Source organism: Castanea sativa, chromosome 12 (assembly GCF_040712315.1).
Source record: "Castanea sativa cultivar Marrone di Chiusa Pesio chromosome 12, ASM4071231v1".
Lineage (NCBI taxonomy): Eukaryota > Viridiplantae > Streptophyta > Magnoliopsida > Fagales > Fagaceae > Castanea > Castanea sativa.
The window spans coordinates 15,863,118-15,932,372 of record NC_134024.1 but is presented as its reverse complement, the minus strand read 5'-3'; the positions used below and the strand labels follow the sequence as shown (position 1 = coordinate 15,932,372).

The window sequence follows — 69,255 nt, the reverse complement described above, 5'->3', positions numbered from 1 at the left end:
GAGAAACGCCATTCTCTATGACTTATGGAGCCGAGGCGGTGATACCTCTGGAATTTGGTTTTCCCACCCTAAAGACGAGCTCTTTTAATCCAGAGAATAACGCGGGACTCCTGGAGAAAGGCCTAGATTTGCTTGAGGAACGGCGCGAGGCAGCTATGGTCCAAATGGCTTATTATCAACAGAAGCTAAAACGGGGATATGATGCCCACGTGAAGCTAAGGCCACTTGCACCTGGTGATCTCGTACTAAGAAAAGTTGTGGGCACCTCTAAGAACCCAGCTTGGGGTAAGCTAGGACCCAACTGGGAAGGCCCCTATCGCATTGTTTCAGTAGCCGGCATAGGGTCATATCGGCTAGCTGACCTAGATGAAAAAATTGTACCACGCCCTTGAAATGTAAACAATCTTAGAAGGTATTATTATTAATAAAATATGCTTTTGTTAGTGAACATTTTAAAGTTATGAGTATCTCTGACATTTGAAGCTATTGTTCTTAAGAATCAAATAGAAACTTGGTTAAGTTTAGCCCTCGGACCACAAACCTTGTGGAAATTGATGTCTTGTCATTTGTTAAACAGAACCTTAGTTATGTCGGGTCCTCGGACCTCCTACTTTGGGAAAATTAACATTTAAAGTTATTGTTCTTAAGAATCAAACAGAAACTTGGTTAAGTGTAGTCCTCGGACCACAAACCTTGTGGAAATTGATGTCTTGTCATTTGTTAAACAGAACCTTAGTTATGTCGGGTCCTCAGACCTCCTACTTTGAAAAAATTAACATTTGAAGCTATTGTTCTTAAGAATCAAACAGAAACTTGGTTAAGTGTAGTCCTCGGACCACAAATCTTGTGGAAATTAATGTCTTGTCATTTGTTAAACAGAACCTTAGTTATGTCGGGTCCTCGGACCTCCTACTTTGGAAAAATTAACATTTGAAGCTATTGTTCTTAAGAATCAAACAGAAACTTGGTTAAGTGTAGTCCTCGGACCACAAACCTTGTGGAAATTGATGTCTTGTCATTTGTTAAATAGAACCTTAGTTATGTCGGGTCCTCGGACCTCCTACTTTGGGAAAATTAACATTTGAAGCTATTGTTCTTAAGAATCAAACAGAAACTTGGTTAAGTGTAGTCCTCGGACCACAAACCTTGTGGAAATTGATGTCTTGTCATTTGTTAAACAGAACCTTAGTTATGTCGGGTCCTCAGACCTCCTACTTTGGGAAAATTAACATTTGAAGTTAATGGTCTAAAGAATCAAATGGAAAATTAGTTAAGTCTTGTCCTCGGACTATAAACTTGATCAAAGTTAACTTCTTATTGTGTCTGGGAGTTAGTGCCTTACCGTTCAATAACTCGGATCTTAAGTTTTATTTCTTTAAAAGTATTAAGCAAATTTATGTGAGGAAGGAGTGGTCATCGGATCTTACATCCTACTAAAAACAATGCTACACATTATAAGGTTTTAATCGTTATATGAGGTCTCTTTTTTTTAACCAATGCATTGTTTAAACATATTAGCCATATCACTTTTTATTAAGTTTTTAATAACACGCGAATGACTGCGTGGAGGTTATGATTGTGCAAAACTTGAAGTTAGATTTGTTTGCTCTGCCCCTTTTTGACCATGTACTAATGGCAATTTTTATGACCAATATAACAAGAATAAAGTAAAATGGATGCGACATAAATGAGAATCAAACGAAATAGTTCTTCATTAATCACTTAAATGTACATTACATATTTAATCCAGATGTAGAAAAAGAGAAGTCCTAAAGCTAGGTCCTAAGCTTTTGGAGGGGGATCTTGCTGAGAGGTACTGGTGGCCTCGGTCTTTCTCAACTCCAGCTCAAAGGGAGTCAGGACTTGCTTTCCTTTGTCTGCTGTCTTCGTTGGAAGGACGTTGGGTTCCACTTTCTGGCTCAAGTCCTTCTCTGCATCCCCGCCTCTTTCCTTCTCTTTGTTGGAACCTGAAGGTTTTGTAGGATTTGGAATTAGCTGTGGGACCATCGGAGGCAGAGCAGGGAGAGTTGACTCAGGGGTAGGAGTAGCAGCAGGAGCCTCTTCAATCTCCTGTATCTCCAGGGGAAGCCAAACGTTCTCGAACTTCCTCAGATCCGAGGATAGAGGAACTCCAGCTACGTTTAGGGCTTCCCCCCAGACTTTCTGACAGTACTCCCGGCACAAAGCCGCGAAGGCCTCTGTCAGCTGCTCCTCGGTGGTTGCTACCCCTTCCTCGTAGCTCGTCTACTTGGCAGCCTGTAAAGAGCGTTGGAATGAGTTGGCTTCTTCCTTCATCAGCGCAAGTTCCTTTTCCAAATCCGAGCGTTCCCTTTGGGCTCGGGAGAGCTCATCATCTTTTTCGCGAAGGAGCTTGCGCTGCCCTTCTATCTGGGTCTTCATGGTTTTCAGATTCGCCTCGGCCCCATTCTTCTCTCTCTTTAGATCAGCCACCTCCGAGGTAAGCTTCTCGTTCTCAGCAAGGGCTGTGCCCAAGGACTTCTCAGTCTCCATCCTAATCTCCAGCTCAGTTCTGGCCTTCTTCCGAGTGTCTTCTATGAACTTCTCGGCTACAAAGACCTCCTGAATGGCTTGTAACAAAGTATGATGGAATCAGGAATAGTAAAAAACTTATGAATATTGTTAAAGTGGAATCTTCCTAAAAAGGGGTAAACTTACCAGCGCTAAGTCCCTTTTTAAAGAGAGGAATAGTTGTGGTTGGCTCATTCTTTCCAAGGTTTCCATGTCCTTGGGAAGCAGAAGAGGGCGCTCCAACACTTCGGCCAAGTGGTGGGCATGGCCTTGTTGAACCGCCCTTATACTGGATTGGCAGGAGATGGGTGCACCGTCCAGCCTTAAGTCAGGGGACCAGGTGGCCGGTGCTCGGCGCACTTCCGCCTCGTCCCTGATCTCCCCGCTTTCAACTGAGCGGGCCCTGCCTTTGCCTTTATCCAGCTTCTGCTGCTGAACGGCTGGCGGTTGTTGTCTCGGTTTCTTTGGTTCCTTGCCGCCTGTCCCCTCGGCCTCCCCCTTTCTTTTCTTTTTAGGATCCTCGACTGGAAGTTTTGGCTCAGCTGGAGGAGGGGGAGGTGGCAAGGATGAAAGAGCTTGGGACCCCCCCGTCTTTCTCGCAACAACCTTTGCAGCTCTATCGGTTAGGAGACCCTTCATCCTGTCCATATCGTCTTCGGATTCGTCCTCTGGTTGGGCAACGATTAATCCTGCAACTCCAGAGGCCTCAGTGGCTTCTTCTTCCTCGTCAGAGAGTACGACGAACTGGTTCCCTCGAGGTCTTTCGGTGTCTTCAAGTTGGAATTGATCTATCTCTTCGTCTAGTGTATGTGAAGAAGACACCTGCTCTTCTGGAACAACAGTTGCCTGAGAGTGCACGGCGAGGGGAATTACCGCTATGGGCTGGTTGTACAAAACGGTGTGAGGGGCGTCAGGGAGATCGTGGTCGTCCAAAAAGTGGGGCCAGGCTACGTTTATTCTCCTTTGTCTTCGGTCACCCGCGACTATGGCGTTTTCTATCTCCTGGAAGTCCGAAGAGATGGGAGTGTAGCCCAGAATCAGATGAGCAGCTCTAAGTTGTAAGTGCTCGCTGACAAACACCTTAGAGCGAAGCACTCAGTTTAGATCGGCAACGTTGCAATGGCTCAAGCGTGGACGCACGTGTTGCTTATCTGCAAAGAAAGACGTGAAAGTGAACAACATGGTCAGATTCACACAGCAAGTGATAAAGTTAAACAAATATAAATACATGTTAGTGTGCATGTTTGTGAGTATTAAAGGAAGATGTGAGATGGGGAGGTTAATCCTAAGGTGTCGCACCTGGATCTCCCCACTCAACTGGGAAGTGGAGGCCGTCGTGCCAGTTCCCAGAGACGATCAGGTAGTCATCCTTCATACCTTTGTTGGATTTGGGCAGACAGGAGATTAGCCTAACGACGCTGGAGCGGGATTTAATGTAGTAACCTACGTTGGAGAGTTTATGGGACTCGTACAAAAAGACGACATCGTGCCAGGTGAGGTTTAGACCCATTTGCTCGTTTAAAGCATCGATGCTACCCAAAACTCTAAAAACGTTTGGGAGGCATTGATCGGGACACAACCGGTGGTTGCGAAGGTACTCCCTAGTTACAGGTTTCATTGGGAGGGTCATCCCACCCTCTATAAAGGCTATCATTGGGATGATAACCTCTCCCTCTTCTCTGGAACCGGCCACGGCTTCTGCCGGGCAATATTTTAAACCTACATCGCCGGGAATGTTATACTTGGCTCTGAAGACTTCCATTCCAGCGGCGGTATCAACTAGACACTTAAACCTACCCATCAGAAAAGAACGAAAGGCTAAACTCTAAAGGGGAGAATATCTACGAGGACAGCCGAGGACTATATCCGAGGAGAAAATGTTAAGAATAGAGAAAGCAAGAACTTACAAAGTTGAAGGTGTGCAAATTTCCACGGTTTTCTGCAGGTAAAGTATGATTGCTGATGTTTTGATGGGATTAGCCCCTGGGGAATTAAATGAAGGTGCAGGTTCTCGAAGCGTCACGATTTGTGGAAAAGCGGCCTCGAAATTATATTCGTCCCGCCCAAATTTTCGTGGAGTAACGAGGACCGTTGGATACCCATCTCGCCGTTGAACGTGGGGGACAAAGTGTAGCTTACAGTAATAATGCACGCGTTTTTGAAAATAAAACCGCCAAGTGGCATCTTTTGGGACGCGAAACGATTTCCACACGTGCAATCACTCACAAAGTGTGTGGAGTAGGTTCTCGTCAGATCAAAACCCTATTTTTCTCCTCGGACGTTGAAAATTAGAGTTTTGAGGGGCTATTGTGGGGAGTAGAAAGACCCTGATCAGGATGTGGGCCTTTGGGCCATGCTAAGGAAGGCCGACCTGCTCTTGGGTTTAGAACTTGTTATTACTACGGGTCGGCCCATACGCCGAGGATCCGAGGATCCAGCCGAGGGTGAATTTCCCTTTGGACGGACACCGGAGAACCCGGGCTTTCATGGTAAAGGTTAGGGAATGACACGGTCAAAACCAATGTTTAAAGGGGGTGAACCCTTGAATTTCCTAGAAGCACCAATGTTAGAGAAATACCAAAGATAAAGGCTACCACCTCCACATTAAAGACCCTGCACCTACCACCCTGGCCGCATTAATGGGGAAGTGACACCTGAACAGTGGAAGGGAAACTTCTGGTTACTATTCAAAGACACTGAGAAAAGAAATATCTAGGCTAAGGGGGAGTTGGGGCAACACGTGTACAAAGTATCAAAAAGAGGAGTATTTAAGGAGCAACTTAGAACAGGAATGGGGGCTCCCTTTTTTGTAATCTAAAAGAAAAAGAAAAAAGAGAAAGAGATAATATAAGAACAGCTCTCGGTTTATGTCCGAGCAGGTTGATTTACAATATTCCTTGTTGTTTTCAAGTGTTTGCAATCTTTGGCTTGTCATTTAATCCTCAGACACTTCAAACCTGGGTTTCAAGCCCACACTCTACAAATTCATATTGTTTAAGGCTCATTGGGCCTGAGCCCGTAACTGTTCTTGGGACCAGGTGCAATTATGCACTTACAATACTCATCATAACACATTTTCTAAAGAGTCTTTTTTTACTACTCTATATTTTAGATATACACAATTCTACTATCTTTCTCTCTCACATATTTTTCTACAACAATATCTTTGTTTTTTTTTTAAGGAAATGCAATAGAAGGTTGTTCTTAACCTTTTGGGAGTGGAAGTGCTTACATCACAAAGGTCGACGTTATAGTCTAACCTTGGGGGGTTGTTTGGCCAAGAGAACCAATCGCATCAAGTTTTACTTTGGGTGACACGAATCAACCTTTAAGGACAACGTTTTTTGCGTTATTCTAGATTGTTCCAAAATTTACTTAAATTTATATTATTATTGCTTATTTACATTCTTGCTAATTATTTGGGATATTGTTTGTTGTATCAAACTTGTTTATTCATTATTATTTTTCCAACAATCTTAAAGGTTGATTTAGTTTCTCAAAATGGATAAACAAGTTGTTGATTCTCTTAAAGTCATTTCAAAAATTACCAAGCTTGAACCTTTTGATGGAAATAATTTTAAATGTTGGAAAGACAGGGTTTTGCCCATCTTGAAATTTACTGAAGTTGATAGTGTTCTTCATGAACCCAAACCTGATGATCCCGAAAAATTAGCAAAGTGGTTAAAAATTAATAAATTTTGTACACATACTATTAAGTGTGGTTTATCTAATAATTTATTTGATAATTATTGTCATTTTACTCGTGCTAAAGATTTATGGGATGAACTTAATGGTCGTTATGGGTTTGAGGATGAGGGTGCTAAAAAAATTGCTACAGTTAAATATATGTCTTTTCAAATGTGTGAAGAAAAAACTGTTTCTAGCCAAATTGAAGATTTTCAAAATTTAGTTTTTGACTTAGCCAAAGAGGGTGATAATTTACCCGAAAGGTTTGTGGCTCATGGCCTTGTTTATAAGTTGCCGGACTCTTGGAAAGAGAATAAGCACCGATATAACCATTATAGAACCTATTTAAATTTTCAACAAACTATTCTTGATATTCAAATAGAAGAGGCTAATAGAATGTTCGAAATTTATTCTAAAGCTAAGGAATTTACTTCCAAGGTTAATATTGTAGAGGGAGGACCCTTTAGACCTCCACAAAACAATAAATAAAAAAAATGCTCCTAGAGGTAAAGGAAAGTTTTATAACAAAAATAACCCAAATCCTCAAATCCAAAAGAAAAAGGGTAATTGTTTCAATTGTGGTAAGACTAGTCATTATGCGGCAACTTGTAGAGTGAGAGGCAACTTCCAAAACAATAACAACAACAAAGGCTCAACATCAAACAAAAAAAAATGTGGTGGAAACTGAAGAGGTCATTGTGATAGTCTTTTTGTACTTAATGTTGATCAAGTAATTAATGAAAATGGTTCATCTTCTTATGCTTACTCGGTTGATTCTATTGATGTGTGGCATGGTAGACTTTGACATATAAATCTTGGTTACGTAAAGAAAATGAAACAATGTGGAATCATAAACTCACTAAGTGAAGCAAACATGGAAAAATGTGAAATTTGTGTTGAGACTAAAATCACCAAGAAACCTTATAAATCTGTAATAAGAGAATCCAAACTCCTTAGTTTGGTACATAGTGACTTAGGTGGTTTAAAACACACAATGACTAGAGGTGATAAATTTTTTTTATGTAATATTTGTTGATGACCATTCTAGATTCACTAAACTTTATTTACTAAGAACCAAGGATGAAGTTTTGGAAATGTTTATAAAGTATAAAAATGAAGTTGAAAACCAAAAGAATAAAATGATTAAAAGACTTAGAACTGATAGAGGAGATGGAATATGAGTCTAACTCTTTAAAAGATTTTTGTGAACAAAATGGCATAATTCATGAGGTAACTCCTCCTTATTCACCTGAATCTAATGGAATAGCTGAACAGAAAAATAGAACTCTTAAAGAGATGATAAATGCTATGCTTGGTAGTTCTGGGCTATCTTCCAATATGTGGGGGGAAGCCATTCTTTCGGCTTGCCATATACAGAATAAGGTACCTCATACGAAAACTGGTAAAACTCCTTATGAATTTTGGGAAAAACGTAAGCCTAACTTGGAATACCTTCAAGTGTAGGGGTGTTTGGCTAAGGTTATGCTGCCTGAGCCTAAAAAGAGAAAACTTGGTTCTCGAACATGTGATTGTGTGTTTATTGGATATGCTTGCAATAGTTTATGTTATAGATTTCCGGTTATGAAGAGTGATATTTTAGAATCTTACACTATTATTGAATCTAAAAATGCTATATTCTTTGAACATTTGTTTCCTTTAAAAAATAAGGAAAAAGTATTGCATGAATCTGTTGATATTTCTAATGATCTTGTTGATAACGTGCAAGAATTAAGAAGGAGCAAGCGAGCTAGGATGGAAAAGAGTTACGGTAATGATTTCCTTGCCTATATTGTTGAAGATGAACTTGTAAGTTATTATGATGCAATTAAATCTATTGATGCACCATTTTGGTTGGAAGCTATAAATAGTGAATTAGATTCTATTATGTCTAATCATACTTGGGAGTTAGTTGAGCTTCCTCCTAAGGTTAAGCATATTGGTTGTAAATGGATATTTAAAAGGAAATTAAAACCAGTTGGTACAATATATAAGTATAAAGCACACTTAGTAGCTAAGGGCTATAAGCAAAAACATAATATTGATTATTTTGATACTTATTCTCCGGTTACTAGAATTGCATCTATAAGAATTTTGTTTGCCATTGCATCTATTTACAAACTTGTTATACACCAAATGAATGTTAAAATTGCTTTTTAAAATGGTGATGTAGAAGAAGAAATTCATATGGAGCAACCCGAGGGTTATGTTGTCCATGGACAAGAACACAAAGTTTGTAAGTTGGTTATATCCTTGTATGGATTAAAACAAGCACCTAAACAATTGCATGAGAAATTTGATAATATGATGCTTACACATGGATATGTGATTAATGGTGCGGATAAATGCATATATAGTAAGTTTAATAATAATGAAGGTGTCATTATTTTTTTATATGTTCATGATTTGCTTATATTTGGAACTAGTCATAATGTTGTGCAAGATACTAAAAGTTTTCTTGCCTCTAAATTTGATATGAAATATTTAGGCGAGGCAAATGTTATTTCGGGCATTAAGATCCTTAGGAACAATGATTTCATTATACTGTCACAATCTCATTATGTAAAGAAAATTCTTAAAAAATTTGAACATTTTAATATGTCAACTATGTCTACTCCACATGACTCAAAGGTGCACTTGGTTAAAAATCATGGTGATAGTGTTTCACAAGACAAATATGCACAAATTATTGGTAGTTTAATGTTTTTGACAAATTGTACTCGTCCTGATATTGCATATGCTGTTGATAGATTGAGTAGATACACTCATAATCCTAGTATTGAGCATTAGGATGCAATATCTAAATTATTGAGATATTTAAAGGGGACTTTTGATTTTAGTTTGTCATATTGTGGCTATCCTACTATTTTAAAAGGATATTGTAATGCTAACTGGATCTTTGATACATATGAGGTGAAGCCCACTAGTGGATATGTGTTCACACTAGTTGGAGGGGTTGTCTCTTGGAAGTTATCCAAGTAGACTTGCATAGCAAGATCCACCATGGAAGCAGAGTTAGTGGCCTTAGAGAAAGCTAGGTCCGAAGCCGAGTGGCTTAGGAGTTTATTAATTGATATACCTATTTTTACTAACTCTATTGCTTCTGTCTGCATTCATTGTGATTGCTAGACTGTCAAAGCACGTGTTAAGAGCAAAATTTATAATGGGAAAAGTCGACATATTCGATTGAGGCACAATATTGTGAGGTAGCTTATTGATAATGGTGTTATGTCCTTGGACTTTGTGACGTTAGAAAGGAACTTGGCCGATCCTTTGATCAAATCACTAGCAAGAACGTTGGTGAGTGAGACATCTAGGGAGATTGGACTGATACCCAAGTTATGACACTGTGACTAATGCCCAACCTCTATAATGTGTGATTCTATGTAAGGGGTTAAATGGGTAGAGGTCATTAATGGTCTGTGTGGGCATTGTCATTTATTATGTGTTTTCCACTATCTTGTTAAGGAGATTAGTGATGAGTCCGTCCCTGTGGTGTGAGACAATGCTAAGCTGCAGAATTTGGTGAGGATGAGCTTAGGCTCTTAATGGATCCATATCCCTAACTGTTGGGATGACATGTATTTGCATGTACTCCTGATGGATGCCACTGACTAAGTTGCAGATTATTAGAGGTTAAGCCTTAGGCTCTTAATGGATCCATACTCCCTACTTGTTCGGATGGGGTGTTCTCCACGCACTCCTGATGGATGTCACCTATGTGTGAGTAGAAGTTGTGTCACTTCCTATGAGATTTTTGGGTAGATCTCTAGAGCTCTCATGAAACCCAGTGACACATGGCAGTGGCGGCGCCATGTTTAGGCCAGGGTGGTCCCACCTGACCTGAAATTTTTTTTTTATATATAATAATTTAAATTTTTTTATTTATCTATCCTTAAAAAAAATTGAGAACACCCTCAAAATTTTGTTATGCCAAAAAATATTTGAACTAAAATCTATAAAAAAAAAAATTGTAACAGAGCAAGCCCACCCAGGGAAAAAAAGCCCAACATCAATCCTAAACAAAACCAACCCCAACCAGATTTTTAAATCAAAATAATTATTAACTAAATACCCAACCGGCCCAACCCAAATGGATTCTCAAAAAAAAAAAAAAAAAACCCAAAACCCAATACGCTCCACCAATTCATCAATCATCAAATGGTAAAGCAAAAACTAAAATCAGAAACCTAATCTAAAGAAAAAAAACCTTATCAACGACAACGCCTCAGCCTGAAACCCTCATCATCAACACATCGCTGCGACGACGCCTCTGCCTGAAACTCGAGCAACAGAGCACATTGGTCACCGCATCGGGCCTCAAACTCGAGCAAAGAGCACATTGGGCATTGGAGATTGGTCCGATCGGATCAGAGCTTGCAGCGCTTGGCCTCGAGTCCTTCCTCTCCTCGACGTGCTACCGCGGCCCCTGGCGCCGCCCCTCAAGCCTCCCTCAAGGTATTTAAGTTCTTTACACTTTACTTCTCTCTCTCTTTCTCTCTTACATCTTTGGGTTTTTCTGTAGATTGTGGTCTGAGAGTGAGAGAGAGCTCTTTCTCTTTGAACTAAAATGAGACTCTCTCTCTCTCTCTTTATCTGATTCTCTCTCTTTATCTGATTCTATCTCTTGCTCTTTGAATTGTAATTAGCTTTAACTTTACTTTATAACTTTATAATTATTTGCCCCTGTTTTGACTTTATTCGTTGGTGTGTTGGTGAATTTGTCTTTTAGTGTATTGTGAATTTATCTGATTGGCTCTTCTTGTGACTCTTGTCTGTTGAGTGGGGGGTGGATGGGGCCATATGGGGTGGGATATTTGAATTGGGGAAGTAAAGACATGCAAGGCAGGGGTGTGTGCACATGGGGTGTGTGCTAGTATGTGCTAATGCATAGTAGTGTGTGTGCTAGAATATTAATAGTTAGTAAAAAAAAAAAATTGTGCAACTAAACAACAATAATTAATTAATTAATTAACCAATACAATATAAAAGACAAACAAATTAAATTATGTTAGACTAAATAATAATTAATAATTTTATAATTAATGAAACAAAAATACAACAAATTATAGTTTATAAAAGACAAATAAATTAAATTATGTTAGGCTAAACAACAATTAATAATTTTATAATTAATGAAATAACAATACAACAAATTATAGTTTATAAAAGACAAACAAATTAATGAAACAACTAAATAACAATAATTAATAATTTTATTTATATTTCAAATGAACTTATAGTTTATTGTTTATTCTTTTGCTAGAATTATGGTCAAATATTTGATAAGAAAACCACGTATCCAAGATTCATCTCCTGTGCAAGATTCATCTTCATCTTCTTCTTCTAAGCAAATTCATGTTGACTTTGACTTAGAAAATCTTCCTTCAGATCCTAGGCTACGAGAAAAGATATCATTTTATCATCCTAATAATCATGATGAAATGAGAAGATATTATTTACAAAAAGGCCCTTGTCAACCTGTTTTCAAAAACCATGATTACCCTCTAACAGATTTTTTCTAGATAGCTCGTCAATTTAGATCTGAATGGTATGTGAATAGAAAGTGGTTGTAAAATATAGTATAGACAATGATGCAATATTTTGTTTATATTGCTATCTATTTGGGCAAGATGTTGGTAAGTAAGGAGGAGGTGAGACTTTTGTAACGAAGGGATTCAAACTTTGAAATCAGAAAGAGAAGTTAAATTCCCATGTTGGAGGAGTTAATAATGCTCATAACCAAGCTGTCAAGAAGAGTGAAGATCTAATGAAGGAAAAACAACACATTCAAAGTGTTTTGGTTAAGCAATCAAATCAAGATAAAATTGAATATCGGGTTCAATTAAATGCAATAGTTGATTGCATAAGATTCCTTTTATGCCGGGGATTAGCTTTTCGTGGTCACGATGAATCTCAAGGTTCAAGTGATAAAGGAAATTTCCTTGAGCTTCTACAATTTTTGGGGGATCACAATTAATCTATCAATGAAATGTTGCAAAAAGCTCCAAAAAATTGCAAGCTTACTCACCATGAAATTCAAAAAGACATTGTGAATGTAGTTGTATGTGAAACATCCAAAGCCATCATCAACGATCTTGACAATGGATTCTTTTCAATATTAGTTGATGAGTCACGTGATATCTCAGTGAAAGAGCAAATGACCCTCGTTCTTCGTTATGTGAATAAAAAAGGAATTATTATAGAGTGGTTCCTTGATATTGTACATGTAGCAAGTGCTACCGCTTTGTCACTCAAATATGCTATTGAATGTTTACTTTGTGAACATAATTTGAGTTTATCGAAACTACGTGAGCAAGGTTATAACGAGGCTAGTAATATGCAAGGTAATATCAATGGTCTCAAAACTTTAATTTTGAAAGAGAATAAGTCAACATTTTATGTCCATTGTTTTGCTCATCAACTTCAATTGGCTCTTGTTGCCGTTGCTAAAAATCACATTAACATTGCTGAATTTTTTTTATGTGGTTAGTAATTTAGTAACTGTTGTTGGAGGCTCTTGTAAGAGACGAGATGCTCTTCGAGATGCACAATTTGCCAAAATTAAAGAAGAATTAGAGAATGGTGTATGTAGAAGTGGGTAAAGTTTGAATCAAGAGACAAATTTTAAACGTCTTGGTGATACACGTTGGGATCATATTATGGGACTATTCTCAACTTGATTTTGATGTTCTCTGTTGTTGTTGATGTACTTGAGATTAATGAAGAAGATGGCCTCTTCGACCAAAAAGTTGAAGCTCGATCTATTATGAGGTCAATTCTATCTTTTGAATTTCTCTTTACTCTACACTTGATGAAAAACATTTTAGAGATCACAAATGAGTTGTCAATAGCATTGTAAAAAAAAATCAAGATATAGTAAATGCTATGGATCTTGTTAAAGTGTCTAAGCAACAATTGCAAGTAATGAGAGATGATGAATGTATATCTTTATTGACTAAAGTGTCTTTATTTTGTACCACACATGATATTCCTATCTTGAACATGGATGAAATATTTGTAGTTAGTGGGAGGTCGCGACGCAAAACCCAACAAAATACAAATTTACATCATTATCGAGTTAAGCTATTCTACACAGTCATAGATTTGCAACTTCAAGAGCTTAACAACCGCTTTTCAGAGGCGAATGCTGATTTGCTACTTTGCATGGCTTGCTTGAATCCAAGTAATTCATTTGTGGCTTTTAATAGGAAAAAGTTGATACGTCTAGCAAAGTTCTATCCATCTGATTTTCTTGAGATAGATCTCTTGGCACTTGACTCTCAACTTTAGAATTATATTTTTGATATGCGCAGCAATGATTTGTTTTAGAGTTTCAAGGAGTTGGTGAACTTGCTGAAAAGTTATTGAACACAAGGAAGCATGAGACTTATCCATTAGTCTATTTGCTTATGAAGTTAATTTTGACCCTTCTTGTCGCTAGTTTTTCAGCAATGAAATATATAAAGAATGAACTGCGCAATCGAATGAGAGATCAGTGGATGAATGATTACTTGATTGTGTATATTAAACGAGATGTAGCTTGTTGCATTGATAATGAGATTATCATGCAACGATTTCAAAATATGAAAACTTGTAGAAGACAATTGTAAAAATTTTATGTATTTGCGTGTTTTTTTATTGTTGTTGTTGTCAATATATGAATTTCTCTTTTTATTAGATTGTGTAATTTATGTTTTTTAAGGAACACTCTGAGAAAAATTCCTAGATCCACCACTGACACATGGCCTGGATAAGACGCCAACCCACTTAAGAACAACCTTGATAAAGAAAGTTATGTGGGTGGTAAGTTTAGTTTACTAATAGCTAGGTTAAAAGAGTTTTAACTCCGCCATTATCTTTTAGTTCCTACTTATTTATCCTATATATGGCTCAAACCTTCTGGTACAATATTGATGTATGCTTTCTTTAGTTGCTTGCCTTTCCTATTTTGTGTTTGTGACATGTGAAAGATTGTTATTGTGGGTGTGTGTTCCAAACACCTTTATTCTTACTTATTTTCTAGCCGTTGGAAATTTATGAGTAAAATAACCTCTGGGCAATTATGAGAAAAATAGTCGTTATGCAATAATTGATAATATAGCCTTTGGGCTTTTAAGGGTTGTGAGGGTCTGTTTTCTGACAGTATCCAGTCCCTAGTTTAAACAAAGACCCCGGACCCTCTAGTTGTAGTTTGAAGGGATTGTGCTTGGTCTTTTGCAGCTAAATAGGCTGTTAACAGACCAAGTGGTGCACAAGGCAAGACTCCTGCAATACGTATACACTAGCAAGCGAGAATATATGTGTTGATCAATAAGAAAACAGCAAAGGAAGACAAATGTAATAAAGAAAATACAAAAAATAATTGTTCGGGATCCTCAAATCAATAAGAAATACTTCATTAGTTTTTTTAATTTATGGATTACAAGGAGCTCACTAAGACGTAATACAAGGTTCAAATTAGCTCAAAAATTACAGATTTAGGTGACTCTCTGAGCCTTTAAGACTTGTAAAATTTGAATCCTTTTGAATCCAAGTATGTACTGTAGTGGTTGTTTCTGGGATACCGGGGAATATTTTCCTGTTTTCTTTGAGTTTTACAGAGCTTGTTCTCAATGATTCTATATGATTTCCCTATTGCTGAATGCCCTCCAATGTTGGCTACTTCTCCCTTTTATAGTGTCACTTTAGGGTTCTGGGGTACCATTGATTCTTCCCCCTTAGCTCCATGGGTATCAGAGCCTTTGTTTGTCCCAGTTCTTCTGACGACTGATTCTTTCCTTGTTTCCCATAGTTTTCTTCTTTTGGTGTTTATTCCTTCGAAAGTGCCTTGCTGACCTTCCATTCTGAGGTCCCTTTCGGGGATCTGACTTTTAACTTTGCTCCCTCCAAGTTTTTTCTCTGTCTTCTCTTTTCAAGCTTAACCCCTTTTTAGCCGCCCCTCTCCTTTTGTCATTTTTTCCCGGTAATCCAAGTCCTTCTCTGCCAAATTAAAGGTTTCCCCAGCTATTTCCTTTCGTGGGTATTTTTACTCTGGGTTCCCCGAGGTACCGGCCTCTCGTTCTTGAGTTGTTGCTCTCCAAGTCCCCTGGCTCTGTGTTGCATCGCTGAGTGCTTGAGAAGGACCCATCTCCCTTTCATTCCTAGTGCCTTTTAACCCTCCTTTGAGCTGTCTTAATCCCACCTTGGTCGTGCTGCACACCCAGAGGTCCCAGGTAGTCTCCGGTATCCTGGCCCAGCCCCTTTCTTCTGGACTTTCTTTGTTTTTTTCTTCTGATTCTGGCGGGCTGACTTCTTTCCTTTCTCCCTTTGTTTTATGGACTCCTTGCCTTTTCATGGAGCCTGGGCCTCAGGTCCATCATCCTTCTTTCTTTTGTAAGCTCCATCTTTTCTTTTTTTTCTATTTTTTTTTACTTCCCATGGATTGGCCCAATGTGTCATTTCTTTAGGCCTTTTATCATGATTTCTTTTTAAACCTCAACAAGGGTTATTAGTAACCAATAACTATAGACTATTATCTTCATAAGTAGCTTATATAATACTCATCATAACACCTTTTCTAAAGAGTCTTTTTTTACTACTTTATATTTTAGATATACACAATTCTACTATTTTTCTCTCCCACATATTTTTCTACAAGAATATTTGTTTTTTAAGAGAAGGCAATAGAAGGTTGTTCTTAAACCTTTTGTGAGTGGAAGTGCGTACATCACAAAAAATTAATGCTATAGTCTAATCCTGGGGGGTTGTTTGGCCAAGAGAACCAATCGCACCAAGTTTTACTTTGGGTGGTACGAATCAACCTTTAAGGACAACGCTCTTTGTGTGATCTGTAGTACTGTGAGATTGTTTCTAAATTTACTTAAATTTATATCATTATTTCTTATTTACATTCTTGCTAATTATTTGGGATATTGTTTGTTGTATCAAACTTGTTTATTCATTATTTTTTTTCCAACATAGTATGCCACCTTCAATGAGTCCTCAAACTTAACATCACTACTTCAATTCATCTCTTCATCAATCTGGACATTCGGAGGATTGTTTTGGTGATTGAGGATTTGAGAATTTGGATTAGATAATGTGAATAATAGTCTTCTTGATGCGCAACTTTGTGGTAGATGGTGAGCTAGGAGTTAGAAGCAATGAGCAGAAAAAAAAGTGGGGGGGGGGGGAGTGGGGGAGGAGAAGAAAAGGGTGATGAGTTTTATGTTTTTATAAATTTTCATATTTACTAGTTTTGTGTGCGTGAAGAATGACGTTGTTTCATGGTAGGTTAACAATGAAGTTTTGACCGATTTCGATCAAAGGGTTAGATTGACATTGTTCTAATACTCGAGTCGAGGGTGTGAATTGCAAATTGTAAAAGTTAATTGATCGACTTAGAAACAATCCCAAATTTAAAGGGTGTAAAGTATTTTACTCTAACAAATATTATATGTATTGCGAGATTCTATTTTGTTTTTTTTTTAACAAACGAGAATGTCCAAACTTTTTTGAATATTTAACTATTTTCTTAATTGTATGCAGTCTCTTGTCCAACATGTACCACATTATTGCAAGGAGAAATCCCATATAAAAGTTAGTCTCTTATATTGTCCATAGTGAGAGAAATTAATTTTATAAACTACACAACAAATTATTCAATCAACAATATTAATCGTATGCAAGCGTTGAAAAGATACCTATCAAAGATATCTTTTTATTCTTAAATGGTTTTTAATTATCTTTTTTCCTTTGTGTTTATACACAGGTTACTCTATGTGATTCATAAGACCTTGTACTGTGCATAAACTAATAATATGATTGTATATCTCTCATAGAATTATTATATATTTAGATTTTGTTTTGGTGTGGAATGAACTTAGTGATTAAGAAGGACTCAAAGTCACATGGATTAAATTTCACAATTTCATTACTATAAAACAAAACACTTGTCCTTGGTCCTCCCTAATAACTTTTATATTATTTTCCTTTTCATGTTTTTTTCACTTAAAAATAATCTCATTCGTTGGGATCCATGAGTTTTCTCTCCCCTATAGGAGCCTCTCTCTCTCTCTCCAGCTACGAGTTTTCTCTCCCTCTTTGTTTTCTCTTAAGGGCCTTCGCTCGGCCTACTTATCCATGCTTGTTTAGGTAGTAGCCTGCATAGTGTGAATCTATGGACCAAGAAGTATTGGATTGTCTTCAAAAGCTACAACTCACAAAGGAGGAGGAAGATGATATAGTCATAACAAACGGTGCAAGATCGGACCTAATCGAAGAATGTTCGTTAAGCTTGTTTTGGTGCTTTCTCACAGACCGTCAATAGAATCAAAGAGTTTTTAAAAATACTTAGAAGTTAGAGTGGAAAATGGGATTGGATTTGGGGATTGGATTTGAGGATTGTGGAGGTAGGGAACAACATACTGCAATTTAAATTTAGTTCATTGTGTCAGTTGGAGTGGGTTGAAAAAAGTGGTCCATGGAACTTTGATAATAATCTGCTTTTGCTATGTCGATGGAGAAAGGATTAACAACATTAAATATTTCCTTCACCCATGCCCCTTTTTGGATCCAAGTTTGGGGTTTACCATTTGAATACATGTTCAAGGAAGTTGGAAAAGATATAGGGAGCAGACTTGGCAAAGTAATCGAAGTGGACAAAAGATCGCCATAAGCGGACCAAGCAAAGCATATGAGAATTCGGGTAGAAATACCTATTGACAAGCCTCTTCGCAGAGGAGAAAATATTACCAATGCGGAAGGTGAACGATGCTGGATTATTTTCAGGTATGAGCGTCTTCCTACTTTCTGTTATATCTGTGGAATTCTTGGGCATAATGATAAACACTGCCAAATGAGTCAAACTGAAGGCTTGAAAGAAAGGCAATACGGAGAATGGCTCAAGGCAGGAGGCATGGTTAGAAGTGGAGACGAGAAAGGAAAGCCATTTGATGGCAGGAGTTCGGACCATATGGAAGATGATGATACAAGAATCAAGGCAACGGGTACAGTGGTAAATTTTAGTTCATCAACTCAATTGGGTTATGATGATGATGGTGGCTGGAACAGTAACAATGAGTTAGCGGTGAAGAAAGTCTTAAACTCAGAGACACTGACAAAATATTCAAATTCAATTTTTTCTAAGAGTAATAGTCTGCACAGATTGGACAGGGTAGAGGAGATAGCACGTGGGTTGATGTTGTGTCAGGAAACACAGAATAAGGAGAATGAAACAAGAACTACTCTAGTTAAAGAGCTGTTCAAGCTGAACGAGGATGCCATGTCAGCAGCCAATTTTAAAACACTTGGGTTGAGTAATGAAGATCCTGAGGTGTCCAGCCCACTTAAGCCTAAGAAGGAAGCTTTTAAGAATAGTCATGCAAATGGGAAGAGCCCAAGTCCAGAAGTTGAAAAGAAAACAATGAGTAAAGGAAACTGGAAGAAAATAGCAAGAGAGAAGGGTAAGGCCCAAGACGTGGAGATGATGAATAAAGGCCCAGAAGTTAGAAACAAAAGATATGAAAGTATTGAGGACCTGATAAAAGCTGAAGGAGGAGTGCAGAAAAATGTATGTGGAGAGGATGATAGCAACAAAAATCCAATTCTTTTTAATGAAATGGTGGTGACTGCTAGGCAGCACCGCCGAGAAAAATGAGGGCTTTAGGATGGAACTACCGAGGGTTTGGGAACCCTTGGTCAATTCGAGCATTGCACATGCTTGTGCAATAATGGGATCCCGATTTTGTTTTCTTGTCAGAAACAAAATTGAAGAAGAGAAGCATGGAGAAGAAGAAGGAGAGCGTTGGTTTCACCAATGGCTTAGTTGTCCCAAGCTCTGGAAGAAGTGGGGGCTTGGCTCTGATGTGGAGAAAGGAAATTACTGTTGATATTCAAAGCTATTCAAGTAGGTATATTGATGCCATTGTTACTGAATATTTGGGGTTTAAATGGTGGATTACTGGTTTTTACGGAAATCTTGAGGTCCATCGAAGAAAAGAATCGTGGGATTTACTAAAGGTACTTAGCAAAAAGTTTCAGTTTCCCTGGTTGTGCTTTGGGGATTTTAACGAAATTGTATCAACGGTGGAGAAAATGGGTGGAGCTCGAAGACCACAAAGGCAGATGGATGATTTCAGGGAAGCAATTAATTGTTGCAGATTCAAGGATCTTGGGTATTGTGGTCCGCAGTTCACTTGGTGCAATATGCAAGAAGGAAGGCAAATGATGTATCTTCGGTTAGGTTGTGCTTTGGTTACGCAGGAGTAGATTGATCACTACAAGGACATGAGTGTGCCTCATCTTGTGGAATCTACTAGTGACCATTGTGCACTCCTGATCACTGATTCCATTGCATTGCAAAGCCCCAGGAAAAAGAGGTTCCAGTTTGAAGCAATGTGGACAAGAAGAGATGAATGTAGAGATATTATCAAGGCAGCTTGTAATGAAAGTGTAAACCTATATACCCTAAATGGCGTGGCAGCATGACTCAAGCATTATGCAGCTGGCTTATCAAGGTGGAACAAGTCGGTTTTGGCCATGTCCCAAGGTAGGTTCAGAATAAAAGGAAAGCCCTTAATGAGTTAGTCCTAAGGGATCAAGATAGAAGTAATGGTTGTGAAATTAACAAGATCAGGTAGGAGATTAATGATTTGTTGGATTGTGAGGAAATCATGTGGCAGCAAAGATCTAAAGTTCAATGGATGGGTCTTGGGGATCGCAATACAAAATATTTTCAGACAAAAGCCTCCAGAAGAAAAAAGAAAAACACTATTACCAGACTCATGGATGAAATGGGAGTTTGGAGAGAGTCCACTTTGGAGGTAGCTGAAGTTGCAGTCTTATATTTCGAGAAGCTGTATACGACATCCCACCCTGACAGGATCCTAGAGGTAATTGAAGCTATTGATCCCAAGGTTTCAATCGAAATGAACCAAAGTTTGATCAAACAGTTCACAAGAGATGAAGTTGAAGCAGCCCTTAAACAGATGCACCCGATCAAATCCCCAGGCCCAGATGGTATGCCAGCTATCTTTTTTCAAAAATATTGGGATATTGTGGGTAATGATGTTGTTTGCATGGTCTTAAATGTTCTAAATTCCAATATATCTATGGCTGACATAAACAAAACTTTTATTACTCTTATCCCAAAAACGTCCAATTCAGCTAAAATGACAGAGTTTAGACCGATTGGTCTAAGCAATGTGATCTATAAACTCACCTCTAAGGCCTTAGCTAATCGCCTCAAATCGGTCCTCCCTCAAATAATATTAGAAAATCAAAGTGTCTTTCTTTCTGAGAGGCTAATAATAGATAATGTTCTTATAGCCTTTGAGCTCATGCACTATCTAGACCACAAAAGAGATGGTAAGGATTGTTATATGGCAATTAAATTGGACATGAGTAAGGCTTATGATAGGGTGGACTGGGGCTTCATTGAACAAGTCATGAAAAAATTGGGCTTTCATGAAAACTGGATTTGTCTGATAATGCGTTGCATAACAACTGTCTCCTACTCTGTGCTTATTAATGGTGTAGCTTATGGTAACCTTATACCTTCGAGGGGACTCCGTCAAGGAGATCCCCTATCATCTTACCTGTTCTTACTTTGTGCAGATGGCATCTCTTCACTCATAAGCAAGGTTGTAAGAAATCAAGTGATGAGTGATTTATCTATCTGCAAAGGCTGCCCTAAGATCACGTATCTCTTCTTTGTAGACGATAATTTTCTTTTTTATAAAGCTAATAGCCGGGAATTCCAACAGTTAATCGAAATTCTCCACTTGTATGAGGCTGCCTTTGGTTAGAAAATCAATATAGATAAATCCTCAGTTTTCTTTAGTGCCAATACGGAGGTGGAAAAGAAAAATGAGATCTTGGGGCCTATGCAAGATTCTCGGCACATTAAGTATCTTGGTCTCCCTTCAATCATTGGAAAATCAAGAAATGAAGTCTTTGCTGAGATTAAAGAAAGGGTGGGAAGGAAGTTATCGAGGTGGAAGGAAAAAATTCTTTCTATTGGGGGTAGGGAGATTCTCATAAAAGCAATGGCCCAAGCTATCCCTACATACACTATGAGTTGTTTTCAATTACCAAACGGCTTGTGTGATGAAATAGAGGGCATGATGAGAAGGTTTTGGTGGGGGCAGTGTTGTCAGGAATTAAGAATTGCTTGGGAAAGTTGGAGGCGTTTGTGCAAATCTAAGCTTAAAGGCGGGATGGGCCTCAAAAACTTTCAAGCTTTCAACCTTTCCATGCTAGCAAAGCAAGGTTGAAGGCTTCTCATGAACCCAAATTCTTTATTAGCCCAAGCATATAAGGCTAAGTACTACCCCTTATGAAGATGTCCTCAGTGCTAGTTTGGGATCTAGGCCTTCCTATGCGTGGAGAAGCTTAATGCAGGGGCTTGATGTAATTAGAAGAGGTACTCGTTGGAGAGTTGGCAATGGAAGGCTGATCCATATTTGGAACGACAAGTGGCTTCCAACCCTCACAACGTATAAAGTGGTCTCCCTTCCTTGGAATTTTGACAACTATCCCATGGTCTTGACTTTAATTGATTATGACACCAAAAGTTGGAGAGCTGATCTTGTTAAGTCCATTTTTCTGCCATTTGAAGCAATAACGATTCTCAACATCCCAATCAGTTATAATCTCCCGGATGACAAAATTATTTGGGTTGGCAACAATAAGGGTGTATTTACTGTCAAAAGTGCCTACCATGTAGCTTTTAATATGGTGGACTCTTCGGAGGAGGGAGAAAGCTCCTTCAGGGATCCAAGAGACCTTTATGGAAGAAAATTTGGCACCTAAATATTCCTTCAAAGATTAAAATCTTTACATGGAGAGCATGTGTGGATGCCCTCCCAACAATGGTAAATCTGAAGAAAAGAGGCATTGGGGAAAATGAATTTTGTCCTTGTTGTGGAAGAGATGTGGAGTCAATCTTTCATTCTATCATCAGCTGTGAGGTAGCGAAAAGGGTTTGGGATAATTGGGATGTCCATTTTGTTGAGAACTGGCAGCGGCTATATGACGTATCTGATGTTGCATTGAAAATCCTTGAAAAAGGAACAACCCGAGGCCTTGAAGTGTTCTTTGGAGTAGCTTGGTCAATATGGTATAATAGGAATTTAATTGTCTTTGAATCAACATGCAGATTACTGTGCCAAATCTGGGGTTTTGCCAATAGATTTCCTCATGAACATAGACGGGCAAAGTTGGCTTTGTTTAAGGATCAAGTTGTAGAAAATATCAGATGGACTCCTTCGCCTCCTAGAGTTTTCAAGGTCAATGTAGATGGGGCGACCTCTGTGGATGGGAGAAATTCAAGTGTTGGGGCTATCATTAGAGATTCTTGTGGTGCAGTCACTGCGGCTTGTTGTAAATACCTCCAAGGCCAGTTTTCAGTAGCTGAAGTGGAAGCTATTGCTGTGGAAGCTGGAATTTTGCTTGCCCGTGACTTGAAGATCCCTTAAATTATTATTGAATCGGATGTTGCATCTATTGTGAACAATATTAATGAGAAGCTCGTTGATGGATGCCTCAGCCATCTATACCAGGTATTCTCGCTTTGCTGAAATCCTTTACAAGTTGGAAAATCAAACATTTGAAAAGGGAATACAACATAGTTGCCCATGAGGTAGCTCAGTTTGCAAGAATTGGTGAAGTTTCGAAGGTGTGGGTGGGGGTCTCTCCTCCAACGGTGCAAGAGATGATTCATGCTAACTGTAATTAGTTGCTCTTGTTCTTCCAATTTGTCATCTCTATTGTACTTCAGTTTCTTTGTTTGGTTGAATACAATTCAAAGCTTTTCATAAATAAATAAAAATCCCATTCAAAGTATTCATCTAAAATTTTAAAAGAGTGATATTACTAGTAAAAGTACTACAAATTTTATTACATAAGTCCAATAAATCAATTTATTAACTTTCAACAAAAAAAAAATTAAAATTTTATTTGTATATATTTTTAACATGGTACTACTCATATATCATATATTTATTGTCATCTTGGTTTATAAATCTTTTAAAATAAAATGTCTAGTTTATTAACCAAAAAAAACAAGTACTAGTTGTAAGGACCAAAAATATATAACAGTCTACTTAGGGATTCTCCTGCTCGTTTATTTACTCAAGGTCCTTCTACAATACATTTGGTAGAGAGGGTTCAACAACAAAAAGTCCCCTCTTCGTAGTCTCTTGATTCCTATTTATATTATTTTCTGCTTTCATCATAGCCCTACACCTTGCAATCTGCGGTCCTTTTCCCATGACACCTGTCCGTCGGCAGCGGAGCAAGATTCTACTTTGCGTTCCGCACTGTTCAGGTTATGTCCACATTAATGCGACGGATAGAGGTGATGCTTGCTAATTAATGCGGCCAGAATGGTTGTTGCCGAGCATTTAATGCAACCTTCCAAATCAGCCTGCTACATACAGATATTTGCAACATGTCCCTTACGTAACCACCGTCCACGCCACCTCATCTTCGGGCACACCCGGAGAGACCTCATCTTGCATACTATATGCTGGCCTTCCTTTCTTCGGGTCCTCGGGTTCTTAGGTCCTCGGGTCCTCACAACAGCCCCTTTAATACTTGAGTTATTAACCATGGATTAATAACCAAGTTTTAACTTCTCATACACGCTTCTTACCCTTCCTATGTTTTCACACGTACAAACGTCTTTTCGCTGCGCCATGATCCGCGTCTGGCGCCTCGTATCCCACGATGAGGCATTTATGGAGTCTGGCGCTTCTTTTTCCGCGCACGTTTTACGGCTGGATGAGAAATGTACGGCTCAGATTTCGCTCTTAATTATGAGCGGGAAAGTTACCGCTCTTATTCTTTTACCTCATTACTTCCACTTCTCCCACCCCTATAAAAGCAAATTCTTATGCTGGATGAAGCTCATTTTGACATTTCGAAGGATTGAAAGAAAAGTGAGCTCTCGAGGACCATCTTTAAGCGACCTTCAGAGGTGTGTTCATTTTCCTTTCGTTTTTCTTTACTTGCTTGCTTTTCTCCTCTTGTAGCGGGGGTTAATGGGTAGGTACGCTAAGCTAGTGAACACAGATGAGGCGAAGGCCGCTTTTAAGGACCGATATCGGATCCCCAATGACGTAGACATTACGTATTGTGAGGAAGAAGATATTCCACTGGTGTCTCGGCCACCTGAATCCATTTTGATTCCAATGATTGCGTTTATTGAGGGGGGTATGGAAATTCCTATGGGTAGAGTAACTAGGGATTTTCTAATAAATTATAGGCTTACCCCTTCGCAGTGCTCCCCAAATGTCCTTAGAATCTTAGGATGTACGGATGCCCTTAACCGAAAACTGGGGACCAACCTGACCTGGCAGGATGTAAATTGGGTATATAACTGCCAAAAAGGGGACATGACTAAATACTATATGAAGTGTAGAATCCCTTCTGTTAGGCTGATTTCCTGTTTACCCGATTCAAGCAAAGGGATGGATGAAGATTACCTCGTCATCTCGGGCAATTGGCATGACGGATTGCATTGCCCTACCCGAGAAGGGGTACCAAGTAGGGTTCCCGAGGACTGACCTAGCACTTAGGATTAACCATACTCTTTTCTGTGCTTTACGTCACTCTACGTATTTGTTCTAATGCCTTCATTTATTATTGCAGACGATTACCATACCGCCCCGAACTTGTCTGCCGTGAATCGTGCCGATTTGAACAGGATTCTTCGGTCGGAGATATTCATACATAGGGACGGACAGCTTCGAGCAGCCCACATCATTCTCGGATACACTCCTTCTACTAAACGTTTCCAAAGCCCGAAGAACGTAATAAGAGCAAGAGATCTAAGACTAGCTCAAATTGACGTTGCTGCCCCGGGATTCTTATTAGCCGTACCTCCCCCTGCAGGAACTCAAGACGCACAACTTCCTGCCCCACTTGCCGCCCAACTGATCTATCCTCCTTTGGAGCAAGCTGCTAGTCCTGTCGCTGAGGAAAGAGCTGCCACACCCGAGCTCCCTCCTCCCGAGGTGACAGAGAAAGATTTCGAGGTGTTCTACCGCCCAGACGCTCCCTCCAGTTCCCAACCGTCAAGCAGCCAAATGGGTTTTCAAGAAAAAGAGCCTGACCTGCTGGCCTTACTACAGGCACATGCAGGCGGCTCTTCGCCAGCGATGCCGGTTCCTCCTCGTCCAGCTACTCCGGCTGTTACTCGGGCACCTTCCTCGGAGGCGACAGATAAAAAACGCAAAAGGGGCCAGAGTAGCAAAAACGTTATAGACATCGAAGAAGGGGAAAGCCTCGACCCTTCTGTTAAAGATACCAGGGCTGTGAAAGCCCTTTCCAAGAAAATTACTCCCACTGGTTCGTCGAAAGACCCCAGTGGCGAGTCTACAAGGAAAGCATCAGCCTGGCGACCCAACTTCACCCTCAGCTCGGGCAGCCCTGTTTTGGATGACGCCAACTTGCGGGATCCGAAGAAGGGAAGCTCGAGCCTGGTGGCCGAATGTCTAGAGAAGGCTCTATGCCTTCCCGAAGATATGGCAGAGTTGCGGTCCTTCCGTAAGAGGGAAGTTTTCTTGTCTTTGAAGCAGGACTTAGCCAAGGTATTTTCGAAGTCTTTGCACATTCCATACATGAGTTTAACTCTTTATTATGACTAACTTTATTAACTCGAATATATCATAGGCGGTCCAGGCTTCATTTATGGCTGAGGAGTGGGTAGATCATTCATTGGATCTTGCTCGAAAAGCTGATCAAAATGCCGAGGCGGCAGTGAAGGCACAAAAAGAAGCCGAATTGAACTTAAAAGAGACCCTCACTCGCCTGTCCGAGGTAGAAAAAGCTCACAAGAATGCTGAGTCGGCCCTGAAAAGTTATGAGTCGCAAGCAAATCTTGCTCTTGAGGCTCAAAAACAGGCTCAAAGCAGGCTCGCCCTCACTGTTGTCGAGCTCAAACAAGTGCAAGGATTGCTGGCCAAGAAGGAGCAGGAGTAGGCTGCTGCCGAGCAAGCAGCGTACGATGCTGGGATGAAAAAAGCCTCTGACAGCTTAACTGCCCAACTTAAAGGGGTCGCCAGAGCGTTCTGTTCGGAGGTGTGGGGTCGCGCTTTGGACGCTGCGGGAGTAGATGCTGACGCAGTACTCCGTATTCCCGACAACATTTACTATCCCCCGGCATTGCGCTTAGCTCCTACTCCCTCAACGTCGACAAATGATCCTGAAGTGCCCATCCCTGCTTCTGTTCCTTCTGATGCCCCAGTCACAAAGGACCCTTCTCCCCCAGCTCAGCCCGTGGACGAAGTAATTGAGGGTGATTTGGCTGAAGAGCCAAAAAAGAAGAAAAAAGAAAAAGACCCAGAGAAAAGAAAAGACAAGCAACCTGTTGCTTAGTCATTCCGTAGTTATTGCCTTATTTTTATTTTATTGTTTTTTCTTTTTACGGATGTAAGGGGCTATATGATGGCCCCAGTTTTGTAACGAATACTTTTTAAGACATTAATATTAACCTTTCTCTTTTTGTTTCATGCACAAGTCTTATTACAATGCGATGCCATCCAACTATCACTTTGTACGCATACAGATAGACGCTTACTTGAATTAAAAATCATAATATCACCTCAAAATTGTTCATCATACTTGTGATTTTAAGGGGCTCAAAAAGCTCAACCTGGGCACCATAATTTCACTATTTTTTACGTTTGAAAGAGAAGGCATGAGATTCCATAGGCTAATAAGCGACAAGGCTTAATGATTTGTTTACGCTAATGCTTAGTTGCTTGAGATTCCTTAGCCTTAACCTTGCCGGATTTATGACTCTTGTGTTATGGTCCGTGGAACCAAGGAAAGACAAAAATCAGTTTAGCACTTATATTTTTGCAAGTGGTTGACTTTTCTTAGACTTGTGGCCCGAGGAGCCGAACAAGAACTAAGGTCAACTTAACACGTGTATTTCTTGCAAACGATTAATTTCTCTTAGCCTTGTGGCCCGAGGAGCCTAACAAGAACTAAGGTCAGCTTAATACTTGTGTTTTTTGCAAGTAATTAATTTCTCTTAGACTTGTGGCCCGAGGAGCCGAACAAGAACTAAGGTCAGCTTAACACTTGGGTTCTTTGCAAGTGATTAATTTCTCTTAGACTTGTGGCCCGAGGAGCCGAACAAGAACTAAGGTCAGTTTAACACTTGGGTTTTTGCAAGTGATTAATTTCTCTTAGACTTGTGGCCCGAGGAGCCGAACAAGAACTAAGGTCAGTTTAACACTTGTATTTTGATTGATACAGAATTGAAATGAACAGAAACCACACAAAAAGGAGATTCTTTTCTTAATAATAATATCGTCGTAAGTTATTTACATTCCAAGGGCGAGGAATCACCCTTCCATCCAGATCTTCTAAACGATAAGCCCCTACACCTGCTATTGAAGTAATTTTATACGGCCCTTCCCAATTAGGACCCAACTTTCCCCAAGCAGGATTTTTTGTTACCCCCATTACTTTTCTCAGTACCAAATCTCCTGGTACCAAGGGCCTGGACCTAACTCCCTTGTCGTATGTCTGCTTGAGCTTCTGCTGATAGCTGCCCATCTTCACATTGGCTATTTCTCTCCTTTCCTCAACAGTATTCAAACAATCATACATCCTATCGTGATTGCTCGCTTCGTCATACTGGTCGGACTTCAGGGTGGGAAAACCCGATTCTAATGGTATTATAGCTTCCATTCCATACGTCATTGAAAAGGGAGTCTCGCCTGTCGATCTTCGGGGTGTAGTGCGATAAGCCCATAATACATGAGGCAATTCTTCTACCCAGCCTCCTTTAGCATCATCCAATCGTTTCTTCAAACCTGCCAAGATGACTTTATTTGTTGCTTCGGCTTGACCATTTCCTTGAGGATAGGACGGTGTTGAATATCCATTCCTTATTCCCATTTCTGCGCAGTACCGTCGGAAAGCCTTGCTATCAAATTGAAGGCCATTATCAGAAATCAAAGTATGAGGGACTCCGAAGCGAGTTATGATATTTTTCCAGATGAATTTCTTCGCATCCACATCCCTAATATTGGCTAAGGGCTCGGCCTCCACCCATTTCGTGAAGTAATCCGTGCCGACAATGAGCCATCTCCTATTACCTGGTGCCCGAGGAAAAGGTCCGACGATATCTAAACCCCACTTAGCGAAGGGCCATGGGCTGGATAACGGGTTTAAGTTACCTCCTGGTTGATGTATGCTAGGCGCAAACCTTTGACATTGATCACATTTCTTGGCATAATCTTGAGAGGCTCTCTGCATGCTCGTCCACCAATACCCTTGGGTCATGGCTCTATGAGCTAGTGATCTTCCTCCGGTATGACTCCCACATACACCTTCATGCAATTCTTCCAGCAGAGGTTCCACGGCATCAGGATGTACGCAAAGCAGGTACGGCCCTGTGTAGGAACGTCTATAGAGTTTTTGCTCCTTTGATAGCCAGTAACGAGGAGCGCTTCTTCGTACCTTCTCGGCCATTGTTCTATCTTCAGGTAGTATTCCGTGCTGCAAGAAAGCTACAATTGGGTCCATCCAACTTGGACCAACATGAACGCTGTGCACCCGTACTGCCGAGATGCTGGTCAAGCTAGAGGACAGTAAATCCTCCACTATGACCATACGTGGTAATTTCGAACCCAGTGAAGTGGCTAACATTGCTAATGAGTCAGCATGAGAATTATGTCCCCTTGGGACTTGATGTACCTTAAAACTTTCAAACAAACCCAACACCCCTTGAACTCGTTTGAGATAGCTTTTCATTCGTTCATCTTTTGCCTCAAATTCTCCATTAACTTGCCCTACTACCAATCGGGAATCACAAAACAACCTCACTACCTTTCCTCCCAAGTGTTTAACCATCTGGGAACCCACCAAGAGAGCCTCGTACTCGGCCTTATTATTAGTGGCTGGGAATCCCAACCTCAATGATTTTTCAATGACTAGTTTCTCGGGAGATATTAACACGACTCCAACCCCGGCTCCTTTTCGATTTGATGCCCCGTCCGTGTAGACTTCCCAAGGAGTGATGTTTTCCATCCCAATGGACATCACTGTCATCACGGCATCTTTGTGGTTAACCTGATCTTCCGTGAACTCGGCCACGAAGTCGGCAAGGATTTGCCCTTTGATAGCTGTCCGGGGCATATACTTGATGTCGTAAGCTCCCAGTTTAGTTCCCCACTTTGCTACACGACCCGTATAATCCGACTTCCTCATGATAGCTTGCAGAGGCAATTGAGTGAGTATTACTACGGTGTGAGCTTGGAAGTAATGGGGCAATTTCCTTGTTGCATGTACCACGGCTAGAAGCGCTTTTTCCAACAGTAGATATCGCTGTTCTACTTCTTGCAAAGACTTGCTGATATAATATATTGGTTTCTGGACCCCATCATCATTCCGTATTAAGACAAGACTTACGGAGTGATTTGTGACGGCTAGGTAAGCATATAACACTTCTTCCTTCTCGGGCGTTGATAATATCGGTGGTCTAGATAGGTATTGCTTTAAATCTTCAAAAGCCAAGTTGCATTCATTAGACCATCGGAAATCTTTCCACCTGTGCAAAAGGCGATAAAATGGGCGGCACCTGTCTGCGGACCATGATATGAACCTGTTCAAGGCTGCAATCATACCAGCTAACTTCTGCACTTCTTTCGGGTTCTGAGGGGGATGCAAACCTAAGACAGCCTTAATTTGATCAGGATTAACTTCAATTCCCCGATGAGTAATCATGTACCCTAGAAACTTTCCCGAGCCCACTCCGAAGGAACACTTTGATGCATTCAAGCGTAACTTATACTTTCTTAACATCGAGAAGGTCTCCTGTAAATCTGTCAAATGGTCTTCTGTCCTCTTACTTTTAATTACCATGTCATCGATATAAGCTTCCATATTACGCCCCAACTGCGCATCAAACATTCTGGTCACCATTCGTTGATATGTGGACCCTGCATTCTTTAGACCAAAGGGCATCACTCGGTAATGGTAATTACCATTAGGGGCACGAAAAGCCGTTTTCTCCTGATCATTCAATGACAAAGGGATTTGGTGATACCTTTGGAATGCATCCAAGAAGCTCATTCGGGGGTGCCCCACAGTTGCATCCACCAGTTGATCAATTCTGGGTATAGGGAAAGGATCCTTGGGACATGCCTTATTCAGATCTGTAAAGTCAATACAGACTCTCCATTTCCCATTCTTCTTTTTTACTACAACATTATTGGCCAGCCACTCAGGATAGAAGATCTCCTTGATCGCCCCAGCTTGCTTTAGTTTACTAACCTCCTCCTTAACTGCTTCTGCGTGTTCTTGAGACGCTCGCCGAGGAGGCTGTTGTCTAGGCGTCGCATGGGGGTTAATATTCAAACGGTGGCAGATAACTTCTGGATTAATTCCTGGTACGTCATAAGTTGTCCATGCAAAAACATCAATATTATCCCGCAAGAATTGAACCAATTCTTCTCTTTCCCGTATCGGCAGTTTAGATCCGACTTGAAAATATTTCTCTTCATCTACCCCAATAACTACCTTGATTAGCTGCTCGGCAGAGCCTTCATCCTCAACTAGGCCGACTTCCCGAGCAGCCTCCTTTAATTGCTATGATGTCTCAAGAACTTCTCCTTCCAACGAACCTCGGCCTGTACGAATAGTGGCAGACGTTAGACATTGCCTGGCTACCATTTGACTGCCATGTAATACTCCCACACTTCCTCGTATAGGGTACTTCACCATCACATGTAAAGTAGATGAAACTGCCTCCATCGCATGCAGCCATGGTCTAGCCAAAATGGCCGTGTATGGAGAGTAGGCCATAACAACTATGAAGTTTACCTGTACTTCGGAACCCTCCACCTGCACAGGCAACCTAATCATTCCCCGTGGGATCACCTGGTTTCCATCAAAACCGACCAACAGCTGGTCGTATTTTTCCAAGTCTTCTTCTTTCAACTTTAATCCATTGAATAGGTCCGGATACATAATCTCGGCACCACTTCCATCATCCACCAAGACTCGTTTCACATCATACCCCCCGATACGAACTGTGACGACCAAGGCATCATCGTGGGGTTGAAACGTTCCCTCTTTATCCTTATCAGAAAAGCTCAATATGGGCGTCGCCGAGGACCTCATTCTTTTGTTTGCTTGATGATTCTCTTCCACGTCCTCATTCCCACACTTGTTTTGAACGGTCATGACCCGAGACGGTTTCCCAAATTCTCCTCTCGGCTGGGTCAAGATGACGTTAATAGTGCCCAAAGATGGTTGAGGGGCCTGACCCCAATATTTTCGAGTGTCTAGTTGTTCCTTTTTCCCATCCGGCTTTGCCAATAAGTGATTGATCTTCCCGGCCCTAATCAATTGATTCAAATGGTCGCGCAATGTCCGGCACTCTTCCGTGGTGTGTCCCTTATCCTGGTGGTAATGGCAATGGAGGTTTTGATTTCTCGTGGATGCATCTCCACTCATTTTGTTGGGTGGCCTAAAATATGGCTCATTCCGAATTTTCTCCAGTATGTGATGCACGGGTTCCTTAAATAGTGAATTAATTAGAGGAGACTCGGCGGTCCTCGGATGGCTTGGAAAGTCTCGTTTGGGCCGAATACCTTGAAACCCCCCTACCCGAAGATCCTTCCTTTCCAGATACCCTTTCATTTTTCCTTTGCTTTGCATCTGATCTTCTTCTACCCGTTTATACTTATCTATCCGGTCCATGAGCTGACGCATATCTATCGCGGCCTTCATTGTCAAAGACTTCCTTAACCCATGCTCCGTGGGAAGACCCACCTTGAAAGTTCTCACGGCTACACTCTCCACATCCCCATCAATTTCATTATACGTTTCCCAGTATCGGTCGGAATAGGTTTTGAGTGTTTCGCCTTCCCTCATAGACATAGACAGTAGAGCATCCAAAGGTTTTGGAATCCTAGTACAAGTTATGAACCTTGCTCCAAATGCCCTAGTCAATTCCTCAAAAGACCTCAGAGAACCTTCTGCCAAAGCATCAAACCATCTCATAGCCACGGGCCCCAAACTGGAGGGAAAAACTCTGCACATCAATGCCTCATTATTCGAATAAACGGCCATCTTCTGACTAAAATGACTAACGTGTTCTACAGGGTCAGTCCTCCCGTTATACATAGTAAAGATGGGTTGAGAAAACCTACGAGGTAGCTTTGCCCTATTTATCCTGGCCACAAAAGGGGATTTGGCAATTTGCCTCAGGGCTTTACCCATTGCATCACTCCCATCATCGCGATATATCCCATCAGTATCAGGCATCCTTGTCTCCTTTTGCTGCTTTGCCCTAACGCCCGAAGACACACTGACACGGGTCACACTTCGAGTAGGCTCAAATACTGGGGGATCAATTCCTCCAAGGTTTGCTTCCGAACTGTCACTGGAAGAGCTAGCATTACCCTTACGTCTCCGCTTCCTACTGTCCACGCACTTACGTAAGTAAGCTATCTCAGATTGCATCTGTTGCAATACATCGTCGCGAGACATATGCCCCTCAGTTAGTGATCGTTGCTCAGCCTCCTGATCGCCATCATGTGCTTTCACCACCCCTGAGGTATGTCCCTTCCCTTTGTCACGCTGGAGACTTACAGCTACGTCTCTGCTTCGTGAACTTACGGATTCTTCCCCTTCTTGATACACCTCCGCCATATACTTCTAGATGGAATGTGCTACGTTGTTGTTGTTCCCACAGACGGCGCCAATTGTAAGGACCAAAAATATATAACAGTCTACTTAGGGATTCTCCTGCTCGTTTATTTACTCAAGGTCCTTCTACAATACATTTGGTAGAGAGGGTTCAACAACAAAAAGTCCCCTCTTCGTAGTCTCTTGATTCCTATTTATATTATTTTCTGCTTTCATCATAGCCCTACACCTTGCAATCTGCGGTCCTTTTCCCATGACACCTGTCCGTCGGCAGCGGAGCAAGATTCTACTTTGCGTTCCGCACTGTTCAGGTCATGTCCACATTAATGCGACGGATAGAGGTGATGCTTGCTAATTAATGCGGCCAGAATGGTTGTTGCCGAGCATTTAATGCAACCTTCCAAATCAGCCTGCTACATACAGATATTTGCAACATGTCCCTTACGTAACCACCGTCCACGCCACCTCATCTTCGGGCACACCCGGAGATACCTCATCTTGCATACTATATGTTGGCATTCCTTTCTTCGGGCCCTCGGGTTCTTAGGTCCTCGGGTCCTCACACTAGTATTCTACCATTTTTTTTTTTTTTATAGGAAAATCTTTAGCAGTGATATTTTTAAGAGGGAGGGTTTATCTAGATTATACACACAACACAAGGACAGACACAGGAGACAAGACCAGAGCACAACAGAGGATTATCCCTCAAAATCAAAATCCCAACTTCGAATTTCTGCGTTTTAACTTTTTACGATTCGTTTAAGATTTTTGGTTGCCTATATTTAGTTGAAATTCATACTAAAAAAAAACATGATGTGGGACGAGTGGGACGACAACGTAAACACCGACCACGAACAATCCGACCGACAACAAGACTCCTACCTTAATTTCGATTTCCTCTCTGCCTTGTCTAAACCCAAGGTACTCTATTTCACACTCTTTGTTCATTTCTTCTAAACTTTTTTTTTCTTCAAGTTTTTATTTATTTATTTAATTTTATTATTTATTTTATTTGATAGGATTACTATAAGATATTGGAGGTGGATTATGATGCTACGGACGATACCATTCGGTCCAATTATATCCGCCTAGCTCTGGTTTGTATTTTTAGTAAATTGTCTTTTTTTTATTTTAATTTATTTATATTGTTATTATTATCTAAACGTTATTAAGATTTTACTAATAAATTACTCTGTGATTTTGTGCACGAAGAAATGGCACCCAGATAAGCAAAAAGACCAGGACAGCACCACTTCCAGATTTCAAGATATAAATGAGGCATATCAAGGTCAGTCTTCTCTCTTCTTTTTTTTCCTTTTTTTTTGGAGGGGGTTAATAAATATTCAATATTTTAAAGTATTTCTGTGTTTGCTTTTGCTCACTGCTATGTGTGTTGAGGTGCATTGTGTGATGGCATAATTTGTAGCATAGACATTGTAGTAAGGCTTTCGATTTGATTTTTGCTGTTGAACCATAAGTGTTTTTAGTGAGTAAAGAAGATAAGCTAGTTTACTGCTTGTGTATGTGCTTAGAGTTAGAGCTGGTCTTAAGCCCCAAAAAAAGGAGGGTTGTGGTAGGTTGACGGCTAGTGTAAAATTTAGTCACGGCTACAAATATGTTTGTTGAGGATCTAAAGCCGATCCCAAAAATTTTGGGACTAAGCTTGGTTGTTGTTTATAATAGTGTATTTGTTTGGGATAAAAGCTCTGTGTAGATGCATTTTTAATCTCATAAGAATTTCGAAGTTTGAGTGAGTGGATGTGTTGTTCTGAGGAGGTTGTGAGCTGGTTAGAGCTTAAAATATATAACTGGCTATGGGTCAGCAATGGCTTTGTGAACTAAATCCTACATGGCTACATGTTTTGTAAGTTGTTGGGGATCACTTGATCTGTGATTTGGGGGTGTGGATGTAACTGGTTGAGTTTTTTCTTGAGTCTAATTTGTGAGAGAATAGGTAAGGTTTTTTTTTTCCCCTTATGATATAGCTGATCAATGTATCAACATTTGTTATTGCTAAAATTGGTGAGTGGCCCCTTTTGCAGTTCGTGGTGTGTTTTGGGAAGAAGAAAATGAATTATTATAAGGATTTTGGGTTCTAATTATGGTATTGACACATGAATTAAAAATTAAGATGTATGTATAAATGGATTTCCACAATGGTGGAGACTGCAAAGGTCTCATTATTGGGGCCTCCTTGTAATTACTGTTCAGCAAGGGTGTAAGATTTGTGAATTAAGAGGCATGCTCAGGGGTGTAGATTCCTCTGTTAATTTGATACTGTACTTGAGTGGATTGGTGTTATTTTCTTGAAGTGACAAATGTTGTCTTTGTCAAATTAACAGAAAGTTTCCAGAGCCTATTGATTTTCTTGCGTAAAAAGATCAAATTGCTGCTTGGTCCAAACTTTAACTCAACCCGTGTATTGTTTCACGTATATGGTATGAACTTTTGAGCTGCTAAGTGTAAGTTTTCTGGGAAGTATTCTGATTTGAAATGTGTGAAAATTTCATGTAATTGAGAAGCATTGAGAGAGAGAGACATGGGAAATACAAAAGAATGAGTGGAGAAATGGCAAGAGAACTGATTGGAGGAACATGATTTCATTGCAAAATATGTGTCACAGGCCTTTCTTGTGCATTTCCTTGTCAATTCTTGTGAATGTTCTAGGTATTTCCTTAATTTTTCCAATACACTTCCCATATAAATAGACTCATCCCTTTTCCAAACAGGTTTTCTAGAAAGTGCCTTATGGGGAAGTGGTTCCTATACAATGTGTCTTGGAATCTTCAGAATGTCCTGCTTTAGTGTTTCTATAACACCCCTCTTCATTTCCCTAAGCTTTTGTATCTATTATGAAAATTTTTATCAGTAATTGTTTCTAGTGAAATAAAAGAGTGATTACTTATTTGGAAAAGAGGTTGCTGCTGTACTTCGTATCTTCTCATATTATCTGGTAACTCAATAGGCCAATGATCCAATTCATCTAATGGCACCCCTCCTTGTGAGAAGCAAAGGGTGAGTATTGGGTTCAACTCAAAGCAGCAACAGGTGCGCCCCCCCCAAAAAAAAAAAAAGGGAAGAAAAGACTCAATAAGATTAGCAACCAAGCACAACAGAGTCACTCGGATTCATTATGAGGTGGATATGGATGGAGGCTTGAAGTTGCAAGTAGGGTTTAGGATGGCCCAACTCCATCACTATCCCTAAAACAAGGCTGTTGAAAGTAATGATTATGTTAGTATTAAGATGATGCATGTTTAAGGTTTTATACAGAAAACGAGAAGGTGAAAAGGGACTGGTGAAAGTGATCAAATCACTTGTAATCTGATAGTAAATAGTACCCTAGACAGTATGTTAGGGTGGAACAAAATATCTGCAACCAAAACAATCAATGTTGGGCCTTCAAATTTAGCTAGGTCCAAGGTATAGTATAATTCCATTTTTTCCTTATAAAAATCTTTATTATATAGGGAAAATATTCACTTCTGTCTGTCTATGAATAAGTCCACTCAGATGCCATTCCTTGACATCTCAGTCCCCATGTAACATGTTTTATTCTGCGGTTTGACTGTGCCACAAGAGAGGGTCCTTTACTTAACTGAATAGTAGCATGAATAGTTATATGGATGTCAAAGGCTGTGTTGAGAGCATTCATCAGCAGCTAATATTAATTCTTCACTTCTCTTCTTTTCTCAGCACATTATGCTCATTTCATAGAGTTAGTAACAGCAAAAGAATAATTCAAGTAGTAGTCAGTAATGTGTAACAATTTCTTCGTGTTTAACAAGTGTTTTTCATGTTATCCAACAGTCCTGAGTGATCCTGTCAAAAGAATAGAATATGACAAGAAAGGGATGCTCTACGTCTATGATTATAATATAATTGTAAGTGTTACTCCTCTTTCCCTGCTCTACTAAATGTTAGTTTTCCTTCATTTTTTTCTTATTCACCTTGTAATTTTTCATTTGTTGGCTGCAGGAATATCTCAACCGTTACAAAGGCCTTATATTAACATGCAATGGGCTTGGGTTAAGGCATTCAATATGGTAAGTGAAAATAACAAGCATAGATCTCCTTCAATGCACTTGGAGAAACTTTTGTGGTGCATGGCACGAATTGGTTGACACTTCAAACTGCATAAGTTGGGGATGAGCATTAGGTCGGGACGCATTAGGGAGTTTAATATTATGTTATGCTCATGTACAAATGTAAGACTTACCAACATTTTGTAACTTCTTCTCCTTGGACATTTTACATATTCTTGGAGGTTTGTTGATTATATATGTCACCTCTTTGGGTAAAGATATGGTCAGGACATAATACTTCCATACTTAATTTTTATTCTGCTGCAGTATTATGATATCTCACATGTATAATCAAATGATCATGCAAACTGTTGAACGAAACTACCCCCGAGAACAACTAAGGAATACAGTAGTAGACAGTTGACCCAACGAAAACCAGTAGGTACTTGGCCCAAAAAAAAAAAAAAAAAAAAAGCAGTTGGCACAGCTTTAAGAAGTGGAATAAATTAGGATTCGATATAGGATAGAATCTATTTTATGGTTCAAAATAAATTTTCAAATCTAAAGGAATATGAAGCCTCTTCCTCCTACCTGAGCCTTTAGATTGCTCCTGCTAATGGAAGAAAATTTTTGAGCTTTTATTCTCAGCTTTTGTTTAATTCACGAAGCTAGGGATGGTAAAAACATTTCACTTTGGGAGAAGATGCATATATATATATTACTTCTCTTATAATACTAATAATTATCTTATATATTAGATTAGATATGTGTCATTTTTCTCACATTGTGTTAGCCTTATAGTTATGTGGAACTCATGCTATGAGAGAAAATACACGTACGATATATTTGATACATAAGATACTTTGTTTTATGATACACAATTGTCTTGACGTTAGATATGAAAAAATGCTAGATCATAGTACTTGGGAACTATGTTCCTAACCTACTATCACTCACTATTCCTTAAGGGAAGGACCTCCTTGTGTCTTATTTGGTGTTTGTGGTGACAGCTTTGTATTCTTACTATGAAAATGCGTTCTAAGGGCAATCGCATTAATCAATGCAAAATTTGTCTATTTTGCAAAAAAAAAAAAAATACTTTTTTTTATTTTATATACCCACTTTTATAAAACACTCATATCAGTTTGTCTACATCATCTTTTATTTAAATAATATTTTTCTCACATTCACATTTACCATGGCCTACCAACTTTAACACACGCCAACTCCATTTTCTCTGAACACTTTCCTTTCCTTTTCTCATTCTTCTTCTTTCTTTTTTCATATTTTTCTTTATTCTCCAAAGGCAGATGCTCCATTTTCTCTTTTCTCTAAACACGTTCCTTTACTTTTCTCATTCTTCTTCTTTCTTTTTTCGTATTTTTCTTTCTTCTCCAAAGGCAGAGGCTCAAATCAATACCAAATCAAAACCCACAAAATTCTCATTAATCAATACTATTGATGATGGGAGGGACGGATTTGAGTAGCTCAAGTTCTCATATTAGATTTCTCTCTCATGCTTGTCGAATCTCAAAGATTTGAAGAAATCCCTCTCTCTATCGAAGCTTGCATTGTAGGATCTCTCTCATCTGATTTCAAGCATAATTTTGCCACCATTGGGTTTGTAATTGATTTTGATTTTGAGTTTGGGTTACGGGTTTTTAGTTGATGGTTTAATTTTGAATTGGTTTTCTGTGGATTTTGGGTTAATCAGGTTTGATTTTCATTGTATTTTGGGTTTCTGTAGTTTTGTAGGTTTTGGTGGTTATTTTAATGGGTGATGGTGGTGGTGGTGGTGGTGGTGGTTGGGTGGTGATGGTTGGACAGTGTTGGGTGGATGGTGGGTGTGTTTGTATGTATCAGAGGAAGAAGACGATGATGAGGGAGAGAAGATGCTTGAGTTGGATTTGTAGATGGAGAAGAGAGAGAAAAAAGGAGAGAAATGTGAAATTAATAAAATATTAATATGCAAAGCTACAGTAACCATGCATATATGCACGATTACTATAGCATTTTTGTGTATATGCACAATTTTGCAAGTACTGATGTGGGTTTTTTTTAGTTAAAATGTGTAAAATTAACTACTTTTTGTATTTTGCATAATTTTACAATCGCTGATGCGGTTGCTCTAACGCCATGAAATTCTTATATGGTTCTTTTCATTTCATGACACCTAGTACAAGAAATCTACTATACATATAAAAAAGAAATTAAATAATTGGCAAACGTTACAAAAAAGAGTTCATTGAATTTTTTATTTAGAATTAACTACATTGTTCAAGCAGCCAATTTGATGCGCTCCTAACATGAACTTACACTCATCGTAAAACACTTGGTCAATAAATTTCAGCTCCAAAGGGGTTTCCTTCATTTCATTTGAATTGAGAGCATAACCGAATTCTATCTTATTTTATAACAAATTGAAAAATATAGAAAAAAATACATTTTAAAATAAAACCTATATTTTAGAATGATACAAATTAAACTTTATAGTTTCACAAATAACAAATTACATTCTAGTCTTTAAATTTTAACGTACTTCTTAAGTTGGCCGTATCTTCCATCTCTGTTAGGCCAAAGAGAAAAATATATTCTTGAAATTTAATTTTTACACTTTAAAATTTCAAAATTTAAATTTTACATCTTAAAATTACATTATGTTTGCAATAACAGTCATGTTCGTATTTTCCCTTAAAAGCTTCGTAAGCTTACCATGTTTGTTTGTTCATCCAATAAATGATAATTATGATATCAAGTGGCATTATGAAAATGGTGTTGCCTAGTAAAAATGACATGGTATCATTTTATTGGCCAAACAAAACACACATAAACGGCACCGTATTGTATAGTATAGTACTATCAGTTTATCACTTGCTAGGAAAACAAAAATTGAAATCCCTAAAATTGAAGTAGACGGAGCAAAAATGGCGAGCGAGGAAGATAGCGCTGTGAAGGAGCCATTGGATCTCATCAGACTCAGCCTCGATGAACGCATCTACGTCAAGCTTCGATCCGACCGTGAACTCCGCGGCAAACTCCACGTACCTCTCTCTCTCTACCTTGTATATTTTCATCAATTTGTAGTCGTGTTGATTTGGTTGGTTTTGTGGTTTTCAAAAAAAATTTCTGGGTTTGTATTTATTGCAATTTTCAGGCTTATGATCAGCACTTGAATATGATTCTTGGTGATGTTGAAGAAATTGTGACCACTGTAGAAATTGATGATGAAACTTATGAAGAGATTGTTCGGGTATGCTCTTTTCTTTTCAATTTGTTTCTTTTGTAATCTTTTTTTTGTGTTGAAGTATTTTAAACATGTAGTCTTTTATCTTAGTTGGAAGCTAAATTAAGTTGGGCAAAAGCTAGGAAGCATGGACACTTCATTTAAGGTGTTATACCCATGTCCTACTGGTTTCACGTTTTAATTTTCAGAAATTGCTGATGTTGCTGTGTCGTACCCGTACCCGTATCCGTATCCGTGTTCTTGCTTCTTAGGGCAAAAGTAAAGTTTTTTTCCCGATAAATTCAATAGTATAGTTACAATGTGGGAGGGGGTGTTTGAACATTGAACGTCTCTATTAGAAACACCAGGAGGTGCCAGTTGAGTTACTAAACTCTTTTAGGGCAATAGTACAATCGTACATAAACTATATAAGCTGAATGAGCTGGAAAAGCTTGGGCAAACTGACACTGTACAGGATAGCAATCTTTTTGTCAATTGAAAAAGTATGCACATCTAGATTTAAAAGCGTGTGTTTTCCATTGCTGCATTGAGGAGTTGGGTCCTATGTAACTTAACTGCCTCAGATCTTGAGAGTTGCAGTTATGATTTTTCATGTCTGAAAAGTTTTTGATCTAAACCCATCAAAATTTTGTACAAGGAAGAACTGAAGTCAATAAGTTTCTTTATCAATTTATACTATGTAATTTACTCTTAATAAAACAAAAATGGCAAATGATGTAGAAATTTCATACAAGTAGAACTTGCTCGTAGGAACCACCACTAATAAGAGTTCCAGAAGATATTAGCACAAATGCATAATATGCACATTTTGGGGATTACTTGTTAATAGGAGCATGTTTGTAGTTTTGAATGTACTCTTTAAAATAAATAAATAAATTAGACAAATTATGTAGAAATTCCATATTAGTAGAACTTGGCTGTAGCCTGGTAGGAACCACCACTGAGAAGAAGTCCAGAACATATTAGCACTAATGGATCCACACCCCTCCATGCAACGCAATGCCCTTAATAGGAGCATGTTTGTCAGTTCTTTTATACTCGTCAAAAAGTTTTTTGGCTCTGTTTATGAATTGTTATTGTTTACATTCTAATATTTAAGAAAAGCAACCTTGGAATGATTTAGGAACTTTTAAACTTTTGTGAAGATGATGGATAGGGTTAGTGTTACTGTGTGGTAGTATAAAGAATGCAATATTTTTTTGCTACAGTTAGGTGAGGGGTATTTCCTTGGGCAGGCTTTGAACCTGAGGTGACTCACCAAACATGCAGCTGAGCCAGGAGGCTCTTGGCTATAAGAACGCATATTTGACTAAATCATGTTGATATACTAAATGGAAATTGAGTAGAGAGTAGGAATAAAAATTAGTTGGAATATAAGTTGCTATAATGATATAAGTTTACTATTTATCTTTTTATTTATAACAGTGAGATGTGACCCAAAAAGCCTCTAGTACACTGAAGCCTACATCTTTTTAGTGTGATATAAGTATTACTATTCGTCTTTTTGTATTCAACCATTATCCAATCATCTACAAGTCCAAGAAGCCTCTTGTACACTGAAGGCTTATGTAGCCTGCTGCAGATAAATGAAGGATTTTGAATTCTTTGAAGTCAACTATTATGAAATTGTTTTTAGGACAAATAAATAGTAAGAGAAATAAAAAGACTGAAGACTCAGGAGTGAGAGAGGAGAGGGGGAAGTGGGAGGAGGTGACAAGGAAAGAGGATATGGCGTAGGCAATTTGACAGTAGTTGAATAAGTTGGGGAGGAAATCAGTTGTGGATTCAAGCGATGAGGAGCAGTTTGCAATGGAGTGATTGGGTCTATTGAAGAAGAGGGTGGTGATGGGTGGCATCGATAGTAGAGATTGACTCAAGCCATTAGGGCGGGACATGAACATAGAGAGAGAGAGTGAGGAAGAACAACAAGAAAACAGCACCACCAGATTAATGCTTTGGAGCTGTTTTGGTTGGTTCTGTACAATAATGCCTTCATGATTTTCATTCACCACCAGATTTTTATTTTTATTTTTTCTTTATTTGTTGTTGTATTTGTTCAAGTTGTTACCCAGCTCATGTTATAGCCATTCCCTTGCTTTTGAGGAGAAATAGTTGTTCCTTGGACATGAGGAAGTGCCATTCCTTGTGATTAAATCCACAACCAAATGACAAAATGATTAAATCTATGGAATGCCTTTTCTGTAATAGAACTTGCTTAGCGTATTAAAATTGTCCTTAATTTATGTAGACTCACTATGTTGGTTGAAAAAAATCTAATCCCATTCATCCTATAAAAGATGAAAGTTTGCAAAATAAAAAGTATTTGAATGAAATGAAATAAACATTACAATCTTCTGAAAATGTTTTTAGGTGAATCATGCATGTTTTTTGCAATTATTCCCACTCGCGTCCATTACTTATCTTGGGGCATTTTATGATGAGTATTATTTTTATTTTGTTTCATGAAAGTGCTTGTCATTTTTTTTAACTTGCATGTGTGTATTTGTGTTTTTTAACTGATTACTTTTTTTTTTCCTTCCATTACAGACTACAAGGCGCACGGTGCCATTCCTTTTTGTTAGAGGAGATGGTGTGATATTGGTTTCCCCGCCACTAAGGACAACTTGATTTTCTAGTTGTAGTGCATGGTTCACTCTTGTAGGACACCTGCTATCAGATATTTTATGTAACTGTATTATTAACCTTATCAAGCTTATTTTGCATAGCAATGATGAATATGTTTGAGTTATATATTATTCTGGATTTATCATACTGATTTAGAAAACACCCGATTTCTATCCGCCTTGCACTCTGTTGTTGGTTCCCTATTCATTTTTGCATAAAAGTAAAGTACATATTTTTATGTGATCTTTCAAAATCCAGGGATTCATAAGGTCGATACATGGTTCACAGACACATGGGGTTATTTGGGATGGCTGAAAGAGAAATTTCTACACTGCCTTGTGACCTGGTAAGGGCTGTATGCAACCAATGTCACATAATATGTGAGGTCCAAGGGTATGTGGTTCCCATCAACTGAGACATTGGTTGCACTTAAAAATTTGTAGCCTTTATTTTGATTTTTTCCACTGACACCCTACTAAAATATAGGGTTTAATTTCTTAGAGCAATCACACCGGGGTATGTATAATATAAAAAGTGCTTAAATTTACACATTTTCCACCAAAAAATATACACATCTGCTACAATAACCGTGTAAATATACAATGTTGTGGACTCGTATAAATTGAGGGGCTTCTCAGACAAGTGGGTTTTAGAACTCAGTGATGGGAAGAGGGTGGTGGTGCCGATGGAGATCGAGAGTCAGCCTTTAGGCTTTTTTAAGGCTTTGTTTTGGACGGGCTTAATGCCATGGATTATTCAAGAAATTATTCGAGGCCTTTTAAAGGTACAATTCGAGTGGGATGGGGCGGTGGTGGAGGATGTAGATTCTGAGAGTTGGTCTAAAGAAGGTGGTGAGATGGTTGAATTTGATCAACGAGGTTCAAATATTTTAGAACCCTTAAATGTGACTTTGTTAGCTATATCGAAGTCTATTGAGACCTAAAAAGTCAATAACCTATCTGCCTTTTTGGAAGATGGTCAGTCTAGAAATCATTCTAGCATGTCACCATGGTTTCAGAGCAAGTTTCAGGATTTTGGCTCTTTTTTGGAGACTCCAGTTGAAGGTTTGGAAGAACTTGCATCCAATTTTCTCTTGGCTGTTGAGGAGAAAATTAGACAGAGGGCTGTAGTGGATGCTTTGAGTAAAAAAACAAAGAGTGGAGGTAAGGGTTTAAGGGAGTTAAGGAGCTTGGTGAACTCTATTAATTATGATTCTGCATCTGGTAAAGCAAGAGGTTCCAATAGGGAAAGGGCTCTGATTGTGTCCCAATGAATTTGAAGATAATCTCTTGGAATGTGAGGGGGCTGAATGAGAAGGATAAAAGACTCTAAATTAGGAACCTTATTAGAATTTGGAGAGCTGATGTCATTTGCTTGCAGGAGACTAAGATGGAGCTTATCACTAGGGGATTTATTAAAAGTATTTGGGGTTGTCAACATGTTGATTGGGTATACTTGAGTTTAATAGAAGGGTGGTGGAGAAGTTGGAAGAAGTTGTGGGTGATTTTTTGGTGTCTTGTAGATTTAGGAATGTGGGAGACAATTTTGAATGGGCATTCACTAGTGTGTATGGTCCTAATGTAAATAGGGAGAAGAGGCTAATGTGGGAGGAGTAAGCGAGTCTTTATAGTTGATGGAATTTGCCATGGTGTGTGGGTGGCGATTTCAGTGCAATTCAATTTCCTTCCGAACGTTTGGGGGCAAAGAACTTCACTCCGGGTATATATATAATTTTCCTGATTTCATCTTTTTTAATGGGTTAATGGATGGATATTCCTTTGAAGGGTGGTAGTAACACTTGGTCAAACCCACTGTCGAGCTCCAGGGTAGATCGCTTCCTCTTTTCTTTAGAATGGGAGGAACATTATCCAAACATTCATAAAAAAAGGTTGGTTAGAGTTCTATCAGACCACTTCCCCGTTTCTTTGGAGGGCGGGGATATTCGTGAGGGACATAGGCCTTTTCATTTTGAAAACATTTGGCTTCAAGTGCATGATTTTGTGGAGAAGGTGAAAAATTGGTGGGACTCTTATCAGTTTTATGGAACTCCAAGTTACAAGTTAGCCATGAAATTGAAAGCTTTAAAGGGAGACTTTAGAAAGTGGAATGAAACCAAGTTTGGAAATGTAATCATTAAAAGAATTAAATTATGGAATGATTTGAATGCCCTAGATTCTAAAAAGGAGAGGGTGTCTCTTTGTGTTGATGAGAAACGCAATAAAGAGAGAATTCGCTTGGAGATTGAGATGATTGCTTCGTTGGAAGAGATTAGCTGGAGACAAAAATCGAGGGTGCTATGATTAAGGGAGGGGGGACAGTAATACAAAATTCTTTCATCAGATGGCTAATTCTAATAGAATGAATAATAATATTGGCAATTTAAATATTGGTGGAGTGTTGACATCAAATCAGGAAGTTATTGAGGAGAATATTGTTCGGTACTATAAAAGTCTTTACTCAGAAGATAAGCACATTCGTCCTCATCTAGATGTGCTGAATTTTTCGAGGATTTCTGAGGATAAGGTTGGCTGGTTGGAAAGACCTTTTGAGGAAGCTAAGATTTTTGGAGTGGTCATGGATTTTGATGGTGATAAAGCTCCTGGACCTGATGAATTCCCTATGGCTTTTTTTCAAACTTGTTGGGCCATTATCAAAACTGATATTTTGGAGGTTTTTCAGTATTTTTTTGATAATGCTTAGTTTGAGAAAAGCTTGAATGCTACTTTCATCTCCTTAATTCCAAAAAAATCTGATGCGGTGGAGGTAAGGGATTTTAGGCCTCTTAGTTAATTGGAGGGGTGTACAAAATTATTGCTAAAGTTTTAGCTAACATGTTGAAAATGGTGCTTGGGGACATTGTTTACAAATCTCAAAATGCTTTTGTCAAAGGAAGACAAATTTTAGATTCTATTCTTATTGCCAATGAATGCTTGGATAGTAGGCTGAAATCATGAGTTCCTAGGGTGTTATGTAAGCTGGATGTAGAGAATGCATATGATCATGTGAATTTGGACTTTCTCATTTATATGTTGGATCATTGTGGTTTTCATGAAAAATGGAGAAGATGAGTTTTCTTTTCTATCTCTACTGTTAAATTCTCCATTCTCACTAATGGAACTCTATGTGGTTTCTTTGAAAGCTCTAGAGGTATAAGACAAGGTGATCCATTATCCCCTTTATTGTTTGTCATTGTTATGAATGCTTTTAGTAAAGTGTTGGATAAGGTAGTGAGGGATGGACTCATGTCTGGTATTGGGGTGGGTCCTATAGAAAACTCTTTGCAGGTGACCCATCTTCTCTTCGCTGATGATACCCTGGTCTTATGTGATGCTGATCTTGGTTAGATTTTGTTTCTCTGGTTGGTGCTATTTTGGTTTGAAGTAGTTTATGGGCTGAAAATTAATACGGGTAAGTCTGAATTGGTCCTTGTGGGTGTGGTTCCAAGCAGATATGGTGGATGTGCTAGGGTGCAAAAAGGCTCCTTTCCAATGAAATATTTAGGTCTTCCATTGGGTGCTAATGTCAGAGATAGTTCTATTTGGAATCCAATTATTGAGAATGTGGAGAGGAGGTTAGTAGGTTGGAAACGACTATATCTCTCAAAAGGAGGTAAAGTTACTCTTATTAAGAGTACTTTGTCCAATCTTCCAACTTATTTTCTCTCTCTTTTTCCTATCCTGGTGGAGGTTGCAAACTGTATTAAGCAACTTCAATGAAATTTTCTCTGGAGTGGTACGAGGGATGTTAAAAAAACTCACCTAGTGAAATGGGCTATGGTTTGCACTCCTTTTCATTCTAGAGGTTTAGCTATTAGAAGTTTGAAAAATTTTAATAAAGCTTTGCTTGAAAAATGGTTATAGAGATTTGGGAATGAGCGACAGGCCTTGTGGAGGAGAGTGATAGGGGCAAAATATGGTTGTGAAGGGGGAGGTTGGTGCTCTCTTCCCGTTATTGTCATGGAGTGAGTTTCTAGAGATCTATTAGTCGTGGTTGGCCATCTTTTGTTTGTCACATCCAATTTGAGGTTGAGGCCAGGTTTATAGTTAGACTTTGGCAGGATATCTGGTGTGGGGACACTTCTTTGTGTGTGCTCTATCCAAAACTTTTTTCTTTAAGTCGAAATAAGGAGGACTACGTGGCTAATTTGATGAAGTTCTTAAATGTTGTTCTTTTCTGGGATCTAACTTTTAGAAAATACAGCGAAGATTGGGAATTGGAATCCTTTTACAGTTTAATGTCTAGAATTTATGGAGCTTCTTTAAAAGGAGTTGGTAACGATAAGATGTGTTGGAAACCTGCTATGGGAAGAGGTTTTGTTATTCGTTCTTATTACCAAGTGCTGACAAAAAGTTTCGATTAGTCTTTCCCTTGGAAGACTGTTTGGAAGTCTAAGGTCCCCTCTAGAGTTGCTTTTTTTGTGTGGACTATAGCTTTGGGGAATATTTTGACTATTGACAATCTTAGGAAACGACAGATTTTGATTTTGGATTGGTGTTGTATGTGTAAAATAAATGAGGAATCAATTAACCACCTCCTCATCCATTGCTCTATTGCTTTTGATTTATGGTCTATGGTGTTTACTTTATTTGACATTCATTAGGTTATGCTAAAAATAGTGGTAGAGTTGTTGGCTTGTTGGCAAGGAAAGTTTGGGAGGCATTAGAATTTTGCTATTTGGATGGCTGTGCCCCATTGTTTGATGTGGTGCATTTGGCGGGAGAGGAATAACCGGCATTTTGAGGATTTAGAGAGATCAGTTTCAGATCTTAAACTCTTCTTCCTTAAGACTATTCTGGATTGGGTTACAGTGTTAGGCTTTCGTTCTTTTTCTCCAATCCATGGTTTCATGGACTTTTGTACTTTATGCACTTGATTTTTTTTGTCCTTAATGTATACTTCCTGTATACTCAAGTGACACCCCTCTTCTTTTTAATATATTTTTATTACTTATAAATACGCGGTTACTATAGTTGTGTAAATAATTTTTTAATATTTTTTCCTCTCACCCACTCATCAGACCTTTCCTTTTCTCTTTTTCCCAAAATCTCTTATTTCACCGTCTTCATCTCCATCTCCATCACTCACTCACTCTTCCTCTAAACAAGACTAAGCTGGTCAACCACCCAACACCTACCACCGTCCACCCTCCACACTCAAGCCAAAAAATCCCACCTTATTCAAACCCCAAAACTCAAATCAAAGTACACTCACAACTCAAAACACCAAAAACCAAACAAAATCACCAAGTCCCCAAACCTAAGAGAGAACCAAAGTTAGAAGTCTTTTGTTTGTGGTGGTTGATTGGCTGAACCCATGGTGTTCGGTCATAGTGGTCTAGGCTAGGTGGGATTCGGGTTTAGAGAGCTAGAAAGAGCAGGGGTTTAATTTATGTGGGTTTCCGCCTTTGTGATGGTTATGTGATGTCCAACCATGGCCATGGAGCTCTAGCTATGGAGGTTTGGCTTTGTGATGGTGAAGAGAGAAGAAAGAAGAGAGGTGAGAGGTGAGAGGTGAGAGGTGAGAGGTGAGAGATGAGAGATGAGAGAGAACCTTTTACTTTTTTGAGGAGATGAGAATGCATGTGAAGAAGAGAATAGTCAAAAAGTATAAAGTAAAAATAATAATAATAAAATAAAAAATATAATAGATAATTTGACGTAGGTATTTTGTAAAAGTTGCTGTGTAAAATACAAAAAGTGAGTTTTTATGTTAAAATGGATAGTAAATTTTACAAAGACTGATGCGAATGCTCTTACCCCCTAAAATAAATCAGTTGTGTGTGATTCTACAAAAGTTGTGTCAAGAACAAACAAAAAATAGTGATTCTACAAAAGTTTATTTTGATGATTGATTTCCTATATGCATACATAAATGATAAATGTACAGCCATTCAGCAAATATATATATATATATATATATATATATATATATATATATATATATTATAAATCTACAGCCAAACGTCTATCTTCCCTAGATCACAAAATTATGTACACATGGAATGGCAAAACATCCAAAATCATACTGCTCTAAAGAATAGCAAAAGCAATTGACAAAAGAACCAAAGCGGGGGGAAATGATAATATAAAGGGAAGGTCTTATATTCTTTTATTTATTTAGGTAAATAGTAGGGAAGGGGCCGAGTTCAAATTGTAGACATAGAACGCTATAAAAGATGTCCTTACCATCGTATTATCATTTAAACTTTGATCAATGCTTATATTATTGCATAAAGAAAAGTTGCGCCCACAAGACCGGAAAGAGGGAACAAATCATTTTTGTTTTTTTAATTAAAAAAAGAATGAATGAATGAAAGAGGGGTAGGAGAACTATTCATGACACCAAATCTCCAATTCGATTTTTTTTCCTGAATAATCAGATTCTAATTAATCACTACTCCATTATATTCTGGTACATTAAATAATTGGCAAAAAGAGATGCCAAAGAGTCAAAGACATTGTTGGAGGTCAATTTGATGTGCTCTAACATAAACGTACACTCATTATAAAACACTTTGTCAATTAATTTCAGCTCCGGGTTTCCTTTCTTTCTTTTCAATTGACAACAGAAACTGTACCACCTCATGATAATTGACAATTTCTTACAAACCACTGATTAAGTAGATCAAGATTGCAAAATTGATTAAACTGTGGCTGCTCCATACCTTTTCCTCATATTGTCTACACCTACTTTCGTCAGCATTCTTGTTGCTTTCATCAAGTTAGTTGACAAAACAGTAATGGAATCCAAGCTCTCTAACATACCAGTTCATCAAGCAGTTCAAATGCAGATAACAGCCTCCTTTCTCTGCAAACCAATTCAAGCACATGAGCCCATGAATCAAGCTCTGGTTTAAATCCCATCTCTACTAATCCAAACATTGCTATAGCTGCATCATCTGCCATATTAGCCTTACAAAGGTGAACCAGCAACTCATTTGAAGTTGCATAATGTGGTACAAACCCCCTACCCAACATCAAATCCAACAACTCTGTTGCCCTCTTCAACTCACCTTTTTGGCACAAGAAATTCAACACGATCCGGTAGCTTGCTTTGTTCAGATAAACACCATCATAAGGAAGTTTCTCAAGCATATCAAGAGCCTCCTCAAACTTACCTTCTCCGCATAGTCCTTTAAGTATCACGTTGAAAGTCACAGTATCAGCTCTACATTCTCTTTCTTTCATCTCTTTGAGTAACTCTGTGGCTTCATCAATTTTCCCAGCTCTACAGAAGCAATTGATTAAAGTAGTGTAGCCAATCGTATCAGGTTTCAGACCAGAGCTCTTCATCTCATAAAAAAGCTCCTTGGCCTCCTGCACTCTTCCCTCCTTACAAAACCCATTCATCAGGGCTGAGTAATTGAATACATTGGGACTGCATCCATTGCTCTTCATAAATTCCATTATCTTCCTAGCCCGGTCAACTTTCCCTCCACGGCAAAACCCATTGATCAAAATATTGTAAGTTAAGGCATCAGGCAAGATCTGATCCTTTGAGACCATTTCCTCAAACAGGTCAATAGCTTCTTTAAGTCTTCCACTTTCACAAAGACCATCCATCAGGGTTGAGTACGTAATCAAATTAGGATAGGAAATCTTTGACTTTTTCATTTCATTAACAACTTCAAATGCAGATTCAAGATCCTTGCTCTTGCAATGGTGCTTAACCAAGATGTTAAAAATGCAGGTATTTGGCCTCAAGTTGAGACTCTTCTTTGTATGCAAGAGAAACTCTCGTGCTAAATTAATCTGGTTTGATTCAACTAGGAGATTGAGACAAGTGCTGATGGCTTTGAGAGACGGCTTTTCACGAACATATGGCTGGATGGCATAGAACATCTTGAGCACTCTTTCATGCAGAGAGGATTTTGAAAAATGCTTCATGAGATTAAGGAATACACCCTCATGAAATTTGCAAGTTTCATAAGTCATCTGATGCAGAACAGCATCAATGGCTTCAAACTTCTTGGACCGTGCCAGCTTGTCCAGGATAGCAGCATAAGTGGCACCATTGTGATTAAATCCGTTTTGCTCCGCTACCATGTTAAATATTTCAAGGGCATGTTTTGGATCTCTCTCACGTTTGATTAAGTTGATGGCAGATTCGTGAGAGATATACTTGGGTTTCCTTCGAGTAACTATTGTTGTAGTAGTGGTTTCGGGTGGAGGGTCTGGTTTGGGCAATGCAGCTTTCGACATTTGAAGAGGAGAGATCCATGGAAGTGAAGATGAGCATGCTGATGGAGGAGAGGAGGAAAACCAGCAGCGCCTACCAATAGATACTGCCATAAAATTCATGAAAATTGTTGCTGTTTTCAAAGGGCCTCATCATCTGAAGAATCATGAGAGTCTATTAGTCTTTATTTGTGTAGCAACTAATCCCATAAAATGGTGTAAACAGATAGACCTAGAAATGAAAAATCAAAGCAGGCAGCGGCACACTTATGTATGTTATAAACTAGTAATGAAGAACAAAATCTAGAAAAGAGACAAACCATAAAGAGAACACGCACAAACTTAAGATTTGTCATCCAAATAAATTGCAAGCAATAGCAAGAATGCAGACAAGAAATATCCCATCTGAGGAATAACAGTTGGAATGTAATTAAACCATTAAACAAACATATAACAGGGCACATACAAAGCATCAGCATACAAATCTTCGGAGCCATTTCTGCTGAAATTAATCAATCATCCAACACTTTGGTATCTAATTAAACAAAAACAGTGACATAGTTCCTCTGTAGATCAAAGAACTTCAATATCTAGGAGTATCATGATCAGCCAATGGGGTTTCAAATGAAATATTTGAAGACCTTTTGATTCTAAAAAACTGATTGTTGAGTGACCAACTGACCATTCAAACCTTTCAATTCATAGATGTGGACCTTGGACCTATGAATGGGGATATTCCTAGACCTCACAAGGAAGTGAGTTAGACAAAAATATTAGAAACTTGGACTAAAAAAAAGAGCCAACTTGGATTTAGGTATGCCTTCACACTAACCAAGAGATAATTGGAAACATAGATAATTCAAACATCACTGTGTGTCAGGTTGCCAGATTTTTTTTTTTTCCCCGAGATAATTCAAGTGTTACAACAAGTGGGGAGGGGGCATTTGAACCTCATTCTCTTTATATAGGAGACCAGGCAATGCCATTGAAGTATAAAGCTCTTAGCTCCCAGAAGAAATTAAAAATACACTATCCAACAGTTTCACCAGCTCAACCATGAATGAAATTTAGAACACCAATCATAATTGCCCATGTTTTATTGAAAACTCATTACCAAAAAACAGTGTGTTATAGACCTACTTTAGCACTCTCCATCTTCAAGCAATCACAGTAAACAGTATCAGAACTTGAAATTCATCCTGTTGTTTAATTGAAAAAACGCTAACCTTAAATAAAAATTCGTAATCGAGATACTACCTTAAAGCTTAATATCAAGAGGGGGACCCAAAAAAAAAGAAAAAGACCTACCAATCTTTTGATGAAGTAGCTTCAGAGAAATGTAAAAGTACCCATTATTATCCTCAAAATATTGAAACCAGAAAGAAAAAAATAATAAACGATGAATTCAAAGATGTATATTTTAAAAAACTCACCTCAAGGATTTACGTTGCTGAAGCAAGTGTAGTGTTGTGATCAGGAATCATATTTTTCTCTCCAAAGAAAGTCATTTACAAAACCTGAGTTATTAATTATCACCAAAAACAGAACTTTTTTACAGGCGGCGGTTCCGGCAGAATGACGGTAGAAGGAGGCCGACGGTGGTGGCGCACAAGATCTCTCTCTCTCTCTCTCTCAGCTGTACAATATTCAGTCTCTTTAACAGCCCAAACTACATAATTTTGATTTTTTGTTTTTTTACTTAATCGAATATTAAAATTATTAAAAATAAATTTATTTTATTTTATTTTTAAATCTTTAAAGGACAAAAAATAAATACTGGGGGAAAAAATGCTAATTTAGTTTAAAAATTTAAGAATGCAGAGAATAGTAAAAAAAAAAAAAAAAACTGGTATTTAATCCAAATAAACCCAAATCTATAATTTATGGAAGTAGTGAAAATTCAAGAAACCCATCCTTGAAATCCAATTTAGCCCTATGAACCTTTTCTTTACAAGCATTAGCTAAAAAAAAATGTCAACATCCCAAAAACTATTTTATCTATTTTAATATATCACTTTATTAATATACCCTACATCACATCTCTTATTTTAACACATCACCATTAAAATAATTTTAAAAAACTCCTTAAAAAAAAAAAAAGAATAAACTCATGTGCATATAAAAACTAAAATAAAAGAGAGAAAAAGAGAGTAAAATTCATCTATAAGTTAAAAAATGTATAACTCTTATATTATGTATAATTTGAACTCATATATATATGTAATTGTAATTATTTTAATTGTACCGTGTATATGTATGGATTATACACTAATATATACATATAGAGAGGTGCAATGCAGTGCAATTTTCTTAACAAAGAACCGCATGCTGCACCGCACCATTAATATCCAATTTAATTGCTATTTTTTAAAGGGAATTTTAATTGCTAAATGGTTGCACTAAATTACAAATATTTTTTTAGATATAATTAACAATTTTTTTATGGGAGATATCAATAACAACTTAATTGACCTTAATGACTTTTTCTATGCTTATTTTTCAAAAAGAAAAAAAAAATTATTTGCTCTGAATAGACATAAAATCTTAATTATTTTTTGGTTAAAGAAATCTTAATTATTGACTTCAATGATCAATTTTCTTTATTTATTTCTCTCCTTTTTTCCCTTCAATTATTTTATCCTATTATAATACACGACTTCTTCCTGTTCCTTTGTTTTTTTCTCTTATAATTTAAAGTTGATTTAGAAATCTAACTTCATTTTACAATTTGAAATTTTATATTTAGCCAAACTCTCAATTTTTCCTCTATAGGTTTTTTTTTTTCTCTTTTTTTCCTAATAAAGTTGAATTTTAAACGTGGATTCCAGTTAGCTCAACCGGTAAAATCTCTTATAATTTATAATTGTATAAGAGATCTGAGATTCAGTCCCCGCTTATATCAAAAACTGATTAATAACTTAATTTGATAATAAAGAGCTATTATCAAGAATAGACTTTATAAGTTGAAACTCGCTTTAAAACAAAATAAAAATAAAATTTAGAAGTTGTGGTTATTCACTTATTCCTAAACAAAAAAACAAAACGTGGTAAAAGGTAGTTCTGTTCAGTCACAGACTCACAATAGATAGGCACATGCCATAAAAGAGAGGTGTCATGAGACTCGTGAGAGAAAACCCACAATGAGATATAATCTTTCATCTGTGTCTGTCCACTCCAATTCAAACAGAAATACCCCAACTTCCACAAATTTCAAACAAAAATATCCTCATCTTCGTCATCATCATCATAAAAATCCAACGACCACTATTCCACTCACACCGTACACACTGAAACACACCACCAAACCCAATATATATACACCCACACACAAAATAAACACACATACACACACCAAACACAAACCCATCTGTCTCGCTCTCTGTCTCTCTTCGATAATCTCTCACAAAGTCTCAACAATGGCGACGAGCATCCCCGAAAACCTAACCAGAGACCAGTACGTGTTCCTAGCAAAGCTAGCTGAACAAGCTGAACGCTACGAAGAGATGGTTCAGTTCATGCAAAAGCTAGTTCTCACCTCAACCCCAGCTTCGGAGCTGACAGTCGAAGAGCGAAACCTACTCTCAGTGGCTTACAAAAACGTGATCGGCTCGCTCAGAGCCGCGTGGCGTATCGTGTCCTCGATCGAGCAAAAAGAAGAGGGTCGGAAGAACGAGGAGCATGTGGCGCTCGTTAAGGAATACAGATCTAAAGTCGAGTCCGAACTGTCTGATATCTGTGCTAGTATTCTTAATCTCCTCGAGTCGAACCTCGTACCCTCGGCTTCGGCGAGTGAGTCTAAGGTGTTTTATTTGAAGATGAAGGGTGATTATCATAGGTACATGGCTGAGTTTAAGGTTGGTGATGAGAGAAAAGCCGCGGCTGAGGATACTATGTTGTCTTACAAGGCTGCTCAGGTTTGGTTTTTTTTTTTTGGTTTGGTTTTTGGGTTTGGTTTCTATTTGGTTGGTGGCTAAGAAAATGGAGTTCTTTTTTAGGTGAAGGTCTTTATTGGGTGTCGAAGTTTCAAACTTTGTGACGATCTGTGAAAATTTTACGATTAGGTTGTTTTGGTTTCAGGGTTTTGACTTTGTGAGTTTTAAAAGTTTTTTGCTTTTTTAGGATTTTGGTTTTGGGCATTGTTTGGTTGGTTCCTGAGAAAATTGGGTTTTTTTTGTTTTTGTTTTTGTTTTTTGTTTTGTGCGTTGAATTGGGTGTGAAAGTTTCAAAATTTGTGAAAGATCCGTGATTTAAAAAACGAAAGAAAGAAAAAGAAATTTAGGTAGTTGTGATTCTAGGGGTTTGACTCGTTGAGTGTTCTAAGTTAGTGAATGTGGCTCTGCTAAATTGAAGTGTTTATAAATATGAATTTTAAATTTGTTATCTAAAATAGAAACTGGGAATTTTGATTGATTTTAAAGGAAACTGGTTTTGATTAGAATCATGGGGTTGAAATTTCTGGATTTTGATTTTGTGGGTTTTGTCTAATTTATGCAATGTTGATGTTTTGTGCTTTTGAAGGATATTGCACTTGCGGATCTTGCTCCAACACATCCAATAAGGTTGGGTCTAGCTCTCAATTTCTCTGTGTTCTACTTCGAGATTCTCAATCAGTCAGATAAGGCTTGCAGTATGGCTAAACAGGTAAGATTGATCTCCTTTTGCCCCATGAAAATTTCAAAATCATTTCCTTGTGTTTCTGGTGAGCTTGGAAGAGAATTAATTCCAGATTTTTTTTGTTTGTTAGTCCTTTTTTCTGGATTTTGAGATATAAGATTTGGCACAGCTAAGCTAATTATGGAATTCATTACAGTTGAATGAATTCCCAGTTATGGGATATATTTTTTAGGTTTAAGATTACAATTGCTTTCATTGTATTGTACTTTTTGTCTGCAATGGACATAGTTAGCAGATTCATGTGGACTATAGTTGTCAACACTGGTTTATATGTCATCAAATTAGAGGTACGGTTGGTTTTATAAAGGGCCTTTGGTCCCCTATCAACCAAAGTCGTACTAAGTCCAAAACACAACTTTAGTAATTGGTCATGACATATTTGACCACAGGCCAGTTAACAGAAAAAGATTTCTCTTTAGATCTGTCCATTGATGAACCTAAATTCGGCAAGTTCCCATTCTAATCATGTTTATGCTTGTTTACCATCAAGGTAGTCTATTGACTGACAGTGTAATGCTTATTCTTGATTTGTCATTTAAGTCTGCTTTGCTTATTTAATAAACTTATGAAGCATCTGGAGGAAAAAAAAATGATAACAATCGGTTGCATGATTGCCTAGCCAACAAAAACGATGGGAAATCAATTGTAAAATTTCTTTTTTAAGTCTTTGGTATGACCACAACCTATATTGACACTATGCTCCTTTATGCTAGTTGTAGAAATGAAGTCAAAAATGTTACATACGCATGAAAGTAAATAATTAATTAAAGTAAAAAAAATGATAAGTGTCATTTAGATGGGGCTGAAAGCCGATGGTAGAGGATTTTTTTGGTTTACATCACAATTTGGACCATCTCAGCTGGAAGTTTGTAGTCAGTTTATGAACTTTTGTTCTCTCTCTGCAAGTGAGTGATGAGTTATGTTTGCAGATTATAGGATTCTGATGAGGTTGGTTTGGAGTCAGAAAATTGCCTAATAAGATGCATATATGGTCCCACGTCTATTCCTTTGTGTGTTTGGAGCAAGGTAGTCAATATCGTACTGGTACGTATACCGGTATTAAAACGTCAATGTTTCATACCGGTTTAAATACTGGCCAATTTCAAGCAATACCAGCCGGTACTGGGTGTACCGGCCGGTATAGAAAAAAGTTTTTTTTTTTTTTTTAGTTTTGTAATTTTTGAATTTTTGTAAGGGTAGAATGGTAACTTATTTGCAGTAACTTATTAGTATTATTTGTTTTCTTAGTATGCAATGAACAATTAAGCTTTATATATATATATATATATATATATATATATATATATATATAATAATGGTAAACCGAAATAGTACACCGGTATTGACCGATACCGAAATATATCGTTCTATTAGTCAAATCGGTACAGTATTCGGTACGAGATTGAATCCCTTAGTTTGGAGGAGTGGCTGTGTAATATCTTAGTGAAACTGTTATGGCAGTCTACCCTTGTGCATCATATTGGGTGAGATTAACCATATGAAAGTCTAAATGATATGGTTGATTTATTGTACTCTAGTAATAGTTCACTTTTGGTGTAGTATTTCCAAAAGTTCTTAATGTAAATTAATAGGATGCAACTATTTCAAGTGAAATATGCTGCATTAAATGCCACATTAATTACTTACCGAAAGTCATACAAATGAGGCTTTAAATACCTGTGACCATGTTCCACTTTTTAATAGGCAAAGTTTCTGTCCTTTTACCTGTCATCTAAACGTCTGAAATTCATTGAATTTTATTTTCCTTTTGTTTAAGGCATTTGAGGAAGCCATTGCTGAGCTAGACACTTTGGGAGAAGAATCATACAAGGATAGCACCCTTATCATGCAACTTTTAAGGGACAACCTCACTCTTTGGACCTCTGATGCACAGGTCCCTCATTTTTACACCCTCTCATGGCTATATCTAAGAATAGTATATGTTTTTCATGATTAGAGAATTAATTTATCAAGATCTAACGATTGGTTATGTTTGCCATCTTGCAGGACCAGTTAGACGAACCATAGAAGGTATTGTAAGCTTGACCGGTCCTTTTCTTCTACTGGAGGAGGTGGGCTTCGAATGTCATTTGTGTGCTGATTAGAAGTGTGTAATATCTTGAAAGACTCTGGGTATCAACCCTATAACATGATGTTTAATATTCAGGAAAAACTTGTTCTCTTCTTTGGAAATTGGTTTGGAAAGGGTAGCATTTGATAAAGAGTACCTATTAGCTTTTTATATGATGCAAACTTCCTGCGTTGTGGTTAATATGATTATTAGCCTTCCGATAATAATTTTTTTTGTGCTGTATTTGTTGCTGAAAGGCCTATTGTTACAGGGTGTTTATAACATCTTCATTCTTCAAGCACCAATAACAACAGATAGCCTGTAATGGCTATCAACACTATGTCGCAATTGCAATCGATCCCTGACATTTCCAATGATAGAAGCACATTCATTTTAGGGTTATGCTAACGAATGCCCTTAGGGTATTGGTTAACAATCTACTTTAGAAAAGTTTTGACATCACTTTTATGAGGAATGAAAAAAGCTGTCAAAACATTAATTTTTTTTTTTTTTTCTCATAAAAACTTTCTTTAAATAAATTATTAAATAATACTTTAAGGACATTCGTTAGCATTTTTCTTTATTTTATATTTTCTTTATTTTATATATGCGAGGAAGTCTTTTACTAGGGTTAAGGCGCATGTGATGACCTATGAAACCATGGTGATTTAAGCCTTTCCATGTGATCTCAAATGCGTGTTGTGTTGGAACAAGGGGTGGGAAAGGATTAAACAATGTATGCATGATGAGATTACAGTTGCACCTCCATCATCCCCAACTACCATGCAATATTTTAGCATGATATAATTGCAAAGCAGCTATTTCAGGTTAAAGCATCCAATGATTTGCTTGCATATGGTCAATCTCTAAGTTCCATCCAAGTTGAAGCTCACGTGGGTTCCACTTGCAAATTACAAAAATCCTAGAGCAATTGTGCCAGGCACACAGCAAGGCAGATCATCTCATTTCAACGAGACAATGAGTACAGGAGCACAATTTTCTATATCTCTTTTTTACAACTCTCGAGGTGGCAAGTTGTAATTGTTGTTAATATCCGGTTCCATCAGGTTGGATCTCACGTGGGTTCCACAGCACATGAAAATCCCAGAGCAATTGTAAGGCACACGGCAATACAGATCATTCTCATTTCAATAAGTAAAAATGGACACAATTTTTAAAAATCTTTTTTACAATTCTCGAGGTGAGTCTAAAGAGAAACTCAAAGCACAATTTATAGCTTCAACTTTTATAGAAAAGATAATGAAAATTTGTCCAAAAGAGCATTTACATTCGAACCGCCAAATGGGATATGTAAGATAGATTTAGCATTAAAGCTCAAAAACCTCCAACACCTAAACTTGTAAAAGTTTAGAATTGCAAAAAACATTTTCAATATTACTACCGTGCCGTTTTACTTTTATGATGGTACTGTAGCATATTGCATAAAGTTTTATATTATTTCTTCTCTCTCTGTCACTTAGTTTTTTTTCTCTTTTTTTTTTTTTTTTTTTTTCATCTCAGTTCTCACTCCCTCCCTGATTCTCTCTTGTTCAAAGCATGCCACTGAAGTTGGGTCACTAGGTCGATGATCGATGGCGGTGACGTGGGGTGGTCTCGATGATGGCGGTGTGGGTCTGGATCGGTCGGTTTGGGGTGGTCTGTGATGGTGGGTTAATCTGATGGGTTTGTATCCGATGGGTCGAGATTGTTGAGCAGTGGAGATTGGTGTGGTTCATTGGTGTGGTTCATTGGTGTGGTTCATGGGTTTTGATCGAGATTGGCATGGTTCGTGGGTTTTGATCGGCGGTGGGTCCTGGGTTTTGATTGAGCAGTGGATTCCGCATGGTTGGACTTTGAATTTTGGATTTGGATTGGTTGGTTTGGGTTAGTATGTTGGTGGTGACTGTGATGGGTGGTTGAGAGAGACAGAGAGAGAGATTAAAGAGAAAAGTGAGAATATTTTTATATTATTTCTATTTTACTTTATATTATTTTAATATATTATAAGTAAAAATAAAAGTTAGGATGCTGAGTGTATTGTAAAATAGTATTGTATAATTGATAAAGTAGCTTTTTGAGATGATAAAATAAAATAGAATGGCATTTCCGGACACGAATGCTCTAACCCCTCTTTTAAAAACAGCTTTACCTGTCAAAACATGGAGACTTCTTTAACTGGCCGATTTCTATTGCCAAATTATCAAGGCAGAGTCAAAAGGTTCAATCAAAGTATGGTTAGAGACTTGGAGAACAGAGATCGACATGTTATCATAAAGAGACCAATGAACTCCGGCTTACATCATAGTAACAGCTGATTTCTATTTCCAAATTTCAAAGATGACATGCCAGTTTATTCGAGTCTACAGCACACCCCTACATACAGTCATACACACACCCACTCAGATTCCATCCACAACACATACAATCCAAAAGGTAACACTTGAGACTTGCAACAAATGCTTAGATAGCTTCATCAACATCTTGATGAGAGACCAATTCAGTCCCTCGTGCTGCTTTTGATCCATTCTAGATACTGGAGATTGCCACCAGTTATGGGCAGAGAAATTACTTCTGGCACCCTGAGAGAGACAAGATAAACGGCATAAAGAGGAAAGAAATGTCATGTTTATCCAAAGGGTTCTTCTACTTTCAGTATCATGGGAATGCAGACAACATCTAAATTCTCGGCATAGATTTTGTGCAAAAGATCAAATAGGAAAATAAGACAGGATTGTCTACTGCATAGCATGTAAACTACCATATGTCTACCACTTTGTTTTTCCCCTTATGTCTTCGCTTTACTTGCAACTTTTCATCAAGTGATTTATGTAGAAATTACAACAAAGAAGTTTTGGCCTTACTCATATTCATGGTTTGCCTTGACATGCTCTGTCAGAGCTTCTAAAAGGGACTGCCTAGTCTTGATTATAAGAAGTTCCTCGGAATCTGTCTGGATCTGTCAACCAACAATACAAAACCAAGAGAAATAAGCTAGACAAAATGTTGTAAACTTATTCAAGAAAGTCACTCTTGGTTATACAAATAGACAAGAACATGTAAGCCATCCAGTGTGAAATGAAAAGCAAAGAGCTGGAAAGGTTGATATCCACTGTACTCTATATTCAAATGGTAATCTTGATTAATGGGGAATGTAATCCATACCTCTCCCTTCCACTCATAAACTGATTCAATACCTGTAAAAGCAAAATAAACATGGGTCATCAAAACTTCAATCAATGAATGACACCAATTTCATTCTTCTTGTTTTTCTTTTCTCTCTCCTTTGTTATGCTAAGACCCAAACCTACGAACTGTCACAACCCAGTTCCACCTGAGCCAAGGCCTTGATGCCAATAAATATCAAACAGAAGAACCATAAAATTCAATTACCAACCCGCAGAAATGAATTCAAAGAGAGGGAAAAAAAGACATTCTTGTACTCAATAGATAAGAGAATATTATGGTTTTATTTTACACAATGAATGCATAAAACAATGTGAACCAGAAAATTCAAGTTCAGCATTATCAACCAAATTGTCAAGTCCATGCTCTTGAGGTGTATACATATAAACCAACCCATATACAAATCAGTCCCTTTCAATATGCCCTCATCAAAACAGGGGACAAGCAACTTTATGTTGTATCTATTGAGAGATAGAACCATGAATTGTATACCTGGTACTCGGTTTACACATGCTGCAAGTTTTTCTCTAACAATGCTTTCAGCCAACTTCTTACCTACATAAAGATTTCCCCGATATTAATTAGCAGTTTAGGACTCAAATCTTCCAACATATATAAATGACTTAACAGCCAGAAATCTAAAACATACAACTTAACAAGTAAATACCACAAAGTGGAATAAAAAATCTGAGCTGAATGGTTAAATCACTACCACACCACAATATATTCTTAAAGCAGAAATCCCTTTAAGAATTTCTTAAGAGAACCAATGAATGAAACCCGAAAAAAGAAATAAACCAAAAGGACAAATAATGACCATCGCCATATATAAACAAAAGGGTTAATTGCATTTTTACCCACACGAGGTTTCAGTCAAATTTGATCAATCAATTGGATTTTTAGTTCATTAATTCAATGTTATTCAGATTGTAACAAGTAGGTTATTTTGTTTTTGGAGTTTTCCAAGAAAAAGTGATTTCAACATTCGATTTAGGTGGATGAAGTGTAACTTTATAAACCATAGTTAGTTCATCTGGTAAAGTCTCTTGCCATATAATAAAATGATTAAATTCCGCTTACACCAAAAAGAAACTCATTGTATCTAAGGTGGCGTTTGGTATGGGGTAATGTTTTAGGATTCCCAGGAATGTTTAAAGATTCCCATGTTTGGTTGCAAATTACGCTAGGGAATCAGATGCCAGGGGAATCCTTAAACCCCTCTCAGTAGGAATGTGGATTCCCTTTAAAACAGGTGGGAATCCAGATTCCCAAACTTAAAAGAAATTGTATTTTTTATAAATTGACAATTTTAACCATTTTTCCTTATCATTTAAGCAATTAAGATAAACTATAAAACAAATTATCAATATCTTCTCTCTTGTCTTTATCTTTTCCCGCCAAAACAACATAAACAGGATAAATAACTCTGCTAATAGTTATTTTTGTATTATTCTTGTCATTTTGAAATGTTAGATCACAGTTTTAATGAATGTGTTGCTAATTGATAGTTTATATAATGTTTTTTTATCTATCTATTAGTAAGATATTTTTTTAAAGGACTAATTAATAGTTTATATTTTTTTTTTCATTATTTATTTAAAAGAAGATTTTTTTTTTAATGGGCTTGGTACTTCACATTCAAATCTAAGGACAAAATAGGAAAAACAAATAATTCATTTAAGATTCCTGGAATACACCAAACAATATCATCTCACATTCCTGGGAATCTCCCAATGAAACCAAACATAGGAATAGCTACATTCTTAGGAATGTGATTCCTAGAAATCACATGCCTGGGAATCTAGATGCCAGAGTAATGTGGATTCCCCGTACCGCCACATAAAGGTAAAAAACAATCATCGTGGGAAGCAAATTCAATAGGCTGCATTTAGACAATAAGGAAACAATGGAAGAAAACTTTGAGTAACACTCGCTCATTCCTCAGACTATCATGCATTCGTGAAAACCACTTTGTTCGACCAAAACTGAATTTCACTAGAGCAACATTCTTAAACTAGGTTTTCTTTCATCTTTAATCATTATTCATTCTTGTAATTTTAAAGTAGGTTCTTCTCTCACATATCACAACCTATATATATATATATATATATATGTATGTATGTATGTATATAAGCCACAATGGGAAAATCAAATTTTGGCCAAAACCACAAAATAAATGATTATCCTAAATAAAATAAGTTCAGTTAATGGGTGCCTTTATGACATGTGTTAAAGATGAATTTTATAATGCAGTCGAACCAATGCTATTACATCTATTTCAAAAGCACATGTATGACAAAATCGAAGAAAGCAACAACAAAAAACACAAACCTGCTTCTTTGTTAGGGACAGTTACATAGACAACGATGCTGGGCACAGTGTTGCCACTACTACCTTCCATTTTAATAGTACGGACACTCTTAGCTGGCGATTCACCACCAAACTTAGATCTGTGGAAACCCCACAAAACCAAAAATAAAAACATACACACTCACACTCACAAATTCAACGTTACCCCATAACTAAAAATTGAAATGACACAAAAATCTTGGTGAGGTTGAAGCAAAACTATATGAAAGTTAAAACCCATAATAGAAAAATGGCGGTGGTGGGATTGGTTACCGTAAGAGAGGGACAAAAGGGAGAGACTGAGCACAACCCGTTTTGAGAGAAGAGGAGAGGCAGAGATTGGAGAGGCCAAAGCTGAGCACGCAAAACGCAGCACCGACTAGGGGCAAACGGCGTCGTAGTGTTGAGGAAGAGAGGAGGGTGGAGAAGGACGAGGTTGCTGTGGCTCTGGAACAGAGCGTAGATACCATATTTTTGGTTCTGTTGTGTCTTTTTTTTTTTATAGTATTGGGTTAAAGTTCTTTGCTTTGCTTGATTGATGCTGTCGCTTGTGGAATACACGAAAAGAGGCAAATTGCCGGCTCTAGAAGGTACTAATTGTGCTGATGTTAATCTGATTGCGCCACGTAAGAATGGAAGTTTGATCGTACGGTGGCCTTGTTTCCAGCTGGATTGATATTTTTGTGGGTCCATTTTAACATTGGTTCCTTACTTCTTTTTCAACACAATATTGACCACAATTATTTACATTTTAGTGACAAACACATCCTAACAAGAATATGATGTTAAATTTGAAAGTTAAAATAGTGCAATGTGTTAATTAATTAAAAGTGTAAGGTCCCGTTTTGCACCAAGCCCACTAATGGAAAGGAGATAAACCCAAAGAGCCCAATACAATGAATTTCTAGAGAGTAGGCTATAAATTTATGTTTTAATGAGTTTTGCTAGTAATAACTAGGGGTGTCGAATCAGACCCGCCACCCGCCCAACCATGTCGACTTGGCCAGAAAACCGCCTGACCCAACGCCAGCGACGATCGGCAGCAGGTCTTCGCCCATAAAACCCGAGACCGGCGGGTCGGTAGACAGGTTTGAGCATGAAAAACCGATGTTCAACCGACCTCACCAGAAAACACATTAGAAATGAAGTTCTCCACTGATTGGAGTGGTTATCCGGCCTCATTTTGTTCGATCTGGCAAGATCTCGTTGAGATCTGGCTTGATCTCATTGGGATCTACCAAAATCTCTTCAAGATTCGACCTAATCTCATTGAGATCTAGTCAGATCCAGCAAAAACCAAAGACTTTTGGCAAAATCCGGCAACGAATCACACAGTTCGAAACCGCCCAATACCCGACCGAAAATCGATGACATCCGACCACCCGAACTGCTACCTCCAGCGGGTTGGCAACAGGTCCATGTTTAGGAGACCCGAAGTGATCGGGTCGATTCCAAGTTGGGCACAAACCCAACCCAGACCGACCTGTGGACAGGCCTAGTAATAACGTTGGGTTGAAATTACAATAGGAGGAAATTGGAACAATTTGAATAGTGAAAACTGTCCTCGATCTTAAGCAGAGGAGGTTGGTTCTTACATTTCACTCTCTTAAGGACAAATTACAGATGTTGTTCTTATGTCTATAGTGTTTCCTTTCTTCCTCTCATTTTTCTCGATCCCCTTTTTTTTTCAGGACCTTCTTGTCTCTTATACTTTATTCCTCCTCTCATTTTTGCTCTCCACGTGTAGGTCTAGACTGCTAATGTTGATATTTGTCCCATCAGCACCTTCTGGAAGTCTTTAGGTAATAGTTGTAAGGCTCAAAATCGCTGTTCAGATATTACTTCCTCATTAATACAGCTAGAGATTTAGCTACAGTAAAATATATTTTCATCCCCAAGACCTTCTAGAAGATCATTTTGGACAACATGATGTACCATCTGATCCTTACTTCACTTAGCCAAGGAGATACTCCTCCTAGGATTACCTCCCTTAGTTTCTTCTGTCACAATTTGCTTGTGGATCTCTAGGTCTGACATCTTCATCACTATCAATCTGTCCTCGGACAAGTGAACAACCTCGAACAAAGCCACCTAAAAATGCACTTCGGGCCTTTTATCCCTACAATAGCCCCTCAAAACTCTGTTTTTCTCTTCTATCCGATGAGAAAATCGGGGTTTTGGTCCAGTGCAATGGCTTCTACATGCTTCCTCAACCTACGCACATGAGAGTGTCGTTTCTTATGTTTTGTAACTGTTTCTGATGCTTTGAAACCCGTGATGCCTTATTAAATGCTCCAGGCGGCGCTCTGTCCTCCGCATTCTACTATGGGATGTAGATCCTATGGTTAGAATTTCTTCTTGAATTTTGAGCGGGATAACTCCCACCCAATCTCGCCTTTCATATAAAACGCTTGGGAGATCACAACTTTTCCTTTACTTTACAAATTGGTCAACCCTTAAGAATTTTTGAATTCTCTTACTTCCAAGAATCCTCCATTTTCCTAACTCTCAGGAAGTTCCTGAAGTGTCACCTGTTCTTTTTCTCATAAGTTTTCACGTACCTAAGTTCTTTTCTTTTCGACCACTCTTCTCGACGTACTAACCTTTAACCCTTTTTCAAAATTTTGTTTTTAATTTGTTCAAATGGGTAGATTCAAAGACCTAGTAGACACTCTCGTTGGTATGGAAGGCTTTAGAGCCAAATACCACATCCCACAGGGAGTTGCTCTGAGATATTATGCCCAAGATCAGATAGTTACTGTAGGCAAGAAGGGGAGGTCATTATTCCTATGACCGCTTTCATAGAAGGAGGAATGATGCTTCCCATGGGGAATGTAACTCGAGACTACCTGTATAACCATAGGTTGTGCTCTCACCAATGCGCGGTCAATGTATTTAGAATTTTAGGTAGCGTCGGTGCTCTCAATGAGCAAATGGGTTTGAGATTCACATGGCACGACGTCGTCCATATGTACGAGTGTCACTCACTCACTGACTCAAGGTATTACCTCAAGTCCAGGTCCAGTGTTGTTAGGCTTATATCGTGTCTTCCTAAGTCCAATAAGGGCATAAAAAACGACTACCTAATCACCTCCGAGGAGTGGCATGGCGGTCTTCATTGCCCAATTCAGGAGGGAAAGCCAGGTGGGATACCATAGGAATAGGTCCCTTGGCATGGGATTTAGTTCTCTTAGCTTTGTCATTCATTTCCTTTTGATGACGGACTTTATTGGCCTGACCGTGATTTGCTCCTCGGATGTTTTTGCAGACAAACAACACATAGTGCCTTGCTTAAGCCTTGCCAACATTAAAGACCTCAACAGAGTTAAGGTCCGAGGTGTTCGTGAGTGAGGAAGGACAGCTGAGGGCGGTCCACCTCATCTTGGGCTTCAAGCCAATATCGAACGTTTTCCAAGACGTGGGTCACGCAATTACAGCAGGCAACCCTAGGCGTCGAAGGATAGAAGCCTCCAAACCTGGAATTCTTGCTCGAGAGGATGTGCCAGACGAGTTACCACCCCTTCTTGCACGCCCCGAAGTAGCACCTCCCATTCTCACACGCCCTAAAGTAGCAGCCTTGAGGGAAGAATCTACTTCTTCACGCCTTTCTCTCGAGGAGGAAATAGATCAATTCCAACTCGAGAAAGAAGAAAAGGAGCAAGTTAATCCCATCGACCTCTCAGATTCTGAGAGTGAGCTTAATAGATCTTCAGCAACTCGTTTCCCTTTACTGATAATCGCTGAGGTAGGCAGTGAATCCGAGGAAGGGCTTGAAGGATCTCATGGCTGCAAGGCACAAGGGGTCATCATCCAAAGAGGCCCCTAAACCCCAACTACCATTCACCCTTCCCCCTCACCCTCCTCCTCCTACAACCACAACTGACCTGCTTCCTATAGCCAACCTGAGGAAGAAAAGAAAGGAGCAGGAAGTGGAAGAGGGTGAGATGGTCCCTCAAAAAGAGGCCAAGGATAAACGGGTCACTCCTATGGACAATATGGAGGACCCATCTGCAATCGAGGTGCGACAACAACGCGTTTGGGCTCCTCGGCTGGAATTGGAGGGTGCTGCCATTCTATGGAATTCCTCCATCAGAGAATTCTAGAGAGGGCACTCCGCCTACATTGCTGAAGCTCTGGAGCAGCCCATCCTCCTGCCAAAACACACGGATGCTCTGAAGCACATAAGGCAGCAGAACCTCTTCATGTCATTGAAGAGGGATCTCGCCATGGTAAATTTCACTTATCGTATCTGTTAGACAAATGCTAGGGCATTCTTGTCACTCCTTATTTTCTTACTCGCTCTCTTTTTCTCCTTCATGGGACCCCTCTGTCATTTTCATGCAGGCCATCCAAGAAGTTTTTATAGTCGAAAAGTGAGTCAAGAATGCTCGGAAGGAGACCCAAGATAAGGCCCAACTCCACGCTTAGACTACCAAGGCTTTAGGAGCCGCAAAGCAGGAGAACCAAGAGCTAACCAACAAGTTGATTACTAAGGAGATGGCGCGGAAGAGCGTGGAGTCTGGCTTAAAGGGTGCTCAGGACCAAGCTGAAGATCACCTCAAATAGCTTCATCTTAAAGAAATAGATCTGGCCACACAAAAACAGCTGGTTTTGGACCTCAAAGCTGATTTGGAGAAGGCCAAAGCCACAGCTCGGGTGGCCAAGGAAGCTGCAGAGGCCGCAAGGTAAGCGTCTTACAATCTCGGGATGGAAGAAACTGAGATTCGGTTGGCTGAGGAGCTGGCCGAGGCGTGCAAGGATTGTTTCAAGGAGACGTGGGAAAAGGCCCTCGACCTTGCAGTGTTCCCTGCTTCCTCAAAGTGGAGGCAGGCTAGGAGTGTTTACTACCCTCCCAATATCTGAGAAGTCTCAGCTGCCCCTACTCCCTCTTCTGCTATTGCCCTTGAATCCTCTGAGCAGCCCTTGATTGTGCAATCCATTCCTCCCCTCACTGAGGTTTCCAAAGGATCTGGCAAAGCTAGTGATCAAATCCAAGGGGCTGAGCTGAACAAGGATAAAGGTAAGGGCAAGGAGGTCAAACCTCCCTCAAAGGCTAAGGACGTTACTAAGGCCAAAGATGCTGCCAAGGTCCCTGATGCCGCAGTTAAAGCAAAAGAGGCAGAGGCGAAATCCAAAGAGGCTGACCCCAAGGCCAAAGATGCTGCCAAGGTCCTTGATGCTGCAGCTAAAGGGAAGGAGGAAAAAGCCAAATCCAAAGAGGCTGACCCCAAGGTCAAAGATGATCCTGTCCCTCAGATGCGTAAGAAAGAAGACCCTCCTCCTCCAACTAAAAACTAGCTCTTAGGGTTTTGTTTACTGTATTTTTTTTTTTTAGTTGTACAAGTGAACTTTTGTACGTAAACTACCTTTTCCCAAGGCTTAGATGAATGAAGATGACAAGTTTTTCTTTCATGTTTATGATGTTCATATCTTTTCCTTGTACAGTTTCTGTTTTACTTAGTACTTACTTAGTAGGATAATGAGACATGCCCCACTTTGATACAAATGCTTTAAGTGATGCTCATGAATCTCCGTTGGTCCAGATCATTGTTGTAGGAATCTCCAAGGTGTGTGATCCGAGGAGCCAAACATAACCAAGATCAATTTCAACACTTAGAAAAATAATGGAAGATATCAATTTTTTCAAGGTATATGGTCCGAGGAGCCAGGCATAGCCCAGGTTCTGCTTGATACTTAGAAAAGTTAATCAAAAGTATTAATTTACCCAAAGTAGGTGGTCCAGGGAATCAAAGATAACTAAGGTTCTGTTTAACACTTAGAGAAATAACAGAAGATATCAATTTTCTCAAGATATGTGGTTCGAGGAGTTAGGCATAGCCAAGGTTCTATTTGATACTTAGAAAAATTAATCTGAAGTATTAATTTACCCAAAGTAGGTGGTCTAGGGAACCAGACATAACTAAGGTTCTGTTTAACACTTAGAGAAATAACAGAAGATATCAATTTTTCCAAGATATGTGGTCCGAGGAGCCAAACATAGCCAAGGTTCAGGCATAACCAAAGTTCTGTTTG

At 38.6% G+C, this 69,255-nt stretch overlaps 9 protein-coding genes across 9 annotated transcripts; 6 read left to right on the top strand and 3 right to left on the bottom strand.

Annotated features, from left to right (window-relative positions):
* The first annotated feature begins 12,205 nt into the window (after nucleotides 1-12,205).
* LOC142620249 (uncharacterized) lies at nucleotides 12,206-13,506 on the top strand. Its single transcript, XM_075793648.1, has 2 exons — nucleotides 12,206-12,560; nucleotides 13,238-13,506. Exons 1-2 carry the CDS (start codon nucleotides 12,206-12,208, stop codon nucleotides 13,504-13,506), a joined length of 624 nt encoding a protein of 207 aa, XP_075649763.1.
* An 8,561-nt stretch (nucleotides 13,507-22,067) lies between these two features.
* Nucleotides 22,068-22,673, top strand: LOC142620247 (uncharacterized). The gene has a single exon (XM_075793647.1). It carries the CDS (start codon nucleotides 22,068-22,070, stop codon nucleotides 22,671-22,673), a length of 606 nt encoding a protein of 201 aa, XP_075649762.1.
* Nucleotides 22,674-26,791: 4,118 nt separating this feature from the next.
* LOC142620246 (uncharacterized) lies at nucleotides 26,792-31,935 on the bottom strand. The gene is made up of 7 exons (XM_075793646.1): nucleotides 30,889-31,935; nucleotides 30,319-30,798; nucleotides 29,629-30,231; nucleotides 28,424-29,418; nucleotides 27,973-28,141; nucleotides 27,559-27,858; nucleotides 26,792-26,854 (listed from the first exon to the last, which is right to left on the bottom strand). The coding sequence occupies exons 1-7, from the start codon at nucleotides 31,933-31,935 to the stop codon at nucleotides 26,792-26,794; spliced, it is 3,657 nt and encodes a 1,218-aa protein (XP_075649761.1).
* A 1,560-nt stretch (nucleotides 31,936-33,495) lies between these two features.
* On the top strand, nucleotides 33,496-37,236 carry LOC142618987 (uncharacterized). Its single transcript, XM_075792062.1, has 5 exons — nucleotides 33,496-33,795; nucleotides 33,894-33,971; nucleotides 34,087-34,162; nucleotides 36,685-36,758; nucleotides 36,853-37,236. Exons 1-5 carry the CDS (start codon nucleotides 33,685-33,687, stop codon nucleotides 36,922-36,924), a joined length of 411 nt encoding a protein of 136 aa, XP_075648177.1. The 5' UTR covers nucleotides 33,496-33,684; the 3' UTR covers nucleotides 36,925-37,236.
* Nucleotides 37,237-39,749: 2,513 nt separating this feature from the next.
* On the top strand, nucleotides 39,750-42,952 carry LOC142618238 (sm-like protein LSM3A). The gene is made up of 3 exons (XM_075791143.1): nucleotides 39,750-39,940; nucleotides 40,054-40,149; nucleotides 42,691-42,952. Exons 1-3 carry the CDS (start codon nucleotides 39,824-39,826, stop codon nucleotides 42,769-42,771), a joined length of 294 nt encoding a protein of 97 aa, XP_075647258.1. The 5' UTR covers nucleotides 39,750-39,823; the 3' UTR covers nucleotides 42,772-42,952.
* A 1,582-nt stretch (nucleotides 42,953-44,534) lies between these two features.
* On the top strand, nucleotides 44,535-45,068 carry LOC142620245 (uncharacterized). The gene has a single exon (XM_075793645.1). It carries the CDS (start codon nucleotides 44,535-44,537, stop codon nucleotides 45,066-45,068), a length of 534 nt encoding a protein of 177 aa, XP_075649760.1.
* A 4,048-nt stretch (nucleotides 45,069-49,116) lies between these two features.
* On the bottom strand, nucleotides 49,117-52,571 carry LOC142618487 (uncharacterized). Its single transcript, XM_075791429.1, has 2 exons — nucleotides 52,379-52,571; nucleotides 49,117-51,102 (listed from the first exon to the last, which is right to left on the bottom strand). Exon 2 carries the CDS (start codon nucleotides 51,066-51,068, stop codon nucleotides 49,524-49,526), a length of 1,545 nt encoding a protein of 514 aa, XP_075647544.1. The 5' UTR covers nucleotides 51,069-51,102; nucleotides 52,379-52,571; the 3' UTR covers nucleotides 49,117-49,523.
* Nucleotides 52,572-54,061: 1,490 nt separating this feature from the next.
* On the top strand, nucleotides 54,062-57,917 carry LOC142621084 (14-3-3-like protein B). The gene is made up of 4 exons (XM_075794399.1): nucleotides 54,062-54,859; nucleotides 55,464-55,586; nucleotides 57,397-57,513; nucleotides 57,627-57,917. Exons 1-4 carry the CDS (start codon nucleotides 54,086-54,088, stop codon nucleotides 57,645-57,647), a joined length of 1,035 nt encoding a protein of 344 aa, XP_075650514.1. The 5' UTR covers nucleotides 54,062-54,085; the 3' UTR covers nucleotides 57,648-57,917.
* A 2,072-nt stretch (nucleotides 57,918-59,989) lies between these two features.
* On the bottom strand, nucleotides 59,990-63,781 carry LOC142621086 (protein CutA, chloroplastic). The gene is made up of 6 exons (XM_075794400.1): nucleotides 63,496-63,781; nucleotides 63,205-63,323; nucleotides 61,366-61,428; nucleotides 60,853-60,884; nucleotides 60,552-60,646; nucleotides 59,990-60,269 (listed from the first exon to the last, which is right to left on the bottom strand). The coding sequence occupies exons 1-6, from the start codon at nucleotides 63,690-63,692 to the stop codon at nucleotides 60,188-60,190; spliced, it is 588 nt and encodes a 195-aa protein (XP_075650515.1). The 5' UTR covers nucleotides 63,693-63,781; the 3' UTR covers nucleotides 59,990-60,187.
* Between the last annotated feature and the right edge of the window lie 5,474 nt (nucleotides 63,782-69,255).

Bases quoted from the DNA above. Each gene is read 5' to 3' on its own strand.
- LOC142620249 (XM_075793648.1), top strand. From the start codon at position 12,206: ATGTTGCAAAAAGCTCCAAAAAATTGCAAGCTTACTCACCATGAAATT. The intron at 12,561-13,237 runs GTAATATCAATG...AAATATTTGTAG, and splicing joins CGAGGCTAGTAATATGCAAG to TTAGTGGGAGGTCGCGACGC.
- LOC142620247 (XM_075793647.1), top strand. From the start codon at position 22,068: ATGGTAAATCTGAAGAAAAGAGGCATTGGGGAAAATGAATTTTGTCCT.
- LOC142620246 (XM_075793646.1), bottom strand. From the start codon at position 31,935: ATGCGTCAGCTCATGGACCGGATAGATAAGTATAAACGGGTAGAAGAA. The intron at 30,799-30,888 runs GTAGCCAGGCAA...TAGCAATTAAAG, and splicing joins TATTACATGGCAGTCAAATG to GAGGCTGCTCGGGAAGTCGG. The intron at 29,419-29,628 runs GTAAGTCTTGTC...ATCATGAGGAAG, and splicing joins TAGCCGTCACAAATCACTCC to TCGGATTATACGGGTCGTGT.
- LOC142618987 (XM_075792062.1), top strand. From the start codon at position 33,685: ATGATGTGGGACGAGTGGGACGACAACGTAAACACCGACCACGAACAA. The intron at 33,796-33,893 runs GTACTCTATTTC...TTTATTTGATAG, and splicing joins CTGCCTTGTCTAAACCCAAG to GATTACTATAAGATATTGGA. The intron at 33,972-34,086 runs GTTTGTATTTTT...TTGTGCACGAAG, and splicing joins ATTATATCCGCCTAGCTCTG to AAATGGCACCCAGATAAGCA.
- LOC142618238 (XM_075791143.1), top strand. From the start codon at position 39,824: ATGGCGAGCGAGGAAGATAGCGCTGTGAAGGAGCCATTGGATCTCATC. The intron at 39,941-40,053 runs GTACCTCTCTCT...TGCAATTTTCAG, and splicing joins AACTCCGCGGCAAACTCCAC to GCTTATGATCAGCACTTGAA. The intron at 40,150-42,690 runs GTATGCTCTTTT...CTTCCATTACAG, and splicing joins CTTATGAAGAGATTGTTCGG to ACTACAAGGCGCACGGTGCC.
- LOC142620245 (XM_075793645.1), top strand. From the start codon at position 44,535: ATGGATATTCCTTTGAAGGGTGGTAGTAACACTTGGTCAAACCCACTG.
- LOC142618487 (XM_075791429.1), bottom strand. From the start codon at position 51,068: ATGAATTTTATGGCAGTATCTATTGGTAGGCGCTGCTGGTTTTCCTCC.
- LOC142621084 (XM_075794399.1), top strand. From the start codon at position 54,086: ATGAGATATAATCTTTCATCTGTGTCTGTCCACTCCAATTCAAACAGA. The intron at 54,860-55,463 runs GTTTGGTTTTTT...GTGCTTTTGAAG, and splicing joins TGTCTTACAAGGCTGCTCAG to GATATTGCACTTGCGGATCT. The intron at 57,514-57,626 runs GTCCCTCATTTT...GCCATCTTGCAG, and splicing joins TTTGGACCTCTGATGCACAG to GACCAGTTAGACGAACCATA.
- LOC142621086 (XM_075794400.1), bottom strand. From the start codon at position 63,692: ATGGTATCTACGCTCTGTTCCAGAGCCACAGCAACCTCGTCCTTCTCC. The intron at 61,429-63,204 runs GTTTGTGTTTTT...ATCTTTATGTAG, and splicing joins TGTCCCTAACAAAGAAGCAG to GTAAGAAGTTGGCTGAAAGC. The intron at 60,885-61,365 runs GTATACAATTCA...TTGCTTTTACAG, and splicing joins ATGTGTAAACCGAGTACCAG to GTATTGAATCAGTTTATGAG.